Raw genomic sequence first — 53,813 nt, forward strand, 5'->3', positions numbered from 1 at the left:
GGGATGAGAAAAACAGAGTTTTGTTATTAAATTTTACATAACCTCTAAATGAATTACATGCTCCTCTTTATAGAAGGAGAACTAAACTCCCCTAACACTAACCGATAATTTGATTGAACTCTATTAATATATGTTTGTGCATACTTGGTCAACCTGTTGATGGAATGACCAGAAACCCTGTCTAGCACGACATTCAATTATCTGGTACTAAACAAAGTGCGTCAGCACAGTTTAGGCTCTAAATGTGGCACCTTAACCAAAAACTGTAAGGCTGGAAGCAGGGGCAAGTTGGTAGAATTTAGTGCTAGCTCAAATTAGTGTGACGTTGATGCACACTATTTGGAAATCCCTAGCTCAGGAAAGTGTATTATGGATGATAAAAAGATCATAAAAGCTGATATTATCTGTGTGTGGCACATGAAAGATTACAGGAAGGTATTTGTGATATGTACACATGCATCCGAGGATTGATATGAAACTTACTAAGGAGTCTGGAAATGGAAAAACAAAGAAGCGATATAGAACAATGGTGTGAAGACTTTGGCACTACAAAAATATAGATAAATGGAAAGTTCATGGCTTGTAATTGGCATCTCACAAAAAAAAGAACACTGCAGGATAATTATCAGAAGACAACACAAAAGGTTCAGAACTACAACTACAACAGAGGTTTATGCTAAAAAACTTTAATTATCAGAACCATGCGGTCTAGTTCGAGTTCATAATTAACCTGTGGGAGACTATGGCTATTACAATCTGCTAAAGATTATTGAACATCAATTCCAGATAAGTTTTATTAACTTGCTTATTTTTCCCTTGCACATGCATCTGCAATAGCCTATCTTTTTCGTTGACAATGTTTATGGATTTGTTTTAACATTATTACTATCCTATTTTTTACATTAGGGTTGCTTATTTGCACTGGGGCATGTCGGAAGAAAGGAGCACTACAATAATAATTTATTTACAGGAAAAAGTCATACTTGAATGATATCAAACTACAAAATTAAATAAACTAGACGGCAAGAGGGTTGAAGCTAGATAACTCGCACCAAGTCATATTGGGTCGGCACCAGAGAATCCGGCGAAGGTTCTCAAGCTAAAAACTTAGAATGAATTCACTAACTTGTGATCCCACATGCAAGCTAATGAATCAAGTCCAGTAGATGTAGCCAGATTTCCCTGATTTTGGAAAAATAGCCTATACATGCTCCTAAGTCGACCCTCTAGAAGAAGCAGCTCTTCACCAGTTTCAGCGTCCCATTATCTCCATGTCTTGTCAAAGCTTGTTGTACCCTAGTTAAGTACTTGTGTCATAAGTGAAATGCAGTCTGAGGAAGACAATCCAATATGTCCTCTAAAGTTTTTAGAAGTAAACCTGCACTTTAATTTTCACAACCTTGCCGTGTAATTAGAAAAAGCAGTTACCGAAGTATCAAAAAGTATTTATAATGGGTAAGAAAGCAACAACAGTACCATGCTCGATGTGTCTCTCCAAAGTAAAAAATTTCTTATCCAAGGCACTGCAAGAAAATCAGAAGCTGTACAAAAATGGGCTTTCAATCATACGAAATTGCTAGCATATGAACGAGCCACGAGAAGAGCTTGGTGATTACTGCAGCCTACAACGGGAAAAAGGAAATATATGATACTCTCAGAATGTAATCAGTTTAAAAAACAATTACAAAGTGATTCAGGGAAAGAAACAAGATGAATGGCGTCCACCGCAAAAGAACAAGAGGAAAAAAATGTTATTGTAGATGTGATGGTGAGACCTAAAGCAGCAAATTGGAGGATGTGGGTGCAAACCAGTTGATAGAAGTTCAATTTTGCAAGAGGACACATATAATATATAACATGGCAACAGATGGAAATGGTGCTACAAACGGAAGCATGAGCCTGCAGAATACAAAGAGAATCAAATTTGGTGAATGTTCAAACAGTAGTAACACAAACAAATACATTTTTGCTAGTCTGGGAAGAAAGAGCTAGTGGTTAAGAAACAAAGGAGCAGTACTATCAAATGAATAGTGGTATGGAGGAAAAAATAGTTACCGGAATTATTACATTTAATGCAATACAGGAGATGCACAAGCATTGTTATAAAATCTGGAGATATCTGCAAATACAAAATGGAGAAGGTGGCATGTTTTTCTATCATATGAGATGTCGCAAAGAACACAATGCCAGTGCATGCTAAAGAAATGGAGATCCACAAAACTTATGTTTTTAATTGGATTCACCGGTCATGAACATCAGAATTTGATCGCCAAACTCGAAGTAAGTTTTAAAATTTACACTTCATATTTTATCTCGTGCATAGTTTTTTTTGCATCCCGGTCAATTATGCTGGCTCATACATATATTCTAAAAGAAGCATATTTCATTTATAACTCTATTTGTGAATGCATATATCGTGTTCTCAGCATTTTTTCATCTTGTAATATTTGTGACTTGCGAATTGTAATTGTTAAACATTACTGCTAAAATAAGTTCTGCAGTGTCACTACATAAAAAGACAACACAACAACAAAAAAGGTCAAATCCACAAAAGTTGAAGCAATAAAATAGTATGAATACATCTTCAATAGTTAATAAATCTAACCCCGAAGCACTTTTTTAACTAGTCATTTCGTCAGAGGGTTTAACTTTTTCATAGCCCTTGTTGATAGCCTAAGTTGGGTCCTAAACCGAGTTGAAAGGGGGGATGTAACTCTACACAATTTTCGAAACTGAAATGCCGAATATCAAATTAAAGCGGAGTAACAAAAATGATCAAAGAAACAAGTACAAAATACAAAAATCACCAAGGGTTGCTTACACCAACAATTGAAATGATCGTTGCTTCAAAAAAAATAAATGCTGCGCACTTGGTACAAGATAATAATGCTCTCTAGTATTTAATTCTATCTCTATCAAGAAAGCAACTCAGGTTTTAAATAGTCAATAAAATATTCTTCAAGTAGCTTTCTCAATATTGCTCTCAAAATATTTGTAAGTCTTGTTTGTAGATGTGTAATTGATAGCTCTCAATAATGATATGAGCGTTCCATTTTTGAGATCTACTTTTGTGGTTAATATAGGTTGATTTCCGGAGAGAGAAAGTGTAGTGATATGTGGCACAATATCTATTACTCATTTTAAATTTGCAAGCTGTGCGTGGAGTAACATATGTGCGCCTCCTTCTTTTATGCCTTGATAATAACTTAAAAATAATAGAAGTATGATTTTTTATTCTGCGCCTGCAAGAATATAAAGAGTATAGAGTATTTGAGCACATGGAAACAGAGTAGAGAAGGGAGATTAGCACCCATGCCCCCCTTCAATTCATCAAAATGCTTCCATGATCACATATGTGCGCCAATGCATGTATATGTATTAGTACAGGCGCTTGTAGAGTGCTCTCATGAAGCATTTGCACTCTTAGGTGGTGTAAGAGGTTCAACACTTTAAAACATTTTTCTTTGCAACCAATGTGTTCACGAAAAGTAAGCACATGTATAAGCGGATATACGGTGTATTACTTAGCCAAATATTGTTCCTTTCACATGGTATGTGCTCCGCCATGGTGGTCTTCAATAGTATGGGTGCTCATACCTCTTTTACTTCACCATGTTTATTCATTTTCTCCATATGGGCGCCCGTAGAGCGGTCCTGGCACCCATTCTCTTAATGCTTAGCCATTATTGAGCTTCCTAATACCTATGTGTTCCCATAGGTATGTGCACTCTTTTGAACACTAATTCCAATACCTTTCCCAATTTTTGAGCTTTAAAGCACACATATATAGTGTGCACTTTAGTGGAACACATTCTTGACTTGAATTTTTTTCAACTTCTTTCCCTAGCTCTCCTCATACATTACAGACAAAACTTTCTTCTCGTACATTCCGAAACCCACTTAACAAAATTTCTTTCTTTTTCGTTGGCAAATTGTTGACGCCTAGTGCAACGGTCTGGTAAGAAGACTAACACATTCGTGCAAGATCTTTGTATCTTGTCTTTTAAGTCCATTGTTAAGTATTAGTTATATATAGTCAAGTTTCATTGAAATCTTCCAGTAGTCTTCACACTAGTCTTCACACTGGATCCTAACAGTCACTTCAAATATCTGACCCTTATTTCATTAAAATCTAAACATATTAATGAATTTCATCCTGTGGCGTATAAAAGGCTTCTTCAATGTAGTTAATCTAAATTCATGTGTACAAATATTCGTTTGGGATAGATTCCTTTGAACGTAGAATTATTTACGAGTCATGTTCTACTGTTGAGTTATGTTATTAGTCTGCCAAGTAAATATATACAACTTCAACCTGGTTCAACAACCAATGCTTAGAGTAATCGGTCAATAAATTGGTACATGAGATTTGATAATCCAACATAAATCAAATGAAAACAAGCCTTATATTAAAACTTTTTGTTTAAACATATGATTGGCTAGCATAAAGTGTTTGCAGGGCCTATCAATACCAAAAGAAAACCTAATTTCTTGATTTAGAAAAGAAAATCCATTTATATAGATTATATAGATAACCTAAAAATGATGTTTTTGACAACCTATCGGGATTTAAGAGAGTGCACATATGGAGCAAAACCTAGTCCTTTAGGGTAATGACACCTATTAGAAGATGGGTCATTGACTTTTAGCCTACATAAAAATTATACACTCAAACCTTCTATTCAAAGGTAATTGCTTTTAAAATATGAGTATTGACCTAAATGAAATCCTATATGGAAAAAAGACAAAAAGTAGTGTACTTTGGACCAAAAAAGTAGTGTAACTTAATCTAACTACAAGGACTCCATTTCTAAATAACACCGTACATAAACATTTTGACCTACTCGTTTCATTCCTGTATCAACGTTTAGCACAAAAAAATGTTTTAAGTTTTCACCTTTTATTTTTATAAAATAATCTCTTAGATACAAAATTTGAACAAAAACTACCTTATACTGAATTATTAAGTATTTAGCACAAAAAATTTTGTTTGTTAATATTTTACCTTTTACGTTTATAAAACTTTTTGATTTCTTTGTATTCACTATTTATAAACACCTTGCGAGGTACATGGACCCTTGGTTCTAATTTATTTTTATTTTTAATACATATATATATATATATATATGCATGTATATATATTTATGTATAAAGGTAAGTTCTAAGTTCTATGGAGTCCCTTATTTTTGGAAACCTGAAGTCTATATGTTTTTGCAAGTAAAATATTGCGTAAATATTTCAAATGTATTATTTTGTGACTCATGTCCTATAAACTTCAATATTTTAATGAAAATCTTTCAAATTTCATACATTTTCAAAGTATAACATGGCAAAATATATAATTCTGTAAAACATGCTTAGCTTGTAAAATATTTATGGCCACGTTGCAAAATATGCATGTTCTACTTGTTCAACATTAATGATTAAAACACCACTACACACTTCATACCCTTTAGCTTATTATATTTATATTAAATTGTTAACATACATAAAACTTGGACCATTAGATTGGATTGTAATAGTTGGTCATGATGTTGGACTCCATGACTTCAAAAAAAAGGACTCGATAGAACTTTGTTCTTTATTTATATACGTATATATAAATATAAGTATCTATATACCCACATATATATGTGTGTATTTGTGCATAACAATGGTCTTCTTTTAAAAAATTTATTATAATATACATTCACAAAGTTTTCTTAACTTCTTTAAATTTGAAACTCGATTATATTTGTAAATCTAATAATTAAAATATTTTTAACAAACTCTTTTTCTACATTAGTTTAAAAAAATGTGGTACTAAAATCCTGGTACCATGATATTAGTTTTAAAAAAATGATAGTTTGGGAACGTTAAGAATTTAGGAAATGGTTGGATATATGGTGCATATATTATGTGACCATTGAAAATTTAATAAATAATGCAAATAAATCATGGGGTTTATATGGATTTGCGAGGCACAAAGAACCCTATACATTCGTCTTGTATATGTTTTTTTAATTCCAAGTGTTCTTTTTAATTCTAAGCAAATCTAAAAACCTAAAAGTCTGGTAGAGTAAAATATAAAAAGAATTCCTTTGGCTTCGTAGAAATTAAAAGTGCTTGGGATAGAGAACTAAAAAAAAATATCATGAAAAGCATAGTGTATATAGTTAATATTCATCATTATGATCAATAGATATATCAACAGTCAAAGAATAAAATATTCAATTAAGATTTTAACATATTATTATTCCATGGATTTAATATGTTGTAACTGATTTAATATTCTACTAGAGGATATATAATATTGGTAAGTCCACGCATGTGTCGTAATTGTCTACATAGAATAGAGCCTAAATTCAATAGAATCTCTTGTACTTATGTGAGATTTGAAGAGTTTAAAATATACTGCGAAATTACCAAAATCCAAAATTTTTCATTGTATGTACAAAATTTGAGATTTGAAAGAGTTTGAAATTTGAAAATTATCTATATAATCTAAATTGAATACACCCCCTAATATTTTCCATTATATGTAATAATTTCTAAAGAGAATTGTTAATAAGCTCCACTTTTTACTATATAAGTTCCACTTTTAAATTTTAGACATGTTTAGTACACATTTACCCATAATTTTTAATAGTGAAATTCTTGGAATTTGTTGTTGCTATGGATAGTTATGTCATTTGCAAGACACCTGGAGCTTAAATAGTATTTTTTAAAGTTTATTTATCAATTCCCTTTCTAAATTTGGCATCAGTTTTTCTACAAGTTATCAAATTTAAAAATTATACTAATGTTTAAATTTTATTATATGATCCTTTAACTATAATATCCTTTGTCTAGAAAAGGGTATGATATAGTTTGTTATTATTGATAATTACTATACTATATACTATTTATTATATTATTATTATTTATAATATATTACTTATATTATTATTATAATTATATTATTCTAGTTTATTTATTATTATTCTTTTGCCTCCGAGTGGTCTTCTTGTTGGGCCCATGGGCTCATATGGTCTAGAAATGTCTCTCCCAATCAAGCGGCCCACAAAATAAAATCTCAAAACCCTAATCTTGGCTTTATAAATTTATATACAACCTTTGCCCAACCTATCTTTGCACCATTTCCTTACATTCATCAAAATCCAAATCAATTTTCACGCTAGAGGTGCCACAAAGCATCCCACCCTTTGCCATCATGATGAATAATAGAGAGGAAGGTCACAAAGGAAGAAAGAGGACACACAAAATGTGTAACAAAGGAAAGAATGGTGTTTTTTTATGCTATGTTGGGGGACTTCTTCTATTTTGTGATCAGAGGAGTAAGTTCCTTGAACTATTTTTATGATATATATTTATATAGACACACACACTGGTCTATAATTCGTGCGGTGCACGATTGTTTTAATCCTTATATACTGTAAATGATAAATTTTAATATGTTGTTTCTGGGATTTGAACATCACCACGCCTAATCATAACAATAACTTTTAGGATTATATATATGGTTATTTCATTTGAATTATCTAACGGTTGTGTATGAGTGACCAAACTATGAATTGACCAGATAATCGACGAAACTTTTAATGTTATGTCGATGAAACTTTTATGTTCACACGTTAATATAATAGTATATATTTATTCATTCTATCTGTGTGTTGATGTATGATTTTGAGATAGACCACTGTCAAATAGTGAGGAATTATTTTTTGTTTGGGGCTGCAACATAGAAGGATTAATTAAATATTGAGATTGGGCGAGGAGATTGATTAATATCCCAAGCCCGACCCTTGTTCCCCGCACTGCTCTAGGTAGTAATAAATGTAATATTATATAAGATAAGGTTTAAGGGAGAACTTTTGTAAAAGGAGAACCGAGATAACGTCTTTAAAAATTATTTATAAATCGAAAAATTGAGTAGTTTCAAAATATTTCACAATTCTTCCAAAAGAAACCAATCACAAACAATTTTTTTTCAAATATAAAAAAGATCACGAGAAAACCTTATAATCTGGGAATTTTATAGATTTTAAAATTCTATTTTCGAATCACATAATTTTTACAAGTTTTTTTGAATCTCGGTCAAAAATTTGGAAATTTTACATAATTCTTTTTATAAAATTTAATTACTGATTCAAAATTTTGATGTTAAAAAGAAAATATAATGAAAACCAAAATGTTAATATACATTTATTTCGTAAAAAGCAAAGGAAAAATATTTAGAATCTCGTTTTAAATATCAGGTTTTTAATTTCTCTTCTAACATTAAATCTTACTAATATATGAGAACCCACACTTATGTGATATATGAGAACTAATCTCCCCTAAACAAATTTAAAGCTACTTTAATGTAGGCTATTCATTTGAAATCTATCTTCTTCATCCCAACCATCACCACATCCTTCCTCCTCACCTCACCCCTCCAGCCTATACGTCCGGCTACACCATCCCACACCTTTGTCTACCACCTATCCCTACTGTCTTCCACCTAAAATCATCAATGTTGATAAAAAATTACCAAAGTCAAAAAAATCACCATGGTTGTGTTAGGAGGAAACATACACATAACGAGATTCAATCTACCAATGCGGAGAGTACACACAAAACATGTATGACACGAAAAATCCGCGTCCCGACTTGCATTATTAATCCAAACAATTATCATTAATGCAATAGATACATAACACCTCAATGGTGTCCCAAGCCAAACAATGCTCAACCAAACAATAATAATCAATCAAGGATGTCTAAGCCCAATACTTAAGCATCCGCTCACGAGCGATACTTAAGTCTACATCTTAGACACTCCTCTCATCAATCAAACACAATGACTATTTATATATAGCCATCACAAAACTTAGCCAAAAGATATACATAATCCGATTATAATAATAATTGTCTACTCGTATAATTATTGCCTAATCCAATTGTGATAATAATTTCCTACCCATACAATTATTACACCAATCCATTATTATAATAATTGTATTATTACCCAATCCAATTATATCTTGTATCACCAAGCCCAACCAGTTACATTGGGTTGAAACCCAACAATCCTCCCCTTTAACCTAATACTCTAGAGTAGATTAAACGGAAACCATCAAAATATCAACGTCTCTTCGCCGATTGCCTCCCCTTGAAAAAGGAATTCATTCATCTCATTCTTCCAACTTTTGAGAATCACTAAAACCGTATAGTGACCACCAAACTATCGTTCTTCATAATAGCGACATATCCAGTCCACAAAATCGCATGTATCAATCATGAATTCTCCTTTCATCATTGAGTCACCCAATCGTTGCTTTCACAATCTTTGGCCTCTTGAAGAAGAACAACAACATTAGCCAAAATATTCTCCTGATTGATCAAGCCACTAAAAAAATTCCGATCATCTCTTTCATCTCGTGTCGAGTCTAAATGATTTGATCCAGGTTGCAAGTCGACCGTCATGCAGCACTTAACTTTGTCTCTTCCCTCGTTAGTATGCTTCTTGTCATCAAATCCATCATCGTAATCTGCGCATGCAATTGACCTCAACTTTCATCCAACTCAATTCACCAGGAACCTCGATTCTGATACCACTCGTTAGGAGGAAAACACACAATTTTTCGAGATTCGATCTATCATGCAGAGTATAAGACATTTATGAGTTATGACACGTAAAACCCGCGTCCCAACTTGTATTATTAATCCAAACAATTATCAATAGTGCAATAGTTACATGATACCTTATGGTGTCCTGACGCCAAATAATGCTCAAGCATACAATCAAACAATAACAATCGATCTAGGATGTATAAGCCTAATACTTAACATCCGCTCACCAGTACTTAAGGTCTATATCTTAGACACTTCTCTCATCAATCAAACACAATATGACTATGTATATATAGCCATTATGAAACCTTGCCAACAAGACATACCTAATATGATTATAATAATAGTCTACTCATACAATTATTACACAATCCAATTATGATAATATTGCCTACCCATACAATTGTTTCACAATCCACCTATGATAATAATTATATACCCATACAATTATTGCCCATCCAATTATATCTTAAATCACTAAGCCCAACCAATCACATTGGGTTGAAACCCAATAGGTTGAACTACTCCTACCACCGCACGTACAACTACATACGTCGACCACCCTCCGACCACTAAATCAAAAAAGTTACCACCGTCAAAAAATAATCACTGCAGTTAAACATATAAATCACTAGAAGAAACCATCATAACCACCACACAACAAGCACATCTGTCCATTATCTTCGATCACCACCTAAAATCATCCAACATTATACTTAAATTATTATATGTAAATATAATTACTACAATCGACCAAAAAATCACTGAATTGAATCACCAACTGTATTCAAACAATCAGGAAAAATCATCGAACTTCGAACGAAATCACCAAACATTCATATATGAGAAAATCGAAACATAGGTCGGAAATTTGAATGGCGACAATAGTAAAGAAGACAGAGTGGTGCATTTTGAAAATAACAATTTTATAGTGAAAGAAGAGTGAGAAAAAGGAGTTGAGTCAAGAGAATGGCGATGCAAACTGGCAAAAGGATATGTGGATTAGTGATGATCGATCTAAAAATATATTGTTGAATAGTGGATAATAAATTCGACCGGAATCTGATGAAGACCGAAAATTTGAAGACGAAGTATGATTCAGTGAATTTAGGAATTTTTGGTTAAAAATAGGGAATTGAGTTATTTTCTATGATGAAATTCGTGTACAATAAACAATTATTTAACCATTAAATATAATTTTATAAGGCGGAGAACTTATATTATTGTATAACATTTAACATTTCTATTTTTTTGGCAGACTACTCAATTCGAGTTTACATCAATAAATTTGAGTATTCGTTATTCAGTAGTCGAACTGAGTCGCGTGTTGAATGTATATATATATATGTGTAGTGTGTGTGGAATACCTAAAATGGTAAACAAATCTGTCATCTACTATTTTTCAGAAATTGGTTTGGTTTTTTGGTTTTAATTTACATAATCTTTTCCCTTTCTTTTTCTTTTTAGTTATTATTCTACACAGATTTTATCGATTTTTTTTAAACTAATTGTTTCAAGTACATTCTCAACATTCATACAATTATTTTGAAAATATATAGGTAATTACATTGGTTTACATGTTGACAATTAATAAATTTTTTCTGGGTAAAGCTTAACATAAAAGAAACATTTTTCTTCAGAAATAGGACATTAACTTGTTTAAAATGCTAGTCAGAGTTAAATCATCGGAAACCAACTTGATTTTTCAGTACATATATAGACTATTTCCATGAACCATGATGACTATATGAAAGTTCATTTTATGTTATTAGTTCCTGTATTTTGTGTCATTAATTTCCCTAGATATTTACCATGTAATAATTTTAGTTTTAGTGCACGTTTTATCTCTTTCATTCCTGAGTAGAGCCATTCTCTAAGTAATGTTGTTCCAAAATGTTTCAGAGATTGCATAAAAGCGTGCCACCCTAAATGTATAGGCAAGGATGATTCAGTCGTCGACTACCGGAAATTCCTGGACTTGTGGTATGTAGTAAATATTTAGTTTTTTGTTTTGCAGTCTTCCTTTGCCTCATTTGAATGTGCCTCAATACATGCCATATGGGTCACCGAGGAGAGTTTGATCTTTGTGTTCACATATATTTTATAAATTGTTGTTTTAGCCTTTTAATGTTTTTGTTTAAGAACAAATTTGTAATTTAATTCAGTGGAATATCATAACGATGTATTTTTTTCTGGAGCTCGAATGTTCATTATCCTGTCATCAAATAATTTACTAACATATAAAACTTATGCTACTGCTTCAGATGCTCATTCTTGCTTCATATGCCACAAAGGCCAGGATTTTATTTGCGTGGGCTGTCCAAAGGCTCTTTGCAGGCACTGTATTGGGCAAGTTGAATTTGTTCAGATTAGAGGAAACAAGGGTTTATGTCATGTCTGTTTGAAGTATGGGCTACTAGTTGAAGAAAAAAAGGATGGTGATTATGACAGGGTACGCTTACTTTACAGATAATAAGTAGATACACGAAATTATAGTAATATTTTTCAATTCCTTTTACCTCTAAAATTTTATCGTTTGTGAACACTATTAAATTTGAAGTATTTCAATCAGAAAGTTATTTGAAGAAAATATTTGCTGTGTCATCTTCAAAAGCAGGAAACATATATAAAATATATGTAAAAATGAAGAAGAAATTGACCATCTTGGAAGTTTCATTTCTCGCATTTGCTTCAAAGTTACCTTATTATCTCATATTTATAGTATTTTCTTCAACTTAAAATTGAATATCACGACTGTCTGTTAGGTATTTCTACTTGTCCATGGTTCTTGCTTGGTTTATGGGACAGTAAAATTTTTTACCATGGAATAATGGTAGATAATAAATATGATCACCTAATTGTTCTTAGCGTCATGTTCTTTATCGCTGGGGTGAGGTGGGGTTGGGGCGGATTAAGATCAAGTTGGAGGTGAGATGATTGATGCAGGTGGTTATTCTATGTTTTGTACTATAATGGCTATGAATTTTCTTTATTACTTGTCTTACTGTTTGCATGCAGAAATTTATGGAGCACTTTGGTTTAGCTTGGAAAATTATCAGGGAGAGAGAATCCTTGACTCTGAAATATCTCCGCTCTGCGGAAGATAGAATGAAGAAAGGCGAATTCTATATGTCTTGCTGCGACTCAGATGAGAATGATGGTGTGAAGTCAGATATATATGACAAATTCCCTAAGGAAAACTTGAAAGCTCGCAGGATTCCTCCACTCCAGTACGCGTCAATAGAACCTGAGAACATGACTCTGGTCTACCTAAAGAGGGGGTTAGTTAGGAAACTTCTAAAGGGACCCAGGACCTTGTTTGATGACAAGTTAATCGGAAGTTTCGTTAAAATCAGAGCAGCTAGGAATGACCGTTTTGACCAGAACATTTTTAAGCTCTTGCAAGTCACAGGTTAGTGTTGCTGTGTTGGTAGATGCATATGTCGTTCGAAGTTCGAATTGGGTTCCATATTATTTTATAATGGTACAAAGTTAGCTTCTTAAAGACTATAGGCCGGGTCACATGCATACCGTCCTTATAGTATAAATTTAACTCTAATATTGTTGAATTATTTAATGAAATTGCAGATTTTAAAACAACTGACTTGTATACATGTAGTTTGTCTCTTATGATTGCTGGACCTTAACATGATATTAGTTACTATAAACAAAAGCAGTTCAGTTTATTCCTTCATGGATTTTCAGGCACAATATGGACTTACAATGGTGAAAATGATCCCGAGGTATTACTGCATGTTTCAGGCATGGAGAATAAAATTAGTATCAATTTGCTCGAAAACTGCAACATAACCCAGGTAATTATATTGGTTTTAGTAAGTTTTGTCTAAGATATTATGTCTTGCTAAAAAATTCTTGATTCATGCTTACCTTTTTTTTCAATATTTAAAATTATATTTGTTTTATAAAATTTTCAAGCTTATATTTCACTGTGAGGAATTTGGAACTTTGTTGCTTCTATTTATTTACAGGAAGAGTGCAAAGATTTGAAGATACGCATACAATGTGGCCTTTTAAAACAACCTACTGTAGTAAGTACTGTCCTTAGTAGTAGTGTTATGTTATGATTTGTTATTTATTCTCTATCATCTTATTGAGTTTGACATCATCGACTATTTTATCTAGCAAAAAAAAACATCATAGGCTATCGACTTTGTAGCATCCCTTATAACCATGACTGTGATTGTCCTTTATAAGCATCTTTTAGTTGTCCAACATTGAGCATGTATTTATATTTGACAGGATGAGCTTGAACAGAAGGCGATAATTTTGCACGAGGATATAACGAAACATGTAAGCATGTATTTAATATTGATTGTGCTTAGTGGACCATTTTTATTTATGCATAATATCTTACATAAAGTTGATCAGTATGTTTAACCTTTCTCAATTCCTCTTACTTCTTTCTGAATCTTCTATTTAATAAATTGTTGCGCTCAATAGTTTCCCTATATTAGCTTAACTCAATCATTTGGTACATGTTTTGTTTTTACTTCAAGTGGATTGCTACAGAGCTGCAGAGGCTTAAAAATCGTTTTGATCTAGCTTGTGAAAAAGGGTGGAGAGGACAATATCCTTTATTATTAGAATAATTCCTTACATATGCTATTTATACTACAATTATTACCTCAATTGTTCACCTTCACCCATTGACCTCTGTACAATGATTGAATTTGAAAAAAAGAGAGACCTTCTCCTGAAATCTGATGAGCAGGCAAAGTTACTGAATACTGTTCCCCATGTGGTCGCTGCTGCTGAAGGGGAACTTGAACGTCTTTCTAGGAACTGTTTGAAGGCTCCAGTTACTGGCGAAAGTAGATCAGGTGCAACATATACACTGAGTAATAGTAACAGTATAAATACTGATCTTAACTTTGCATGTTCCAATATGGAAAGGTTATTAATTTTGACACACCTATTGGAATATATTTAAGCATCCTTAATTTAATAAGCTACTGCTGCATTTAGCCATTCTAAAACCTAAACTTTGACAAGTTCTATTTATACCTAAATAATGTGAATTTCAAAAAAATTTAAACTGACCCCTGTCAAGCTAGTCCCGACTTTGTGGTTGGTTAGTAGATGATACTTTTCTAAATTATTTATATAGGGGTCATTTTTACTAATTTCCAAGGATTTGATTCGATCTTGTTATTCTCAGGTAAATTAGCGGAAGATAATAGGCCACCAATGGAGGAAGAAGCCGAGGCAATACTTCAAACAGGAGGTCAGAGGTTCAGACCCTGTGATAGTCCATAGGACCCTGAGTTGTGCATTTAACCTAATATCAAACATCTCATTTTAAATTGAGATGCATGAAAAGTTATACTGAATTTCTATTAATATTTGCTGAATTTCTCAACAAATATTAATAACACAATCATCATATCTCCATGTCAACCTACCCGATTCTTTTTAAGATCTAAGCATTAATATTTAGTTACTTAAAATCATCTCCAAAGGTTGGACTTTGACAAATCATCGTAAATTATAATTTTTACCTTTTCTATGCACATAATTTTCGACCCTTCTCCTAAAAAATGCCCCAATTATTGGCACCCCTTTAAAATATTTATATTATTTAGTTATACTAATATATTGTATTTTTAAATTGTTATCCATATTATGATAAATAAGTTGGCACCTTGCTCAAGGGATGCCGACTTTTGGCACCCCATCAACTTTAATAGAGAGCCAACAAGGGTGTTGTGCCATGTCATGCCACGTGGAAGTTGGCACCCCTTGTTGGAGTTGCTTTAATGCTATGATTTGTGCATGTCTAAACAAATCCATATAACTAGCTCTATTTGAACCTAGGGGACATAGTATTACTGTATATCCATCGGCTTAAAATCATATCTTCTTCAATTTTTTCTGTTTACACACATTACAGATAGAGCATAACATACATATACTTAAAGAGTATTGTAGAGTTCAATACTTAATGTGAAAATTCAACAGTTACAAACCAATTACCAAAAAGTTGTACTTGATATTATTATATTATATATGTTCTTTAAATCATTGATTATTACATAGTGCAGTTGAGATATATTATTTCAATTGGCCTTTTCCACTCATAGTTCGACGTTTATGTGCCAACTATGCATGTGTTCTGCTTATTATGACAACCATCATTGGACAAATACTTGTCATGTATGTCGTATGTGTAGGAGATCAAGTAATAAACAATCCAAGCGCATCTCTAGAGAGGACTCAAAGTATTATAATCGGTCCAGGGAATGATGAAGCAATCAGACATGAAAAAGCTGAGGGTTCTACAGCAAAAGAAGTTACAGAAGGCTAGTATATGAAATTAGTTAAATATTAATGTCATCAGTATTTCGTTGTTTCTTCTAGTTTTTACAATTCTTTCAGTCTTAGTATCAATGGATGACAAAGGTATACTATTGTGTATTCTCCCGCCAGTCATGCATAAATTAGAAGACTAGAACCAACCAAACATACCCAGTATATCCTGAGTCTGGAGATGGTGGGATGTACACAGACCTTACTCCAATCCCAAAAAATGAAAAGTTTCTAAAAGGACTCCCGGATAAAACAATCCACTATGAGAAAAAATGTATAAAGAAAAGAATAACTGGTCTCGTGATTCTAATCAAGGAACAAGAATATATTAAACATAAAGCGGTAATAGCACATGTGTAAAATTTTAAAGTTTCTAGCATGCACTATAGAAGGAAAGGGGCATAGTAAGCAAATAAGATGATCATCACACTCTATTGAGAACTTCAAACCCTGTACAACCCACGTCTTGCACCCCATGATACGGAATTTGTTAAACTTACCAAAGATCACCTAGTTTAGTTCAAAGTCTCTAAAAAATCCTATTTGAGGTCATACCTTCTTAAATCTAGCCCTCTACAGATCACTACGCCCTCCAGTACTGCCTCCTACAAACATGACCAAACAAACGTTAAGCGCAGCTGACATAGTATTATTCTATCGCTCTAACGTCACGTTTTCTCCATAATATCTCTTTTACACACAGAAGAGACACTACATTATACAGTACTTGCACAGTTTATACAGTTCACAGCTCAATGAGTCAATATTACAACCCAGATTTTACCTGGGAAAACTTATTGATAGCCAAAACCTCAAAACTCTCAGTCACAATGTTGCTTCTCTAAACATGTCAGTGTTATTGTAGTCCAGATGTAATATGCATCGTCCTGTATATATACCAAGATAGGAACCTGTACTTGATATTGTAATATTATACAATATATAAGCACGTTTTCTATTAAAATAAAGTAAAATTGTTGATAACAGCATGTATCATAAGGCTTATTAGGAATGGTGTGATTATTTATCCCTCCTGATTTAATTTCCTTAAATATGTTATTTAGTATCCAATTCTAGTGTTCACTTTATAATGTGTAATAAATTGATAGCAAATAGCTCTGGTGGAATGCAATACATTTTTCGGGCTGTGTGAAAATTTATTTATGTTCTGCTATTCTCAGTCAATGCACACATTTACCTCTATGTAAATATGTTTAAATGAAACCATGTTATGTTATATCGTATGGAAAATGAATTTTTTTTAAGTCAGACGTTTTTTCCTGACCACAACAATAGAAGTGACAAGTATTAATAATTATGTAAATGCAGGCTGCCTACATTTGTCGTTGACTACCTATGATATTCCATGTAATGGTAGAATGTGCTAATTAAGATATATTCACTGATTTTGCACTATGCGCAATATGTCGTGCTATTATACGCAATGCGTGTGACGTTCACTCCGAGTCCCCAGTATATATATGTCCAATCCAGAAAATGAAACCATGATTTTATATGTGCAGAGAAAAAAAGAATATAAGTCTTATATTTTGACAATCTATACTAATACAAGTTCTCAGTATTATCAGTTATTTAAATGAATTTTACCTATATGTGTCATTGGTTCCCTATGATATTACATGTATTCTCTGAATTTTTAATTATTACAGACTGCAGATGAGACTTTTTCTGTGGAGTGGTCATTTTCGTTCATAATTCAAAGTCTTATGTTCCGTCTATGCATGTGTGCTTCCCATTATGACAAGCATCATTTGACAAATACCTGTCATGTGTGCAGAAGATCAAGTAGAACTGGATCTGAGCAAATCTTCTGAGATGACTGAAACTGTTGCAATCGGTCCACTGGATGATCATATAGTCGAACAAGAAAAATTTGAGGGCTCTACTGCACAAATTACAGGTGGCCAGTATAAGACACTATTTCATTATTTATGACATTAAAATTCGTTTGTTTCTTTTAGTTCTTAAATTTCTTGCAGTCTTAGTATCAACAATTGAAGAAGCTACACCATTGGCTAGTCTCCCGTAGTTTTGCGCACATTTGATAAAAGACTAATATATTGTAACGTATATTTAAAAAAATTGGCAATTTACATAAAAATATTACAATGATCATATCTCCCTGTCAATTTTCAAATCTCTTTTTCAGATCTCACCATTACTTTCTGGTAACTTAATTTTTCCCTTTCAAAACTATGATAGTGTTTGTCTCAATATTTATTGTTTGTCTCCAAATAATCTCTTTTACATGTATTACACATGTAGGAGATCATACATAATACTTGTATAACAGAGCTCATTATTCGATGAGCCAATTCAGCAAATTAGAAAATATCAATTATCTAGGAAAACTATATGTCAAGTACAACCTTAAAACTCTTACTCACAACATTTCTTTCAAAGAAACTTGTACGTTATTGTGTTATAGTATATTTTATTGGACATTCTACTTTAAAAAATATTTTCCTGACGAAGTATATGTCGTGATTTTCTTATTTACTCTACAAGTCCTTTTCGATTTCTTATTCGCAATGTCTAATACATTTTTAGCTATAGATCTAGCTCTGGCGCAATGCGCTAATTTATTTATACTATGTAATTTAGTGTTGCGTGTAAATTTATTTATGTTATGTTATTTTCACTCAGTGCGGACCATAACTCCATATCCAGTAGAATTGTTCATTCTAGAAAATTGTTTATTATGTATTCTGCGGCAGAGGACAAAAGAATGCAGGTCTGATAGTTTGTCTGGACCATATTAAGATAGGTGATCAGCATTTAGAATTTTACTCATAATTTCGCATTCTTAACTTGTTTACTCTCAGTTAGCAATGATGTCAAAGATAACGGTCTCCCAAGCGTTCCAGTGGATCATCAGGACCTCAAATGGAACATCATAACTCCAGCAGGGGCAGTGAGCGGTCCTTACCAGATTGACGACCTCAAGTGCGTGACAGAAGTTCTTCCATTTTACTCGCAGTACTTAATGGTCCGGAAGGGAGCTAGCAGAAATTCTGCAATCACGATTCATGACGCCATTGATAAAGAAAACACAAAGATTTCTACCACAGACGTTACTGAAGGTTAGTATAGGATAGTATTTTACATTGTGGTTTCAAGAAATTATATATCCATACCATTATGTTGTCTCCCAGAAGTTTTGCATGTATTAGAAGACTAAAATTCATAATGGATGTCAACAAAAAAACTAGAACTCAAAAGAAAATATACAATAAGCGTAACCCTATGTCATATTACGAAGTAAAAGCTACCTTTTTATAACACATCCTGGAAATTGTTCATTGTACGCTGTAGTCTTGATCAGTATCTAGGAAAACATTCTCATAACTACAATATAAATATTGTGACTTACTATATTGATGATAGGGATGAGAAAAAACCAGAATTGTGGCAAAACCGCACCAAACCAAAGTTATTACATCGTTTTACGTAACAAATAAAAGATGTTCTTAATATTGTAATATACTTTACTATATACTTTACTGAATTTTCTTGTATGAAATATATTTCATCTATAGGTATGTAAACATGTTTCCTTTTTTTAAAATATATGTCTATATATACGGCATTTAGTTGACCGTGATTTTCTCTTACAGTTTATTACAAATCCTTTTCAGATACTGTTATCCGTTGTTCATGTCTGGTACATTTGTAGCAAATGGCTCCCAATAAATGTGCTGATTTATTTTTATGCTGTCATCAATTTTCGCACCAAGCACTAAATTTCTATATTTTTTGATTTGCTGCGCAATGCAACCTCTTAAATCCATGTCCAATAATTTTTAGTTTTTCTAGAAAATAAAAGTAAGACAAATTATGCAACAGATGACAAAACATAATGTGTATCATTTGGTTAAATTTGTTCAAGCCTCTACCTGATACCTATGTTTGTGATTTTGGTTCATTTTAATATGATGTGTATGGTTCATCTTTATTTCCTACCTATGGCAGATGAGATCTATTACTGCATCACGCATAATTTGACGCTTTTCTATTGATTATCCTCAGGTAATGAGGAAAATAATGGTCAAATATTTGACAAACAATCGGAGGCACTTATGGTCAAGGGAAATAATGGTCAAATATCTGACAAACAATTGGAGGCACTTATGAAAGATCTACACGAGACATGTATTTTAGGTGCAACACCTCAACCTGCCACAATATGTGAAGAGGATCCCAAGTGGAATATTTTACTTTCAGGAGGGGTAGAAAAAGGTCCTTACTCGCTCAGAAGCCTAAAGGGCGTGCACGACATTTCTTCTACCTCTTCACAGTACATAAAGGTATGGAATGAAGGTGAAAGCAAAGAAACTGCGATAACATTACCTGATGCATTAAAATTACTTTCTCAGAAGAAGTGAGGGGTATATGCACAATTTTATCATGGACTAATTTAAGTACTGTAAAACAAAGTTGGTTAAAGGAGATACAGATGGAGAGTCTATATCTTCAATTACTCAATTTTGAAGTTATGAGGTAAGCAATAGTAATATTTTAATGTTCTTTGCGGAAGATCGGAAGAGGTTGATTTGATGGAACTATAGAAAAATTATTATCATATTTTAGATATTTGTTTTACAAATGAAAACTTCATTTGACATTCATATTTCTAATGGTGAATTGTAAACGTTTATGTGATTTTAAATTTTGAACTTAACTGATTTCAGAACTTTAAATACTCTTTGATTTGATTATTTATAATTTATTCCAGTTTTGCACTTATTTATATTTTATACTTGCGATTAGTTCTATCTATATTTTTAAGATATCAAATTATACTAATTCAGTCCCAATGATGCTTATTCCGTTTGCGCGTTTTTTAGTTTCAAACGCGAAGACAACTTTTTTTTAGATCAACTCTTTTTAACTAGGCTTGTTTATCCGAAAAATTTATTGACAATTTATTCCTCTTGCCTCATACTGATTGCTCTATTTGAAATAAAGGGTAGATCACTGGTCCAAGAAAGGTTATGAAATAGTTTTAAACACAAGTTCTTAGATGAATATATTTAAAAGAAAAACATTAAGATTTTTATTGATCTAAGACTTCTTAATTGTGAGTTCCACCAACTTACTGCCAGTCCTTTTATCTGGAAGCATTACAAGTGTTCGGCTGGTTGTGAGGACTCGGGATTGTGGTGTGGAATCGGAATCGGGAATGGAATTGGGGTAAATGAAGATGAGAATGATATACAATCTTAAGGGGCGGTGAGGTTATGATTTTCCCTTCTTGAGGGAATGAGGTTCCATTGCATAAATCAAAATTACTAACACATACTAAACCAAATACTAAGGCATGGGATTAGGTTTCGATTCCTGTTCACCGGGCTCGTTAACCATGAACTAAACTGCCCGTATATTTTCCAGATTAGATATTATGTGACAGTAATCGCAGTGAACATATCAAGTGAAAAAGGTCTGCCTGAAGAACTTTATATATATTCATACGATTTGAAAAGAATCAGAATTCTTGAAATCCCAACACAGTTGAGGTGAGGTTAAGTAAGGGGTTCAATGCACTAGGAGCAAATTTTCTAGCAAAAAGATGACAAAGAGGAGTCCAATCCCCATTATATTCACAGAGCAACCCACTATTCCTTATATATTGCATGAAAGTTTCCGTAATATCTTCTGCTGTAAATGTTGCAGGGTGTGGTCCTCCTAATGTCCAATCAACATATGTCACTGATCGATTCGAATTACAAGTTCCGTAAAACATGTGAACATAAGTTGGCAGGTAATGTTCATCTGGATAACAAGCAGGCAGACAATACTTCTTGAACAGTGCGTAGTACTTTGTATCCGACACAACTTTTGTAGCAAGATCACGGTTAATTTCAAACCATTGAGACCCTTTCCGCCAGTCTTCAAGCTGAATATCAGGCTGCATTTTGGAGCTGTAACGCCCACGCCCATAGCGGGAGGGATCATCGAATGACTGCACAAAACTCTGTTCGGATCCAATGAGGTACCTGTAGACAGTTGGAAAGTTGTAAACTGGTATACAACTCTCAGACAGAAGAACAAATCGCTCGTTGGAGAAGTCTAGAAGAGCGTTGGCCAGAAGACGCCTTTCTGCTCCGGTTAGAGATGCAGTTCCCCACTCGACTTTCTGAGAGGAGACACAGTTAGAGAGAAGCTTAATAACAAACTATACTGAGTTTAAATTCACGATTTATATACATTTCTTACATTCTCGACACAACCTTTGGATGCAACTAGGTAGCCTAAAATTTTAAAAATTTGAAGAAGTAACAAATTTTGTATTCTAAAAAAAAAAAAACTAATCATACCTCACTAGGTATCCGGCGACCATAGAAAACAGAGGTATTGCTCACACTATTCTCGAACACGGGAAGCGCATGCACATAGATAGTATACAATTTCGTACTTTGTCCTTCAAAAAACTTTTCCCACAATGGCAACATAGGCAACGGCCCTCTAGTCAAGAACATAAAAGCCACCTTTGGCATTCTAGTGTAAGGATACTCAGCCTGCATTGGCACCAAAGAAGCTCTCCACTGTAGCTCATCATCCGACATGTGGTGGCTCACATTCTTCGGCTTAAAAACACTTTCGATACTCAGACAATCCTCCTCCTCGCACATTTCCTCAGTCGGACAATCACTGCACATATTATAAGCCTCAGGTGCTAATGTCTGATGAGTTCCATAAAAGCGGTCTGCTTGTAAACGAACTGGCTGATCAACGCGACTGCTTAATGACAGTCCAGTAACAATGCCGGCCACCAAAAAGATGATCAGAAGTAGGACTAACTTTAAAAATGAATTTTGCGGTTCCTTTGCTTGTACCGGATTTGGAATTGGAATAGGGGGCTTAAGAATCAAGTTATCTCTTGATCCTCTACTCCTCATTTGGTGCTTTCACCACTCCAAATATGATAATCTTACACATTAGATCAGATTCTAATTAATATTCCAGTTTTGTTTGTCACTTAATCCGAAGTAGAAGAAGTGGAGTTGTAATTCTGTATACGTGTGCTTGCAGTGAGAAAGTACTGAAGTGTGTTTACCGAGTCATAAGTAGTTTAGTACACAACCAAAAGATTGGAACTATGCTTACATGCAATCACAAATGACCTAGTAAAAAGTCTCCTCCAAATCTTACGTTAGTACATTGTTTCTTTAGGACCAAGTCATATACTCTTTTTATCAGGCAAATCAGAGATAGCTGCAAAATTTTTACACTTCCAAACATATTGGTATCGTCACAGGGATTGGATTACGTTAGGCAAAAATTCTGACAGCGTTTTTTGTTTAAACTTGCAACAGACCTTGCGAAATAAGTGTTATGTTATTTTTTGTTACACAGTGTTTAAGTTTTTTTTTTGTCAGGTCACAGTTTAAGTTTAGTCTATCAAAGAACAATATTCTTTTTATTGAACGGTATAAGTTACATATATAAGTATACATGGCAACCCTATGTTTATTTATTGAGCTTAAGCATATTCAGGTCATCCACTTACATTCCGTATTAAAGAGGAGGAATACTCTGCTCATGCTTGAAGAAGTTGCCAGGATCAACTTTAGACTTCACTTTAATTAGCCTATCGAAATTATTCTTCAAGTACTTTTTTCCCCATCTACTAGCTACTGCATAGGTTGTTTTTCCTCGCTGATTGTTCACTCCAAAATCGAGATCGTTATAATTCACATATGCACCTCTTGGAGACTTGGAAACGTAAGGAGTGAAATACTGGTACAGACTTCTAATCCACTGTAATCGTGCAGTGACATCAGTGTCCAATGTTACCCCCATGTTGATCATATATAAATTTCCAGCTCTATGTGGGAATGGAATTGCTGACTCTGAAATCTCGTACATTCTTCCTCCCCATGGTGTGATTTGTAAGGTTGCTGACGTAGGTGCAACTTTGTACAAAATGTCCCATAGCCCGTTAAGGCCATTTATTGGAATCGGTTGTTGAACGAAGTCTGAGGTTCCCTTAAAACGAGATTTTGGTAACGCATTTCTGTTACGTAATATTTCAGGAGATGTTGTAACTGATAAATTTGAAAAGAAAGGTGTGGACTGGATCCAACTGACTTCAGAGCAATCTTCTTTTACCAGTCCCAACTCCGGAAAGTTTTGCTGCATAACTTGAAGTAATGTACTTGCTCGGCCAAGAAACAGTGATTCAAATAGGATGGACACTGTTCTTTTATCTGCTCGAGGGCTGAAGTTGCTCAGGACACTTGATATGTAGCACCAGATGTCTAGATCTTTTGGAAACTGAGGAGCAGCAACTTGGAATCGATGAAAAATGTTGGTTGCGTTTTGTTCTAAAGTTCTGGTCACTCTAAAAACTGTCACAAGGTTTGGAACCGGAACCAAGTTTATTTTCCACGAAAGTATTACACCAAAGCTAGAACCACCACCTCCTCGAATGGCCCAAAAGAGATCTTCGCCCATTGATTTTCTGTCAAGAAACTTTCCATTTACATCGATCATACGAGCATCAATTACATTATCAGCTGCAAGCCCATATTTTCTTCGCATCATTCCATATCCTCCCCCACTGATAAAACCGGTGATGCCTACACTGTACCAAGGACCAGCACCAAATCCAAGAGTATTACTTTTCTGCGATATTCCATAATAAAGTTCCCCCAATGTTGCACCAGCCCCCACCCATGCAGTTGCCCTTGTGGCATCGACATCAACTGATCGAAGATTTATCATATCAAGCAACACAAATGGTACTTGTGATACATATGAAAGACCCTCAAAATCATGACCTCCACTTCGAATTCTAATCTCCATGCCATATTTTTTGGAGCAGAAGATGACAGTTTGGATTTGTGACGCATCAACAGGGGTCACGATAACTCGAGGCTTAGGAGTCGATGGAGAGGAGAATCGCAGATTCTGTATGGTAGCCTGCAATACATTTGTGTAGGAAGAGTTATCAGGAGTGAAAATTACTTCTGAAATTGAAGAGTTTCTTTCAGAATTAATCGTTATTAAACATTGAAGGAAGTCTTGATTTCGTTGTTCAGCTGAATCAGTTGGTGAGAGAAAAAGGATAGCAAGCAAAAACAGAAGGCAACAAAAAGATTGAAACTTCATTCTTTCTGTTACACTTGTTTTCAGAACTGAACAAGCTTGTTTATGAATATGGGAGGTAAACTAACGTTTGACATGCCTGCTATTTATACTGAACTACTGATGCTGTATCTAGTTCTGTTTTCTAATGTCGAGATATAACATGTCAACTGATCTAGAAATTAATAAAATAAAAAAACTAATCAGAAGTTGACTTGCACGAAAATATTTATAAACCGTTAGTGATGATGTACCATTATACCATTAAAATCTTATAACATATATACACTTTCACGTTCTATACTTCTTTCCTGTGTGCATATAGTCTAGCAATGTTGAAAAATGGGAGGATACTTCGGGGTTTATGATCTATAATTCTTGTCTTTCTTTGTTGTTTACTATTAAAATCTGTTAGAAAAATAGAGTTTTAGCTCATAAGTTTTATTATGTTGTTCATATTAATTCTAAAATCTAATTATTGAAAGTTGTTCTTTGATCATGAGTTTAAATTTTTTCTTAATGAAATTCATAGCGAAATAGAGTAGAAGCTAGAAGGTGGTGGCTTGAAAGAGTTTGAAGTGAGAATGTATTGTCCCACATTGAAAATAAATAAAAAAGATGTTGGTTTTATATTGTATTACACACATGACTAGTGTAGGACTGCTGGGATTTGTGATGGTGCATGGTATTTTTATTTAATTCAAAAACATCAGTTACCTGCCTCTTCGTTACTGTACTAGTTTTATTTCCAACAAAATCTACAGTAAATACTATGTAGTTTATAATCTGATTAAATTGATTAAATTTAAATCATAAATTCTATATAATGTTATCTTCATCATACTCGATGTTTTATTTGCTAAGTTCATCATACCTATTGTTGTTTAATTATAAAGAAAATAAATTACTGTATATGAAGAACATAACAGAACTTCATTAGCCATCCAGAAAATATGATGCTAAACCAGCGCAATATGTGAACACAATGGTGCTGTTTCGATGTTAAAAAAAATGATAAAAGATTTCAATAAAAAATATATTTAATTAAAGATTATTAGAATTCGATCTCTATCCATCACTTGCAATATCATACAAATTAACTAACCTTCCTCAGTTTGGCCTGTTTATATGTTTACATCTAACAAAATCGACGTGGAAGGTGAATATGTCATGATGTTTACACATTTTTTTTGGTTTTTGATAAAAATTAAACTAAGGTAAGCAAGTAAGAACAGAAAGGAAATTATAGAAAAATAAAGATAAAAGGTAAATATTCATTTCATTTCATTTGATAAATGTACAATGAAGAAGAAGGTACAATATATATATACATCAACACTCCTTTGGTGACTAAATTATTGACCCGAACTAACTAATAACCCAATTTCAAAATTGACCTAAACATAATATTAGACCCATCATTGTCATTGTCAGGTAACTCCAATAGTGACATACTCCGCTCCTTCAAAATATCATTATCCTCAAGAATACAATTAAAGAAACCTTGTACCTAGTTTCCACCATGACTTGCATATAACTGCTCTTTATGTACCATTTTCTTATTGCATCAGGTTTCATGTATTTCTTGGCACATACAACTTCAATATTTATTGCTAGAACAAAACATATATCTTCATCTGCCCTCATTTTTACAGGATAGAATTTAAAATGATGAACCATAGTTGCTGGAGTTGAAATCTTGAAGTTTTTAGGGTCTTTCCAGCTAAACATCTTGTTTTCAGCTTTTTCAAACTGTACCACCTTCACCATGTCCGCCTGTTTTGAAACCATGTTTTCATTTTTCGGTTCACAATTGGTAACATCAAATGACATAAAATTCTTACTACAAGACCTTCGTGGTAATTCAACCAAGACCTACCAAAGACTTCCCTATATATAAATCGAAATAATTCTAGCTACCTTTTCCAGTCCCCTTAATCACATGTATCTTCACATAACTCCTATATGTTTGATGGTCCCCTTGTATTTTATTACACTTCAAGGATACTCTGATCATCTCATCAAGGCGACAAATTGATTCAAAAAATGTAGCTTCACGTGTCCAAGGAAGTATTGAATACTCAGTTTCTTGTACAATATCTTTAATCATAGATTCCTTGTTCAAGGTTTCCCCATAAAACTTGAGTAATACAAGGTCTTCTTCTACATCCAATAAGGTAAAAATAGGATCTGACATCTTTCTGAAAAAAGGTGCAGCGCACTCAAATTTACAGCTTCTCAAGTACATATTAACCAGTGTCAATTTGATAAAGTTAATCATTCCAAAACCAACATTGATTACAAATTTTGGTATCCCATCATGTATCCATATTTCTATTAGTAACCTGTAAGTATTTACAATACTAGCCATAGTGAAATCAATTCTATCTCCTGCCATTTCATTGAACAAATCCCAAGCTACTGATCTTCTTCCAATTTCACATAATCTTGCAAAGAGAAACTTTAAGCGAACTTAATTCTTTTCCAACATCTTGTTAAAACTCTCAACTGCGAAATTGACCAAGAGACCATATTTTGACAAATAAGCAAGAATTTCTTGACCCAACTTACGCAAATCCATTATCCAAGCAACCATATTCTTAGAAGGCAATTCAATAATTTTCATTACTCTTTACACCGTCCATTTATATCCCCAATACAAATACGGTTCAACAAGTTGAAATTTATCTTTGATCTGCTCGAGAGCACCATGACCTTTTCTGTCAAAATAAGTTAAAGCAGTACACTTGTCAAATGGATCAAAAGGAAGAAAGTGCACATCCTGAATGCCAACACATGCCTCCTTTGGGTTAGCCAACATCCCGATTGTGGAAGTATCTGTGGCATCCTGGTTTTCCATTGGTGAGGCTCGAGCTGCTATAAGAACAACATTATCTGCAATCATCACAATCCAAAGAATAGAACCTTTCTCCATAACTAACTCAAAAGCTTCACGAGTTTCATCAACACAACCCGACTTAGCAAGCCCACTAATCATAAATCAGAGTTCTCATTAATACAAAATCTCCCTTAATCATCGTATTAAAAACCCTCATAATTTCTTCTTAACAACAAAAGTTCACATATATATGAATCAAATTATTCTGACAAAATCCATTATATATCGACCTTTATTCATTTCATTATCCTTCCTCGTACAATATTTACCATATTTTTCTTCATGAAGCTTGTAACACAAATTTACAGGAAAAATATTAGCTACTTTGATTACATTCTTATAAGTAACGGAAGATTTTCCAAGAACCTTACCATATTCATTCTCGTGAAGTTTAGACATTAGAATAATGTCATACCCGGTAAAACGATATACAAATCACTATATATATTTTTTCACTTGACTCCACAATAAAAATAACAAAATCAATCTGAGGACTCGCATCAAACACTTAAGGGGAATATTTAGCAGCTTCTAAGACTTGAAACTGTTTCAAATCCTCGCTATTATCATCAACTATTTTCTCAACTTTACACAAATCATCTAGACTATCAAGAGTAGAAACATGAGTAGCCATATTAGAAGATTGATTTACCTTACTTGAGGACATCTCCTTAACTGGATTAGAAAAATTAGCAAGGCTCTTCTGTATTTTCTCAAGTGTTTGAATGATTTGAATACGTTTGTTATTCCCTAACAATACAACAAGAATTACAGAAAGGGGGTTAAATGTAATTCTTGCGTCCTTTTTAGATTTTAAGAATGTTCTAACTCAATATATATATAACAGTATTTGATTTGCAGTAATGCGGAATAAAAGAGCAATATAAATCAAATCACTAAGTAATAAAACACACGTTTTAAAACTTTCTGGTGGATTTGAAAGTATCCACCATATATATATATATATATATATATATATATCATATTGAGAACTCTGTGAAGCTTTGAATAGCTCACAGTTGCTTTACAAGTTGAACAAACAAAACTACAGAGAAATTCTTACAAATTTAGCCTTATCTGTTTCTCTGAAAATAAGCTTGCTTAGTTAGTTGTTCTACTTGCTTCACCTGGTTTATATATTACCAAGTTTACATGACAATTAGAAAAGATATTAAAAAAAACTATATCTAGTCTAACTCCATGCTACTTCATTACTCTATTCCAGCATCTTTGAATATCTTCTTAGTTGCATGAAAATGGTAATGCTTCTTTGCTCTCTGAAACCAGCAATTAGGATACCAAATTCCTTTTGCATATAATCAACACATGTGACTGTCAAGTCATTATCAACTGCTCTTTGAATTTGAACATCCGTTGAAACTTCATTGGATCATCCGTTGAAGCTGTAGTTGATCATCCGTTAATACTTTGGTTGATCATCCGATGAAGCTTTGTAGATCATTCGTTGAAGCTTTATCTGAGCATCCATTGAATGTTTGTGAAACATCCGTTGAAACTATTTTCTTGACAGTTAACTCCATTTCACTTATACAAGATTACAATGCATCATCAATATACAATTAACCAACCTATCTTGCATATCAATCTAGCAGTTAACATGAATTAAACATTTCTCAGAAATCTAGATCACTAAGCTTATACAAGTATGCATAAATTTGCTACTAAACTTATTTACATAAGCTACTCTTTCAATGGATAGTGAAAGTGATCATCCGTTGAAAACTACAAATTCAATTAGTTAAATCTACTAAGGTATTTTGTTTAACTTATCATCAAGTTCACAACATATTCCTAACAATCTCCCCCAATTTATGTCTACTGGAATTGCAGCCATAAATTAAGAGAAACTTGATGATAACAAAAACATCCGTAATGTACAGATTGAGATATAGTAGAAAAAACTGATAAGTGCTACAATATTTATTGAAAATTGAACAAAGCAAAGATTTCAAAGAATTCTCACAATCATTATCAATGTGCTCCTTTAGACTGAGCAGATGATTCTATTTCCTTGATTGTTTGGATTTCTTCCCAAGCTTCTTGTTATTTTCTTCTATTTGATTTTGGAGTTGTCTGTGAAATTCAAGTTCATCAACTTCAGATAGATCCAGCTTTTCTTGTATTTTCTAATAGAGTCTCATTGCTAGAGATACTCAATTGGTCAACCAGTCTGAAAAATCTTCTAACACCCTTGTCATCCATGAATTCCACCAGCCAATAAAGCCTAAAATGCACTCTACTTCCTGTGAAGGAAATTGTTAGGGTTCTTGGAAGTTCATTTTTGGCTTTATTACTCCTTAGATCTTCTATCTTCTTTAGGACCAATTTCCTTGCAGTTACATTGAAACCAAAGTTTTTCTTGAAGGATGAGAAGATCTTTATCAGTACATAGCAGCTTTCCTAAAGAATCATGTGAAGAGGCCATGTGATTTTTCTCCCTCCCTTGTACTTAAACACTAGTCTTTCAGGAAGATGACTATGAGCATCAATCCCTCTTACTTCTTCCAATTCATCCAAATAGAGGTTTAAATATGAAAACTCCTTGATGTCACAGATATATAAAAGATCTCCCTTGTGACTATAGGTTGAGATTTGGTTAGGGTCTTGGTTCTTAGAGTCATAGGCTTGACCTTCTTGATTGCTTTAATCTTTGTTTTCTTTGGCTTATTGAAGATAGGTAAATTTAGTTCAGGAATTGGCAAACTTTCCCAGTCTACTGGCTCATCCTTGGGAATTATAGGCTCACCATGAAAGTTCTTTGTTGGGTCCACCTTGAATTCCTTATGTACCACTGAGGGCTTGGATGTTTGAGTTGAAGTTATAGACTGTTTGGGAATGTAGTCTTCCATTTCCTCATCACTACGCCATAAGTGCACATAGGCAAGCCCTACTATACAGATGCATAAGACTCAAATGATGTTGCATAAGGTAATAGGCAACAACAAGGGGGGTTGTCAATGTGGAAGTGGCCTTAGACACCTAATACAATATTTTGTGCAACACCTCTAAGTATTACATTATGCTGATTTTGCAACAGTAGAGGCAAATATTGGCAACAACACTTAGTGTTGCATAAGGCATGACAGGACACTAAACCAGGTCCTACGTGGCAAGTGACACATCAGATTCCAGGTCAGCAAAAATAACCACGTCAACATGCCACGTCGGCATGCCATGTCAGCATGGGTCCACCTGTCACGTTAGCTGTGGGTCCCACTTTGCCACGTCAGCAATGGGACCCATATTACCACATCATATGTGGGACCCACTTTGTTTATGCAACACCATGTTAGTGCATATGCCATATCAATTTCATTCAATTACAACAGTATATATAGCTTTATGAAACACCATTTTTAAAATTGCAACAGTATTATAATCAAGTGCAACACAATATAATGCAATATGCAACATCATATTCTAGAAATGCAACACTTGCAAACATAAAATTTGGACATAACTGGTCTATTTTTACATGATACCTGCCATAAGTGGCATCCAATAATACAGCCTTATTAGGCATCTAACAAAAACAGCCCTATCGGGCATCCAACATAAACAGCCCGCATCCAACAAATTCTAAATATTCGAAAGTACCAAACTACATACACCCAATTATAAATTTAAAACACTAAAAGTACATCAAATCTTTCTTCAAACGAACAGAAATACCAAAGAACAAAGTCACTAAGAAGTTGCGCCTTGAGTGCCTTGAGTGCCTTGAGTGACCGGAGTACCATTTTTCTCTTGATCACTGGAAACCGTGGCACATACGTCTTCAAGATTGAATGTCATACCAGGATTTACTTCTCCCAATTTTTTCACCATTCAAGCCATGTTCTCCTGCAATTTCCTGTTGAACTTGGTCTCCAATTCGCTCTCAAGGACGCTTATCTTTTCAGTTAACTCTTGCACTTGCTGTGCAGTTGAGGCCTTAGTTGACGTCGAGACCGACTTAGTACCGGTCCTTCCAAGTAGCCAGTTAGGTGCATGGGCCTTTCCATCAGAAGCAACTGGATTTGCTTCAACCTCCTTTCCCTCTTCCATCAACTTCTGAATTTTTGCCTGCAAAAATTGGCTAGTGCAGTAGCTAAATATGCCATTAATATAAACTGCCTCTATACAATAAAATATACTTACAAGTTTCTCCTTTATTTGTTCAGTATTTGACTTGTATTCCCGCCCTTCTTCTCGCTTACGAGTGATTGAATATATTTGAGCATCACTTGCATGCTCAAGATTCGGATCAGTCTTTTCTGTCAAAAATGTACAAAATTAGTCCTTTAAATGCCTGAAAAATAGGGGTATTTAAATAATCAAATATACAAGTTGATCAGCGCAAAATCGTGGTTTTTAAAGATTGATCGATCTCGATCAATACAGATGGAGTAATATTCAGCATTACAGAATTTAGACCAGAAAAAGACATAAAACTACAACTGTACAATCAAGACATAATCGTTTATCGAAAAAGACATAAAGCCGCAACCATACTATAAAAACAGATTCAAAATATAAGATACACAGGCACTTAAAGCAAAATGTGAAATAGAATGCCTGAAGAAATGTAATTGCACAGCTTATTCAAATACAAATGCTACAAACAAAAGTGGATGCCTGTTATGGTTTGGTGGTCTGATTGATACAAGAGGCTCCTCAGAAAATGCATTTAATCTATGTCAGGCTTGTTGCCTCTGAGTTAAGTGACTCATCTTTTTCCAAGCTATTATTTCTTATAATATCTTCAAATTTTCATACACTTGAGCAAGTTTACATTCACCATGGTTATGATTTGTTATGCATCAGGAAACAAGGGTTCCACACAAAAGAAGCGAGTTTAGCTCATATTAATATAAGTCTTTGCAGCAATAAGTTGTTACGTCAAATTCTGAATGTTTGTTCCATTCTTTTAGAACTAAGTTAAAAGAGATGCATGCGTGAGTAAATATCCTTCAGAGGACAGCATGCGGCAAACCTAATATCAGTAAAAATAGAAAGGAAACAAGATTTTTAAGTGTGGATGCAGGAGACATTTAACCTGGAAATATATTTGTATTAACTATTTAGTACTCCTACTGTCATATAGATAAAAAAACTTAACTTTAGAGTAATCTTTGTTTCCCTAAACAAACAAAAATCTATTTAACAACCACACTTGAATAAAACAATCACACTTAAATAAAACACCCATCATGTTATAAATAATATATAAAAATTCTTACATAACACAAGCATACCTAAAAGGACACGATAAAATATATTTACCTATTTACGATAACAAACAACCATAATGTAAATTATTGTGTTAAAAATAAACTTGCAAAATGAATAAAAATACCAAATTTTCAACAACTAGGGCAATAGGTTTACGACCCAACGTGTGCGTCTCAACCAATGACTTATGATGCTCGGCATTTTCCCTAGCCAATTTCTATAAAATTACAACAAAATACATAGATCAGACCAATTTTCATAAAATAAAAACAAGTACACAGATCATGCCAGTTTCTGTTAAGCAACTATTTAAGTAATTAAGATTTTTCTATTTTCTACCTGAACCGCCTATCCCCCAGTACTTTAACAACATTTTAAAATCCTCCAATGGGACCCAGTTTGGTCTATTATCCAGTCTGTCCTCATCAATGTTGTATTTAGTGTAATGAGCTTTTTTTACACGAGCCTTGTATAGTTTCCATGCATTAATAAGGGTAGTATAAACCCATTTCCTTCCTTCACCGGGAATAACATACTTGCCCTGTAATATATTAAGCATAAAAAGAATGACTATAATTTATTAATATAATGTAGAAATTTGGAAAGTGATTTAATTTATATTATAGAGCATAGAAATCACCAGATTATACTCCCACAATTTCTGTTTCAATTGATCGGGAACAACGTGCCAATTGATATAAGTCAGCGACACATTATCCCTTGCCAATGTCTCCAAGAAATTACTTAGCTCTGCTGTATCTCCTTCTATATACGAAATTGCTTGACCCTTTGCAATCAAAGAGATGACCATTTTCTCATTAGGGTTCCTTCCATGAACCCAAGTCATTTTTCTCGGTCCTCTACATTCTCTAGGAGCACGTACTTAATATACCAGGTACAAATAAAATAAGGCACGATCAGTGAAACTGTATTAATAAACGTAAAATGACAATTAACCAAAAAGACGAATACATGTTACCTTCTTGGACTTTCTCATCTACATTCTGTTCCATTTCGAATTCAATAACATTCTCATTCATCGGAGCTTCATCATTATTCATTTGACGGTCTCATAATGCGAAGTAAGCAGCAACCGTACCAGGAGCTGGTCCATCATTGCTTGACTGTCTAAAAATATTGGTGGATGTCGGTTTAACAGGTTGTGGACGATAAGCCCTTGTAGCTGCCCTCTCAGTTGCAGTGCCATATTTTCCAGGGGCTGGCTCGTGAACGAGTCCTTGGCCCAACATCAATTTTCTTTTGCTTAATAGATTCAATGTCCTGCCATTTGTATTTAGAATTAATTAACCATACTTGGTTTTAAAGTGAATTAAGCCAACAATAACCAAAAAACAATTAATCAAATAACGTATACCTCAGACGATCATCGCTTTCAACGTCCTCTTCATTTGCCAGAACATATTGTGAGTCGTCTTCCTCAATAGCTGTCTCTTTCCCTTTTTTACCTTTTAATTTATTACACAACTCCACTGCATCTTTAAAAGTAGAAACCATCTGAGGAAACCCTAGTAATTTATAAACTTCATTATTTGCCCTCATTTTATCCAGTTTTTACTTTTCATACTCGCATAGTGGTGGAGGTGGTGGCAACTACAAGACATCAGTATACAATTAAATAGATTATAAATTTAAATAGGTGAAAATCAGAAAAGGTGACTAATCGATCAAAAGCAAAGGTAATAACTGAATAATACCATTTTATCAACATCCCCTCTACATCGAGCCTTTTTCACTTTTTCCATGTTTCTTTTGAGAAACATGGGGAGCAGTGATGGTGGTGGTAACTACAAGTGTAGATAAATAAATCAGAAAAATGCATGATTAATCGACTACTTTATTGGGATGGTAACAATGAGAAATTATATAGTATATGATTATTGGTGAAAGTTACTGAATATTAGAAAATAAAATGCATCATTCACGATCATCTGAAAAATGATTGATTGAGCATCTAGCCAAATTAATATTTAAATTTTGCATATTTTATTTATTTTAAATAAAGATGCAAGACTCAAGCATAATTAACAGATCTGTATGAAGGTCGTTTGGACTTAATCAGAAACAATATACATTTAAATTAGAACATGCATGATTAACAAATGAGGTCGTTTGGACTTAATCAGAAACAATATACATTTAAATTAGAAAATGCATGATTAACAGATGAGGTCATTTGGACTTAATCAGAAACAATATATATTAAAATTAGAAAATGCATGATTAACTTCTTTCTCACAATATATACAAATTGTATGCACATTACTCACTGCTATACACATAAAGCACCACCTTAATGAAAAAAATAACATCTTTGATCTTTAAAAATAAAAGCTAGCGCAAAATTAAAGCAACCCAACTAAAGATTAGCTTCAAGATTCTTGATTATCATATCAAACACTTTAAACAATAATAAAAACACAATCTTTATCAATTAGGGCTAAACAATAAGCAAGAAAACAATTAAAAAAATTATTGCACACACAATAAAATCATCATGCATACAGAGAGAGAGATATACATTTTCTTTTTTTGCTGCTGGAGTTGATGTGTGGCAACAAACTTACGCTTCAGCAGTTTCTCAGGGGAAGCTGTAACAATTATCAATAAAATACTTTAGAATTCAGTGTACATACCATTATATGTGAATTAAACATTACATATATAAATACCTTGGATGATGTTTTCCCTAGGCCGAGTGATCACATAAGGTTGCATTTGAGGAGCCGGCTTAATTTGTTTGTCAACAATGTTGTTGATGTAGAAGTTCACTAAATAACTAGGAGCACAATCTCCCACAAGAGCCATGGCTTGCTTATCATTTGACAACAACTGCCATCATTTTCCAAGCCTCGCCATCAACCGGGTGTCTTAGTTTCCCATCATTTTTACGTCCCACTGCATGCCATGTCATAATCTTGGAAAACTATTTGCACATGAACATTCTTTGCAACCTTGGCTTTAGTGGAAAATACCTTATTACATTTGCCGGCACTTTGTGAATCAACTTCTCCGGCTCGTTACTAACACCACTGCCTTTTTTCTCTTGTACAACCCACCTTGAAACTCCACAAGTGTGACATTCATCTTTAACTTTATTTTCTGCCCAATATAACATGCAGCTATTTGGGCATGCGTGTATTTTCTCATAATGAAGACCTAAATCCTTAATGACATTCTTTGCAGCATTGAAGGACAACGGCAGGTGGGCTTCAGGAAATGCTTCTTTCATTAGCTTAAGCAACTCCCCAAATGCGGACTCACTAATTCCATGAACACACTTTAAATGATAGAGTCTAATTATGAAACCTAATCGAGAAAAGTTATTACATCTCGGGAATAATGGTTATTTTCCTTCCTCAACCCTTCTATAAAACTTTTATGCCTCTGCATTTGGTCTTCCTTCACAATTTTCCCACTTTTTACCCATACACTTGAACATCTCGTCTAAGTTATTCCCAAAATACATCCCTGTTTCGTAATCCATGAAGTTACTATTAACCTTTGGCTTCATTGTGAAGTTTCATAAATCCATTTGACATGTATTAGGGAAGGACCACTACAAACAAGATGGTCATTGATGACCTCTCTTGTATGCCATTTACGATCAATACATTTTTTGTAAGGGCACTTCATTTTGTTGCCCCTCACACAAATTGGGATGGCATTATCTAAAAAAGCTGTCACCCCTTGTCCGTATTCTGCACTATATCTTGGTAGTCCTATCCAAACGTTACTCTCAGAGTCCATTACGAATGTCTAAACTTAGTTTGAACCTATCTTCACCTAAAAAAATAGAGTAGATGTGACAATGAACTTAAGGTTTTATACTTGACTAACAGAGAGCCTGCGAATAACACAAGGTGTACAAGAAGTAATATGTGGCATGCAGTAGTTTAGAAATATTTGAACAAGACATATGGTGGTACAAGTAACAAGAGAGTGATGAAAGTAAATGGAGGTGCAAAAGAGGCAATGAAGCGGTTACTGGGAAATTATTATCAGTATGACGGGACTCCAATTCTCAAGGTAATGTACAGAGAAATGAAGGAATGCATTTATGTCGAGAAAGATGAAGGTGAGACCAAAGGAGTCTACTGGTACATAAAGGAATTTTAGGTTGATGAGCCTTATTATCCTAATGGCGAGTATATAATTCTATTATTATCACTGCATTTACTTTAGTAATTTTAGATTACTTGCAAGTCAATGCGGTATAATAAAATAAGAGTTATACAGTAACCTGATGTAATGAAATAAATATAATAACATTTCGGTTATCCAAGACTTTCTAAGCTCACTAGTAATTTTTCCTGTTGCTTCAACTTTCAGGATTCTAATCTTCAATGCTATTGACATTAAATTGAAAACTAATGATGAACACAAGTGCATAGAAATATAAACAAAGCTTCTCAAGGGGAACTAAAAGTGAAAAGAAAGCTACTGCATCCATTAACATTAAAAATAAAAATACATCAGAAGAACATAAAATTCATAGATTAAAGTACAACGGAAGAACATAAACTTCAAAGTGTTAACATTACAATCTAAAATCATCACTATTGTTGTAAAACTGAATAACATATGATCATGACATCTTTCTTTATTTATACTATTGTAAAAAGAGAGAAGTGAGTGTAAATTAATACCAGAAGAAGCATAGGGCTAAAATTGTTCCTAAATAAAACATGAAATCAAATAAAAATAGTACATACATCACCAGCAATGCACAATCCAAAACAGATCAAGTTGATTACTAAAATAATCCGCAAAATCATATCAAAATAACAATGCCCACAAATACGCAAAGCTAGGATTCGAGTATAACCTGATGAGATTTTTCGAAGTAATACCAAGCGCTTTAATCGCAGCACCAATTAAGCTACTTCCGGTGATATAAATCCCCCTATCAAACACACAATACAACATCGATAAACATTCAAAATCAAATCAAACTAAATTATAGTTATACATACATTATTATACAAGCCTAAAACACAGAGAAAAGAAACCCTAAATCATAAGTTTGAAATACCGGAAAATATGAACCCCAAATCAAAAGCCTTAAAAAATAAACCCTAAATCGAAATACTAAAGCCACAAATCAAAAGCCCTAAAAATAAACCCTAAATCGGAAAAAGTTCAAAATATCTGCAAAATTACCTGCAAAATCCACCAATGTAAAGCCCCCAAAGTATCTGCAAGTTGAAAATGAAGCATAGATTTATAAAATGTTGCCCAGATTTAGAAAAGGAATCTCAGATTTAGAAAAACGTTTCCCATACTTACCAATTGAAAGAGTTTAAAGAGTGAGAAGGAGAGAGTGAATATCAGCCTTCGAATATCAGCTCAGATATGTGGCCGCTCAAATATCAGCTCAGATTTAGAGAGAAAGAGTGAGAAGGAGAGAGTGAGAACGAGTGAGAAGGAGAGAAGAAAAGTAATCGTGAGAAAGGAAAGATAGTGAATTTTGTTAGGGGAAAATAGCCGCCCAATTTTTTGGCCTGGGAAAGTGTGTAGATCTGTGTCTCAACATTATTTAATTATTTTTTTCAGTTTTTTTATTAAATATTTACAATTTTAAATATTATAAGAAAATTGTATAACTAATGTAAAATATATATGTCAAAATAACACGACAATGATAAAATTAATCGGAAATATTATTTGTATAATTGAATTATCGAACAAGAATTTTTAAAAAAAATAGAAATCATTCGGGACAAAAATCTACAAGGAACCCGTGTTGACCATAATTTGACTATTATAAAAACACACGATATAAAGTCTAAATTTTTTTAAAAGAAATTACACATCTCTAAAATTAGTAGGTAATATCATCCGTACGGTTGGATCGTTGAACAAGAATTTAAAAAAAATAAAATTACCGCTCGAGACAAGGCTTGGTTATAGGAACCCGTGTTGACCGTAATTTGACTATCATAAAAACACACGGTATAAAATATAATTTTTTTTAAAAAAAATTACACATTTTTAAAATTAGTAGGTATCATCATCCGTATGGTTGGATCGTTGAACAAAAATTAAAAAAATTGAATAATCACTCGGGACAATACTAGGTAACAGGAACCCGTGTTTACCGTAATTTGACTATTAAAAAGCACGTGATATAAAATCTAATTTTTTTAAAATAATTTAAACATCTCTAAAGTTAGAAGGTAACATAATCCGTACTGTTGGATCGTTGAACAAGAATTTTAAAAAAATAGAATCACCACTCGGGACAAGTCTTGGTTATAGGAACCCGTGTTGGACGTAATTTTACTATTATAAAAACACACGATATAAAATCTAAATTTTTTAAAAAACATTTAGACATCTCTAAAATTAGTAGGTATCATCATCTGTACGGTTGGATAGTTGATTTTTTTTATAAAAAATAGAATCACCACCCGGAACAAGACTATGTAATGTGAACCCGTGTGCACCGGGGTCTAACAATTAAAAAAACACGTGATAAAATTTATTTTTTTTAAAAAAAATTACACATCTTAAAACTAGTAGGAAACAACATCCGTACGGTTGGATCAATTAAAAATTATTCAAAAAAAATTAGAACATGAATATAACAAATAAATTTTAAGAATAGTATAATAACTAAGGCAACACTAAATAACCTACTACAACGCCAGAAAGCAAATGCAACGCCTGAGGTGCCACGCCAGCTACCATGTCAGCAAGTTGGCCCCACTGTGTACCACGTTAGCATGCCACGTAAGTATTTTGGGTGCCACATGTGGGACCCACTGATGCCACTTCAGAATGCCACGTCACCAGTGGGTCCCACATATGGGGCCCAAAATGCTAACGTGGCATGACACGTCAGCACCTGTGGGTCCCCAACATGCTACCTCAGATTTATTTTCCATGTCAGAATTTATTAAAAAAAATATCTAATACAACGCTATGACCTCTACTGTTGCTTGATGCGCAACACTAACAGTTATTAACAACGGTAGTTTAAATGTACTGCAACGCTTTCACCACTGTGTTACAATAAACTGAAAATTTTTTAGATAATGCAACGCTTTTCGTGCAATGCTGGATAAAAAACCGTTGCCTATGTGCACTTATGGCGTAGTGCATCACTGAAGTCCAATTTTCTTTTAGAATGAAGCTTGTATCTGAATTTCCTTTTCTGTTGAGGTTCACTTTGCATTTGCTGATCTTGAGCTTCAGTAATTACATGTGGTTTTTCAGAGATTTCAGTTGCAGCTTTCACAGCTTGAAGCTTGGCTACTATATCAGCTTGCTCTTTCTTCTGTTTGAGCTTCTTAGCATCTAAAGCAGCCTGCCTCTTTTCTTGCTTAATTCTTTCTTTTTCTTCCCTTTTTGGTGCTGAAAACTGAGGGTGTCTAGCCACCACACAAATCTCTTTTCCATTCATGTAAATTTTGGCAATTCTCTTCTTTTGTACTGAATCAGATGGATCTTTGTAAAATGCTATGGACCTTGCCAACAGCTTTTTTCATCTGGTTTTGGAGGTGGAAGTTTGTGCAACCACTAGCTTTTGTAGAAACTGAGTTTGATGTGCTTGATGTAGATGAATAGCTGTGAGAGAAGCTTCAACTTCTTTCAGTCTAGTGTCTCGGGATTCCATTTTAGTTGCAAGATTAGAATTCCTTCTCAACTGTATGTTGATGTCAATCATTGTTGTATTTGGAAATGTAGCATCCAATCTTTCAGAAACACTCTTCTTGACTTGGTCGATCTCTGTTTTGATTGAAATGACTTCTTAATTATGTTGAAGAGCTTGTATTTGATATAGTTGTAGAGAGTTGAGGTGTGCCTGTAGAAGCTTCTTGGTGCTAGAATTAGTGGTGGCTTGAAGAGCAATGTGTGTCTGTTGAATGATGTGAAATAGAGTTGTCTTGAAATGTTGTTCATCACACTCTTTAGAAAACATCCAAGGTAGAATGCTTGATCTAGAGCTAGGGCCTGCTTCTCCCCCTATGTCCATGAATACTTCTCCATCACCATCTTCATCTCCAAAGAACTCTTAAGACTCACCAGTTTCATAATCAATATCACCAGCCGTGGGAAGCATGGCTGAGATGGCATCCTTTACTCTTTACATTGAAGCAGTTGTATGCAGCAAGTTAAGCATCTTTTCTACATTCTCATTGCCCTGTCCAGCAAAAAGTTGATATGCTGTAACAGGATGAGTAAATGTCTCAGCATCCAAATAGATGGAATCTATGACAACTTGATCATGCTGAAATAGTTTCTCTTTGTCTGCATCAATGGCATTCATTGACTCACTAACAATGATGTCCATCCTTATTTCTCCTGTACCTGCATTTCTCTCATTTTCTCTATATTCTTGCATCAAGGGCTCCCTTTGGCTCACCACCTTCACACCCTTACCTTCACCTACTAAGGTAGGACTCCTCTCACTCTCTTTTGCTAGGCTGGAAGAAATAGCCTGTATTTATCACTCTTTTCCTCTCCTTTTTCCTGGGAGCAACCCAGCCTCTCACTCAATTCACTTCTTTCCCTCAGTCCTAAGAATGATTGTAGTACTACTAGGTCATCTGTACTTGTAACAATTGTTGAGATTTGAAGTGGTGCAATGACTGTCAACGGATGAGGAACATCCGTTGAAGCAGTCATGTTAAGTGTCAACGGATGACTGCTGTTAAGAACATCCATCGAAGGACAATCACTTGTCAACGGATGAACAACATCCGTCGAGATAGAAGAAATGAATGAGTTTAGAGTAGAGACTACTATTACATCTGTGATGATTGATTTGAGATTTTGCACAGATGTTTCAGTAGACTCAGAAAGAAATGGCAAGTGAGCCAACAAATCATCTAAAAGATGATGCTCACTTGTTGGATTTTTGGCTTCTCTAAGAGAGTTAAAGATGGAGAATTTGGAAGTAATGTATGAATCATATCTACATCCAATGAGTGCATGGGTGAATTTGGTGTATTAGGTGCTTCTACAATTAATGAATTTGGCCGTGACTCCACATTTGTTGGAGCCACATCAAGCTGACTTTGTGATGGTGCATGTACTGAGTTTTTGACTACAGTAGGCACTGTGTGTGAACCCTGTATATCCCCAGTTGCTTTAGATTTCTTCTATCTGGCATATGTTTGGGGTGAGCCAATGTCCCTTACCCTCTTGGCCTGTGCTCTTGGCTGAGAGTTTTGTTCAATAGTTACATCCTTTTGGGAGGATGCAACTAGTAATGAGCTTAAGTCCTTTTTAAGCCCTGCAGTTTGTTGGGAAACTGCAGTGTGGCTAGGCTGGGAAACACTCACCTCTCCAACCTTATCCTTAGGGCTTATTTGATGTTCACCCTATCCCTCACCCAATTCACTCTCCTTCATACTCCCCTCTTGGTGTTTGGTAGATTTTGCAACTGGTTTCTTTTGAGAGAAACTAGAGGGGGCTTTCTTTGATTTTGATTTAGAAATTTTTGGTTTGGTGGCTTGGGTAGGCATCTGTTTGGTCAGATTCACAGATGCCATTGCCATAGTTGAAGGGAAATAAATAGGTTGAGAAGTAGTGGATATAGGGGTGTTTACCTCACTTTCCTGAGGCTGTTCCATGATGGGCATGTATACAAGTGGAACATCTTTGTGATGATTGGTCCTGTTAAGATCAGCAATAAACTCTTCTCTCTTGGACCCAACAAGCTTATTTGTTGGGTTCTCAATTGAGAGATTCTCAGAAACAAAATTAGCTAGCATCATGAAAAATCTAGTATAATAGATATTTTTAGACCTCTTCCTAATATCCCCTAACTTACTCCCTATCTCAAACATGACATAAGTGCTAAAGTTGAGGTACTTATCACTAAGAAGCATATAAAGCATGTGCACAAGTGAATAAGATACAACATTAAAATTACTTACTTTACCAGAAAATACTTTGATAAAAGAGTCACACAAGAAACTCCATTCTTTTCTAAGGCCTAATCTTCTTACTTCACCTAACTTAGTGGCAGTTAGAGCATAACCCATAGAGACTAGCATGTTACTCACATCACTGTCTGTGTGTGGAGCAAGTGTGTTATTTTCAGGTAATTTAAAGCACTTTTCAGTTACATCACAGTTGATACAGTGTTCATTACCTTTGAGAATAAAGGTAATAGTCTTGTCATTGGGGCTGAACACTGTAGTAGTCCATATTTTCTCAACAACTTCATAGTAGATGGTTGGGGATTCAAGCATGGCATAATTCAATCTGCAATTCAATATCAAGTCCATCATCTTGTGATAATCTTCAGATGCCGGAATCTGCTTGTTCACCAAAGCTACAAAGTTGTTCTTTTCATAGACAATGCCAGTTGAGGACATAATCTTGACTACGAGTGCCATTCCCGTGATTGAGTTTAGTTGCAGAAAGAGAGTATTTGCTAACTCACTTACCAACCTAGAGAAGGTGGATTCATCAAGTGGCTTGGTAAAGATGTCTGCAAGTTGCTTCTCACTTGGAACAAAATGAAGCTCCACAGTGTCATTCATTATATGCTCCCTAATGAAGTGGTACTTGATATCTATGTGCTTTGTTCTTGAATGTTGTACTGGATTTTCAGTGATGGCAATTGCACTTGTGTTATCATAGAAAATATGAATTTTGTCCACTTGTAGACCATAGTCCAACAATTGGTTTTTCATCCATAAAATCTGTGCACATCAACTACCAGCAGCAATATACTCAGTTTCAGCTGTAGAAGTAGAAATTGAGTTTTGTTTTTTACTGAACCAGGATACTAGCTTGTTTCCTAGAAACAGACAAGTTCTTGTTGTACTTTTTCTATCTATTTTACAACCTGCATAATCTGCATCTGAATAACCAATTAGATCAAAACCAGAATATCTAGGGTACGAAATGCCATATTTTGGTGTGCCCTTGAGATATCTGAAAATTTTCTTAATAGCTACTAAGTGAGATTCTCTAGGATCAACTTGAAATCTAGCACAAAGACAAGTAGCAAATATTATATCTGGCCTACTAGCTGTTAAGTACGAAAGTGAGCCAACCATGCCTCTATATCTTGAAATGTCCACATACTTTTCAGTAGTGTTCAATTCAAGTTTAGTTACAGTGGCCATGGGAGTTTTTGCAGATGTGCAATCCATTAGATCAAACTCTTTAAAAGATCATAAATATATTTGGTTTGACTAATGAATATTCCATCACTAACTTGCTTAACTTGTAAACCAAGAAAGTAAGTTAGTTCTCCCATCATGCTCATTTCATACTTACTTTGCATCAATTTGGAAAACTTTTTGCAAATTTTTTCATCTGTGTAGCCAAATATAATATCATCTACATAAATTTGAACAAGTATACTGGAGCCATTAACATTTCTAAAGAATAGAGATTTCTCAACAGTACCTCTTGTGAAGGATTTTCTAAGAGAAACTTTGACAAAGTACCATACCAGGATCTAAGTGCTTGCTTCAATCCATAAAGTGCTTTCAACAGATAATATACATATTCTAGAAAATTTAGATCTTCAAAACCAGGAGGCTGACTGACATAGACTTCCTCCTCCAAATCTCCATTAAGAAAGGCACTTTTGACATCCATTTGATAGACTTTAAAATTGGCATGGGCTGCATAGGCTAAGAAAATTCTGATGGCTTCAAGTCTTGCAACAGGAGCAAAAGTTTCATCAAAATCTATCCCTTCTTGTGGACAGTAGCCCTTAGCAACCAATCTAGCTTTTTTCCTGACAACTATGCCATTTTCATCCATCTTATTTTTGAATTCCCACTTGGTGTCAATTTGATTCTTTCCTTTAGTCTTGGGTTCCAGCTTCCATACCTTGTTCCTTTCAAATTGGTTTAGCTCCTCCTGCATAGCTAAAATCCAATCAGGATCCAACAGAGCTTCTTCTACCTTCTTTGGTTCTTCCTTAGAAAGAAAGCTGCTATAGAGACATTCTTCTTGAGTTTCTTTCCTTGTTTGAACTCTAGAAGATGCATCACCAATAATGAGCTCAAAATGGTGATCTCTAGTCCATTTTCTCTGTTGTGGTAGATTAGCTTTAGATGAAGAGGCCTGATTGTTGTCTTGTTGATTAGTCGAATTTTGATGATTAGAAACTCCCCCTGAGTTTATGGATCTTTGACTTGAAGAAGGGGTTCTTTCCGATTGTGATCTTACTTGACTCCCAAATCCTATTGAGGGATCAACGGATGTTGTTCTTTGTCTGTCGACAGATGATGTTCTTTCCCTGTCGACGGATGATATAGATTGTCTTTTAACAGATGATGCACTTGATCTATCAATGGATGTTGAGTTATGTGCTTCATTATTTGTAGACTTTTCTGTATTGTCCTTGGATATCGGTTCTTGATCACTATCATCATCACTATCTTTACATATCATCTCCACATTATCAAAATTGAGGCTTTCATGGAAATCTCCATCTTACAGTCCTTCAATCTTTTTATCATCAAACACAACATGTACAAATTCCATAACAATGTTGGTTCTTAGATTGTAGACTCTATATGCTTTTCCAACAGCATATCCAAAAAAAGATTCCTTTATCTGCTTTGGCAATAAAATTTTCATGTTGATCAATTTGATTTCTTAAGATGTAGCATTTACAGCCAAAGACATGTAAGAAATTTAGAGTTGGCTTCCTATTCTTAAACAACTGATAAGGAGTCATGTATTTGGCTTGATTAACCAAAGAAATATTCTGAGTGTAGCATGCAGTATTCACAGCTTCAGCCCAAAAATATGTTGGTAACTTTGATTCTTAAAGCATTGTCCTTGCGGCTTCAATAAGAGATCTGTTTTTCCTTTTCACCACTCCATATTGTTATGGGGTTCTAGCTATAAAAAACTCATGCATAATCCTATTCTATTCAAAAAATGATCTCATCATAGAATACTTGAACTCAGTTCCATTGTCACTCATGATTCTTCTTACTTTGAAGTCAGGATGATTATTGACTTGCCTTATGTGATTGATGATGATTTCACTATCTTCATCTTTGGATTTCAGAAAATATGTCCAAGAGAACTTTGAGAAATCATCTACAATTACTAGACAAAATCTTTTCCTTGATATAGACAACACATTGACGGGTACAAACAAATCCATTTGCAACAGTTACAAAGGTTCTTCAATTGTTGAATCAAGCTTCTTACTAAATGATGTTTTAATCTGCTTTCATTTCTGGCAGGCATCACATAATCCATCCTTATTAAACTCCACTTGAGGAATACATCTAACCAATTCTTTCTTGACTAGCTCATTCATGGTCTTGAAGTTTAGATGGGACAACTTCTTGTGCCATAACCAACTTTCATCTTGACTTGCTTTACTAAGAAGACAAGTTACTGATTCTGCATTTGATGAGTTAAAATCAGCTAGGTACACATTACCTCTTCTCACTCCAGTAAGAACCACTTTGTTTCTCTTTTTGTTGGCCACAACACAGTATTCAGAATTAAAAGTGACTGAGGTGCCCTTATCACAAAGCTGGTTGGTACTCAATAAATTGTGCTTGAGTCCATCCACTAAGGAAACCTCTTCAATTATGACATTATCCTTTGAAATCAAGTCATATCCCACAGTATAACCCTTGCTATCATCTCCAAAAGTAATACTTAGGCCAGCTCTTTCCTTGAACTCAGTAAGCAGGGTAGAATCTGCAGTCATGTGCCTTGAGCAAACACTATCTAGATACCAAAGATTCTTTCTGTTTCCCTGCACACATCAAAATCAAATCAAGTTGATTTTGGTACCCAAGTTTCCTTGGGTCCTGCCTTGTTACCCTTTTTCTTTGGTTTATTAGGTTTGACCTCATTTGACTTGGGAATTTCAGATTCATCCTTAGTCATTTGAGTTGGAACTTTGAGACCAGCCATTAACACAAAATTATCATGCACATTTTAATTTACATAAAAAGGCATGCTATTTGCAAACATGTTATTCCAGTAAGGCATGCTAAATGGCATTTGAGGCATACTAAATGTGGCATAATATGAATTAGGTGCAAGTGGCATATTAGTAAATTGTGCATTTATATTCCGAGTAGGTATAGCATTTATAGGCATGGCATGCATGGTAGTCATGTTGGGAAAAGAAGAGGGTGCAGACATGGGAGTTGGCATAACAAGCTTGCAATTAACAGAAAAATGATTAAAACTACCGCACTTAACACATATTTTTCTAGGTGCATATTTTTTAGGTTTGTAGTTGTTATGTTTGTTGATTCCTACCTTCCTATTCAAATTATTTTTCCTTTTTGTTTCTGCTTATTCTCAATCTTTTCTAATCTGTCATTCAATTACTTGATTGACAGATGCCCAACATTAACTCTCTTTTCTTTTCTCACTTGACTTGATTCTCCTGGAATAAAGTTTTTAGAAACTGATCCATATTTCTCATTCAACTTAGCTAGCTTGGCTTTGCTAACTGGCTTTTTCTCAGTCGACGGATGTGGTTCCTTGTCTTTCGACGAATGGTCCATTTGGTCTTTCGACGGATAACATTCATCATCTGTCGTATCCACATCCGTTGATAATCCTTCAATCAAATTGAATTCAAACTTCTCTTTACTCTTTTTCCAGGTTGCATCACAAAATGACTCAATACCTTGAACTTTAGTGATTTGAGCATGAACATCTCTAGATGATTTCCATGCCTTGATCACTTCATGTTCACGTTCAAGCCACTTCTTTAAAATCTCTTATTTCTGCAAGGACTCAGTTAATTCATCCTTAGCAATTTTACACTGAATTCTCAGTTTTTCAAATTCAATAAATTGAGACTCTAGCACTTTATTCCTCTCACTTAAAAACAAATTGTTTTCTTTAATTTTAGCATTTTCCTTAGTGAGGGACTTCAGTGTAACACGCAGGTGATATAATTCAGTAGACATGTCATTTATTGTATTATTACACTCAGCTTTAGATAAACGTGCTAGGTTAGTTATGATTACCTGATTTCTTGATGAACTGGTCTTTGTTTTCTGATTTGGCCATTAAGGCTAGATTGACATAGCTTGTTTCTTCATCTTCATCCAATCCATCTACAACCCAGTCATTTTCTTGTGTAATAAAAGCCCTTTTCCTTTTGCTTGAGCAACTCAAAGTATTTCTGCTTATATTCAACGGCTCAAACTTCTTTTTGCTAGAATCAGACTTTCTACACTCACTAGAAAAATGACCTGTCAAGCCACATTTGAAACACTTGAATTTAGACTTATCAACCATGTTTTTGTTTGACTTGGCTGCTCCAAAATTCTTCTTGAATTTAAGCTTGGAAAATCTCCTGGATAAGAATGCTAGATGTTAATCAATATCATCCATGTCATCTTGGCTCAACTGATCTTCATTTTCAGCTAGCAGCCCTTTACCCTTACTTTCACATACCTTTGACGTAGACTCAACAGCTTCCACCTTCATCTCTTTCTCCTTTTCCAACTCAGCAACAAGTGCAATGGATCCTCCCTTCTTCCTTCCTTTCTCCATCCTTTCATCTTGCTCTATTTCAAGCTCATAGGTTTTCAGGATGCCATACAGTCTTTCCAAGGTGAACTCCTTGTAATCTTGTGAATTTCTCATGAGACTGTCATTGGCTTCCACTCTTTTGGGAAAGATCTAAGGAACTTGAGGTTGAAGTCTTTTGTCTGATAGACTCTTCCATGCAGTTTTAGAGCATTCAGTTGTTTTTGAAATCTATTAAATATATCAATGAGTGACTCACTTTCTTCACAGTGAAAATGTTCATATTGAATCAGAAGCTGCATCTTGTTCTCCCTCACTCTCGCTCAGTACCATCACAAATGATATGTATTGTGTCCCAAACTTCTTTGGCTATTTTACAGTTAATGATGTTAACAAACATATCACCATCAACACCATTAAACAGTATATTCATGGCCTTCTTATCTTTCCTGACTTGTTCAATGTCAGGATCAGACCATTCATGCCTAGGTTTTGGAACTAATGGTTCATTACCTGTAGAAGCTCTCATAGGGACATGAGGACCTCTTTCAATGCAGTCCACATAAGCTTCATCTTGGGAAAGAATATGTAGATGCATCTTCACCTTCCAGTGGGGATAGTTGTCTTTATCCAGGAATGGGATTTTCACTCCAATATCCTTTTTGTTCATCTTGTCGATCGTTGTGATCTTTACACTCTTTGTACTTCAAGAGCTTGCTCTGATACCAATTGTTATTCCCTAACAATACAACAAGAACTACAGAAGGGGGGTTAAATGTAATTTTGGCTTCCTTTTTAGATTTTAAAAATGTTCTAACTCAATATATAACAGTGTTTATTTGCAGTAATACGGAATAAAAAAACAATATAATCAAATCACTAAGTAATAAACACACGTTTTAAAACTTTCTAGTGGATTTGAAAGTATCCCAGATATATATATATATAAATTGAGAACTCTGTGAAGCTTTGAATAGCTCACAACTGCTTTACAAGTTGAACAAACAAAACTACAGAGAAATTCTTACAAATTTAGCCTTATCTGTTTCTCTGAAAATAAGCTTGCTTAGTTAGTTGTTCTACTTGTTTCACTTGTTTATATATTACCAAGTTTACATGACAGTTAGACAAGATAATAAAACAAAACTATATCTAGTCTAACTCCATGCTACTTCATTACTCTATTCCAACATCTTTGAATATCTTCTTAGTTGCATGAACATGGTAATGCTTCTTGGTTCTCTGAAACCAATAATTAGGTTGCCATATTCCTTTCGCATACAATCAACGCATGTGACTATCAAGTCACTATCAACTACTCTTTGAATTTGAACATCCGTTGGAACTTCATTGGATCATCCATTGAAGCTGTAGTTGATCATCCGTTGATACTTTGGTTGATCATCCGTTGAAGCTTTGTAGATCATCCGTTGAAGCTTTATCTGAGCATCCGTTGAAGCTTGTGAAACATCCATTGAGACTATTTTCTTGACAGTTAACTCCATTTCACTTATACAAGATTACAAGGCATTATCTATTTATAATTAACCAACTATCTTGCATATCAATCTAGTAGTTAACATGACTTAAATATTTCTCAGAAATCTAGATCACTAAGCTTATACAAGTATGCAGAAATGTGCTACTAAAGTTATTTACATAAGCTACTCTTCAAGGATAGTGAAAGTGATCATCCGTTGAAAGCTACAAATTCACTAAGTTAAATCTACTAAGGTGTTTTGTTTAACTTATAATCAAGTTCACAACATATTCCTAACAACATTTTTCCTCCCACTGCTCATTTTCTTCACTTTTCACAGAATTATGAAATTAAGCACCACTCTCACAAGCTTCAGAAGTTTCTTCAAACACATCATGTAGAATGGGCAGATCAAAAACTCTCTTCTTCTCCTTGATTATTATCCTGATTTGAGGGAGTTTCACATCCAACTAAGTGATCTTGCTATCGAATTGGTGTAGGAAAAAATTGGTAGTATCAAAATCAGTATTGGAGATGACGTGGTAATATAAGGTGTTTCGAGAGAGTGTAAAAATGATACGGTGGTTCTGGTGGTGGTTGGATGTAGTGGTAAACATGAGGATGAGATGGTGGTCATTGAAGTGGTGGTAGATATATGGAGTTGTTAGAGGTGATGTACGGATGATAGAAATTAGGGTTTTGAAATGATTTGAAGGATACAGAGTGAATGGAAAATTAACGGAAACATTGCCGGTCATGTTGAGAATTCGCCAGCTCTGATACCATTTGTCATGATCTTGACACTTTTTTTTGGTTTTTGATAAAATTAAACTAAGATAAGCAAGAAAGAAAACAGAAGGGAAATTGCAGAAAGTAAAGATAAAAGGTAAACATTTAATTAGCAAAAAAGGGTAAACATTCATTTCATTTCATTTGATAAATGTACACTGAAGAAGAAGGTATATATATGCATCAACACTCCTCTAATGACTAAATTATTGGGCCGAACCAACTAATAACCCAATTCCAAAATTGACCCAAAAATAATATTAGGCCCATCATTATCAGATAACTCCAAACATGACAGAATGTAGCATTGAAATCTCATATACATCAATTGGGTTTTTTATCTGATTTGGGTAATAAACCCTAACTTGGAGAATCAGCTTTGACTCGAACTTAATTGGGCATAATTTGGGTTAATAAACCTTTATTTCCTAATTAGCAAAAGACACTTATATTTTAATTGAAAAACTTGTTCTGAATTTTTAACTCAAGCTTCATTGATTATAATATGGTTTAATAAACCCTCATATCCTAATTGAAAAATTGTTTCTAATTTTTATTACTTGAGCCAAATTGGTTTGATAGACTTAATATGATAAATCTTTTAACCTAGGTTTTATCCAGACTAATTGTATTAATAAACTCTAACTCGGGCATAGTTTTGGGAAGTATTCAATTCGAACAAATCAAAGTCTAAATTGGTTGGTGAATAATTTGACGTAATTCGTGAAATGGAGCAAAATGCGAGTTAATTAACCCTTATACATGGCCAAATGAGGCCTTATTCAAGCAATGGTCAATTAATTTGGGTACTATAAATTTTAATTTGAGATTAATTGTAATTTGAATTAATTCCGTTTTGGGCCTAATTTATAAAAGTTCTTAATTTAATATGGATCGATTATAATATTAGTTAATAAAGGTTAATTAATCATAATTAGTCACCGGTATTAATAATTACAGAAAATGAAGCCCACTTTATATTACAATATATTATTTTTGAAATATTTGTAATATGGCGAATGCAATACTTTGAGAAAGTGAAGTCCACTATGTATTACAGTATATACATTATTTTTGAACTATTTGCAATATCGTGGAAAAAGTGTTACATTACACGTGAAATTAAAATTGTTTAAATGTGTTGCATTATATTATTTAATTTAAAAATATTAAACTCAATATGAAATTAAAAAATATAATTACATTTTACTTTCAAGATTACGTTCACTCATATATATATATAATCTGTAAAATATTAAAAATTTATATTATATAACATATGACAATTTTTAAATTTAAGTTATAATTACTTTCTTAGTTATAAAATTTTCATTTTTTTTAATTTATGAAGTGAATACATTGTCATGAATTGATAATTATATTCGAATTTGGTGCTATATATCACTCTTGTATATAATATACAACACATTACAAATTTTCGTTTGTATTAAACAGAATATAAACTAATTTTGTTTTATGTTATATTAGTCATAAAATGTATATTTGTATACTTGTAAATGTAAATGTAATTTATTAAGTCGTGTATATTGAAATGCTCATTAATTTTATAAAATATTAAAAGTGAATAAATTGTCAGAAAAATTTGGTTAGTTCACATTATATGTTTACATTTTAACTTGAAATGAAACAAAAGATTCTACCATGAAAGGTAGGAAATTAAGAAAAAAAAGACGTATCTTATTATTTTAAATTCTACTAGACATTCAAATAGAAAACACTTTTATTCTTTTCCTTTTAACATTAAAAATAAAAGTAGTATAACCCGCTAAAATATTGGGAGATCTTTTTTGCTTCGTTACAAAAATTCCTGGCTTCATTTCACCTTAAAACAAAAATACACAATACTGTCTTACTCATACATAAACAAAACTTTATGCAAAAATCTCTTCGTGTTTTGAATAACAATTTCATAACATAGATTCGAAGATAAAGTTATACTCAGGGTTGAGCATTCAGATGGTTCGGTTCGACCGAGTCTAAAATTGGATCGAACCGAAACCGATTTTTTTCTTACACTTCTCACTTTTCAAATTAATGGTGATTGGTAGTCTAGTATTAAATTTTTTTACCTATTAATTGATTTAGTGGTCCAACTCTTTATGTTGATAAATTAGAAAAGTTGGATAAAGTAAAATGCAACCTTCAGTGCAACCCTTATTTACAAAAGTCAAATTAATATTTACAAACTCTAACTCTAAATCTTAAATCATAACCCTAAACTATACCTGACCATACTGTTAGTAATTTTACAATTCAACAAATACACATATTATAACAAGTAGTACAATAATTCGGTACCACATAGACTAATTCTAAGTTGCTAATTATTAAACACCATTGTTCTTCTAATTCATGTCAATAAAAATATAAAAGTTTAGCACTAGATAACAAACTAACACAAATAAATTTTGAATATTAATGAAATCGAGACTTTGGCTCAACTTGTGTACTTCTATAAATCACTCTTTATTCTCTAGTTTAGTGTTCCAATTACTGCCTACGGTTTAGATCATTATGAGTACTTCCGAATCTCAATTGATCCTAATTCATTCACTAATTTTCATATCATACGAAGAATTTAAGCATTTGAAAAGCATTAAGCACTGCAACATACTGGCTACCTAGGGTTTTTGATATATTCCTATCCTAAACACAATTAGCATAACACAAATCCCAAATTCTAGTGAATATGTCTTAATTTAGGCTTACTCTTCCAAGTGTACCTAATTACCAAATCAATATCAAAATTAATTACTTCTTCACAATGAACAAAAATTTCTACAAAACTCTCTCCGTGTTTTGAATAGCAACTTCATACCTAGATTCGAAGATAAAGTTATGTTCAGGGTTGAGTATTCGGATGGTTCGGTTCGACCCGAG

At 33.8% G+C, this 53,813-nt stretch overlaps 3 protein-coding genes across 3 annotated transcripts; 1 reads left to right on the forward strand and 2 right to left on the reverse strand.

The window, feature by feature from the left end:
• The first annotated feature begins 11,537 nt into the window (after positions 1–11,537).
• Positions 11,538–20,394, forward strand: LOC141703575 (uncharacterized). Its single transcript, XM_074507050.1, has 14 exons — positions 11,538–11,577; positions 11,760–12,046; positions 12,613–13,006; positions 13,300–13,409; positions 13,584–13,643; positions 13,855–13,905; positions 14,112–14,182; positions 14,275–14,435; positions 14,774–14,839; positions 15,786–15,914; positions 17,720–17,849; positions 18,660–18,676; positions 18,768–19,025; positions 19,972–20,394. The coding sequence occupies exons 1-14, from the start codon at positions 11,538–11,540 to the stop codon at positions 20,325–20,327; spliced, it is 2,130 nt and encodes a 709-aa protein (XP_074363151.1). The 3' UTR covers positions 20,328–20,394.
• Positions 20,395–21,427: 1,033 nt separating this feature from the next.
• On the reverse strand, positions 21,428–22,841 carry LOC141703573 (glycosyltransferase BC10-like). Its single transcript, XM_074507048.1, has 2 exons — positions 22,260–22,841; positions 21,428–22,078 (listed from the first exon to the last, which is right to left on the reverse strand). Exons 1-2 carry the CDS (start codon positions 22,839–22,841, stop codon positions 21,428–21,430), a joined length of 1,233 nt encoding a protein of 410 aa, XP_074363149.1.
• A 619-nt stretch (positions 22,842–23,460) lies between these two features.
• LOC141703574 (berberine bridge enzyme-like 8) lies at positions 23,461–25,056 on the reverse strand. Its single transcript, XM_074507049.1, has one exon. The coding sequence runs from the start codon at positions 25,054–25,056 to the stop codon at positions 23,461–23,463; it is 1,596 nt and encodes a 531-aa protein (XP_074363150.1).
• Positions 25,057–53,813: the final 28,757 nt, after the last annotated feature.

Source organism: Apium graveolens, unplaced genomic scaffold (assembly GCF_009905375.1).
Source record: "Apium graveolens cultivar Ventura unplaced genomic scaffold, ASM990537v1 ctg677, whole genome shotgun sequence".
NCBI lineage: Eukaryota > Viridiplantae > Streptophyta > Magnoliopsida > Apiales > Apiaceae > Apium > Apium graveolens.

Coding starts and splice junctions, on each gene's coding strand:
- LOC141703575 (XM_074507050.1), top strand. CDS start 11,538: ATGATTCAGTCGTCGACTACCGGAAATTCCTGGACTTGTG. Junction 12,047..12,612: donor AGGATGGTGATTATGACAGG/GTACGCTTACTT, acceptor GTTTGCATGCAG/AAATTTATGGAGCACTTTGG. Junction 19,026..19,971: donor TACCACAGACGTTACTGAAG/GTTAGTATAGGA, acceptor GATTATCCTCAG/GTAATGAGGAAAATAATGGT.
- LOC141703573 (XM_074507048.1), bottom strand. CDS start 22,841: ATGAGGAGTAGAGGATCAAGAGATAACTTGATTCTTAAGCCCCCTATT. Junction 22,079..22,259: donor GTCGCCGGATACCTAGTGAG/GTATGATTAGTT, acceptor GTCTCCTCTCAG/AAAGTCGAGTGGGGAACTGC.
- LOC141703574 (XM_074507049.1), bottom strand. CDS start 25,056: ATGAAGTTTCAATCTTTTTGTTGCCTTCTGTTTTTGCTTGCTATCCTT.